Source organism: Oryx dammah, unplaced genomic scaffold (assembly GCF_014754425.2).
Source record: "Oryx dammah isolate SB20612 unplaced genomic scaffold, SCBI_Odam_1.1 HiC_scaffold_28, whole genome shotgun sequence".
NCBI classification, from domain to species: Eukaryota; Metazoa; Chordata; class Mammalia; order Artiodactyla; family Bovidae; genus Oryx; species Oryx dammah.
The window spans coordinates 53,481,730-53,553,818 of NW_024070212.1; the positions used below are offsets into that span (position 1 = coordinate 53,481,730).

At 38.2% G+C, this 72,089-nt stretch overlaps 1 long non-coding RNA gene across 1 annotated transcript; it reads right to left on the reverse strand.

Annotated features, from left to right (window-relative positions):
* Positions 1-24,100: 24,100 nt before the first annotated feature.
* LOC120856900 lies at positions 24,101-24,928 on the reverse strand. Its single transcript, XR_005719511.1, has 2 exons — positions 24,434-24,928; positions 24,101-24,319 (listed from the first exon to the last, which is right to left on the reverse strand). It is a non-coding gene; the product is annotated as an uncharacterized LOC120856900 (long non-coding RNA).
* Between the last annotated feature and the right edge of the window lie 47,161 nt (positions 24,929-72,089).

Here is a 72,089-nt window from a genome sequence, read left to right on the forward strand (position 1 = left end):
GTTGCTCACTTCTTCTGAGCTATTAGTCTTAGTTGTTGGCAGTAAGTTACTCATGATTGAAAGCTGTAAGAGCAAAAGTAAAAAGGCAGTTTGGGCGTGTTTCTGGTTAGGTTTGAGTCCTGCTTCAGTACATCCTATTGAAAAAAAAGGGATATTTCCACCTGCTCAACAATTTGTTTTTCAAGTTCTTAAAATTCCCTGAAAAAGTAATGCTCAATAAAAGTCATAAATTATAGTGGTGCTTTTTTCCTTCTGTCCTTCCCTCCTTTCTTTTCTCAGCTTGTTCTTTTGTCTTCTTCTTTCACACCAATACACATTTACTGAATGTCCATTATATATGCCAGAGACAGATGATATTGTGTCTAGTATATAAAAAGTACATAATAAGTTATTACTGTCCCTCACGAGATCAGTGCAAGTTTATCACAGGCAATGAGCATCTTACTAAGGGGAGCCTTCATCCTGATGCTTTTTTCTGATTAGAAGGTGATCTTTGTGATAGCACAGTTCATTGGTTGGAAAAATGAGAAGCTTGACAATAATAACAACAAGGACTTGAATTGAAATTCAATTTCTTGTGACATTCTATAGGGTTGGTGAAATAAAATCTGTTCAAACGCCTTGATTCAAGCTTTGGGCTGATGAGGAAATGTGGCAATAAATGATGTGAAGACTGTGTAAAAGGTTAATGGGTTACTATTTAAATAACATATGTAAAGAGGTTTTTTTTTCTAGTTTTGAGAACTGCTTGTTCTAAGTTCCTTTTTATGATGGGTAGACTGCCTTTCTCAGCAGCACACTGTCATTCCTAAACAACCCTGGAGCTAAAAATTTTAAGTGCTGTCACCCAAAATTGCTAAACAGAAGTTACTCTTTAATTTGTCTGTCACTCTTTCTGTCACTCCCCTTGCACTTTATGGTGAGGCATTGGTTCAACTGTCATATCTTAAGTTCCTTTACAATAAAAAGAGAGGGCCCATTTTATCCTTGTGATGGCCAGAGAGGTCACCTACAGCTGCCCAGAGCTATTTTGGCCTAAAACTCTGGGAGTGAATCCTGCTGATAAAGTGCAAGTAACAAATCCTGACTTTTTTTTAAAGATGAATGAACCTGTACCTAAAAACTATCAATAAGTAGCAAAGATTGGAATATCGAGAAGCAAAGGATGGAGATAGATTTAAAAACTGGTCATCTTTTTATTATGTCTGTACTTTAAGCAAGTGGCTTGATATAGTGCCGTGCTCCGCCATGCTTCGCAGAGGCAGGTAACAATCTGCATTTGACTTTCATAACAGAAGATTTAAAGAATTTGCACAAATCACAGGGTAGGAGGGAACTATTAAATAGCCATTTACTTGACATGATTTTCACTTACTAGGTGCAGTTGTCTTCCTTATCCGTGGCTTCATTTTCCGCAGTTTCATTCTCCTGTGGCCAATCATGGTCCCAAAATATTAAATTGGAAATTCCAGAAATAAACAATTCATAAAATTTACATTGCACACTCTTCTGAGTAATGCATCCTCCTTTTCCCTTCTGGGACTGAGGACATCAATCATCTCTTTGTCTAGCACATCCACTAGGTGTCCTGAAACGTATCCCTTGAAGACACAGGGTACTATTGCATAGATAACTGGGGGAATATATTTGGAGGGGTGTACTTTACTCTATTCACCAGTGTTTTTCCATCATGGAACTTCTGGGAGCCATGTGTTGTTGTAACTGGGGATTCTGTTTGGACTCCACCTTTTAGGTGGAATGCTCAGTGAGGTGCACCTCAAGGATGCTATGTGTTCCAGAAGCAAAGGAGAAGCTGCAGTGTTAATGCTCTGTGTCACTCAGTCAAGAATGTGTAATAGGATTCCATGGAGAGTCAAAAAGTAAACTTCGGTTCAATACCTCCAGTCCTTCTCCACCTGGAAGAATCGGGAATCCATTCAGATGATTGTAGGAAATCCTTGGTGGGAAAGGGGTAAAGGAAATGGATCTTCTATACTCCAACACTGTGACATCATCTCTTTCTGCTCTCAGATGGTGCGCCTACGCCTGGGAGGAAGCTGTGACACCACCAGCACTTGAGATGTGGCCTTAGCCACGCATCCATGCCAGCTCCTTGACCCTTGTCAAAGTGGAGACAGACCTCCCTCTCACTGTGTCAACCTTGGTTTTAGGCAATGCAACAGCTTGCGTGCTGTTTCTTGCAGAGGCTTTAATAATGCAGGGTTTTGTCCTTTGTATATATTCTTTGTTACAGGTTCTTATAGCTGTAGTTTTGGCTTTGGACCCAGGGGAAAGAGTGGGGTGCAGGTTGAGGACCATCCTGCTGCTCTTCACATGCTGTTGTAAAAACCATCCTCTTCTCTAGCTCGTGCCCTAAGGCTGGAACCTAGCCTGACCCCTGTGCCTGACCCCTGCCTGATGCTTCATCTGCACTCCTGCTTTCCACTGAGCTCACAGCCTACATTTCAGGGGAGGAGGGAACTATGAGGCTTATCTCCAATTCCAATGCCCATCAGATAGAGCCCCAGACAGGTTTGATTTTAGCTTTTTAAATGAACAACTTGATTTATAAAGCAAGCTTATTCAAGAAAATAATATCAGGAAGAGTCCAGGGATATACAAACATTTTAAATGCTCCATGATTTTACTTTTTATTTTTTTAGCATGTGAGTTAATTTTTAGAAAAGTGAATAGAGTGAGATTTTCTGGGTGTTTATCAACAGTTAGAGAATACATACTGGCCTCTGTGAAAGTTATTTTCTGGGCAACTCTGTAGGCGTTGGCTCTGCTAATTTTCTGTTGATCTTCTTGTGTAGGAATGTTCTATAACAGCAGATGATTCCTGCAGCTCAGCTTATTTTTGCCTCCTGATGCAGGGCCCAAGCCATCCTTCACCCCTATTCCCACGTGAGGAGGTACTATTTTCACACTGGCTTTATTTCTCTCCTCCTCCTTTAATTTTAAAGTTCATTTTGGAAACTTGTGCTTATAGCTTGAAAACTTTACTGATGAGAGGCTGTGCTCTAATATATAATTAATGAGTCAGAACTCTGTGTCCAAGATGCTTTGAAAGCACCAACAAAATGTTTTAATTTATATAATAGAGTCTTCATTTTGTTCTTAAACCTTTTGGACTTGTATGGTTCATTTATCAAAATCATTTAGTATGATTTTTTTTTTCATTTAGTATGATTTTGAAAGTTCTTACATGGGCAATGTGCAGTGTGGGTTTAATAGATAACATTAATAAACTCACACTTAATAACAACACTAAAAGCCATTTCCATCTGGATTTACTGGCAATAGAAAGAGACATTACAGAACTTTGGGAATTTGATCAAGGCGCCAAATACTAATCTTAGATTACAAAATTGTGGAATCTAATTACTTGAGAAAACAAAGCAATCAAGGCTAGGCTTTTCATAAAAGCTTTGGACTGGGGTTAATAATTAATGTGTTAAATGTACTTTGTAATAAACTATATCATAATGGATTACTTTTGATAGCAAAATTGGCAATGATAACCCACATTGGCTTCACTGACTCAATCTTTCAATTTTGCTTGCTAGATTTATTGGGTTAAACTACAGTGAACCTATTACAAACTTATCTTAACTTGTTTAGAAATAACAATCTTGATGGAGACTGCAAAAATTACATGAAAATTAACAAACATACAAAAACAAATAAGACAAAGTCTTTAAGAGAGAAAGCAGAATTATCTACTTTTAAGGTAAATAAGCTGCATTCAGAAAGGAAAAGCATTTCAAAGGAACCAATTAATGTTTTTCATTCAAGAAAATATTGAAGTTAGTGCTATATGGTTATTATATGTGGGTAATAAAGATAAAATATTCAGCAAGTTAGGTGACCTAAAAATAGTCAAATGTTTTAGAAACATGTAGCAATGAATTATGACTTACATCAACTTTGAAGTCAGAAATTAGAAGTAGACATAAAAATTAAACTTTTAGGAGACTGAGACAACAGCCTCTTTTGTGATTTTTTGAATCTAGAACTCTCAGCGTTTCTTCAGAAATTGAATATAAATTCCACTTGAATCCCTCAGAACACATGGAGAATGACAAACCAGATAAAATATCTCCTAGAAAACTGAACTTTATCTCCTCAATCTTTGCCTCAACCTTAAGGAAATCGCATTTATTTCTATCTTTATAGGGTACTTTATTTTCAGAGAGGTATATTTAAGGGTCATTGGAGTTAAGGTACAGGGTTACTGCAAAAATCTGTAATTCATCCCTTGTTTAGAGAGTCCCTTAATCCAAAGTAACAGCAGTATCACACACATGTAGAACTTTACAGGTTGCAAAGGGTTTTTGTTTTTCAATATTGTAATGCTGTTCACTATTAGAAAAGCTTATGTTAAACAATACTATATTTTTATGAGTATATGTACACAGATTAAAAATGAAAAAAATGCACCACTGACTGATACATTGGTGACTTCTGTGAAAAGAATCAAGACTGGGGTATTTATCAAAGGAGACTTTAGCCTACAAAGCACTTTCACAGACACTATTTTATTTATCCTTAAAACAACCTTGTAAACACTTGCACACTGCAGCTTGTATAGGAGTTTCCCTACACTCATCTCACAATTAGTTGTGAATCCATTATATTTCAACTGCTTGGGATATATCAGTGAACAAAATCCCTAACCTAATGAATAGATCAGTAGGGAATATGGACAATAAATAAACAGATGTTCAGTTCAGCTCAGTTCAGTCGCTCAGTTGTGTCTGACTCTGCGACCCCATGAATCGCAGCACGCCAGGCCTCCCTGTCCATCACCAACTCCCGGAGTTCACTCAGACTCACGTCCATCGAGTCAGTGATGCCATCCAGCCATCTCATCCTCTGTCATCCCCTTCTCCTCCTGCCCCCAATCCCTCCCAGCATCAGGGTCTTTTCCAATGAGTCAACTCTTCGCATGAGGTGCCAAAGTACTGGAGTTTCAGCTTCAGCATCATTCCTTCCAAAGAAATCCCAGGGCTGATCTCCTTTAGGATGGACTGGCTGGATATCCTTGCAGTCCAAGGGACTCTCAAGAGTCTTCTCCAACACCACAGTTCAAAGCATCAATTCTTTGGCGCTCAGCTTTCTTCACAGTCCAACTCTTACATCCATACGTGACCACTGGAAAAACCATAGCCTTGACTAGACGGAAAAATAGCTAAATTATAAAAGATGTTAGAAGTTGATAATTGCTATGGAAAAAGAAACAAAAGAGAAGTTTTGAAGGCACCGAGGGATTATTCATGGGGATAGCTGGGTGAAGAGCCTACCATGATGAAAGGTCAGTCAGTGCAAAGACCCCAAGGCAGGAGCCGGGCTGGTCATTTGAGGAAATTGAAGGTGGTTAGCGCTAAGAGTCGGACACAACTGAGCAACTTCACTTTCACTTTTCACTTTCATGCATTGGAGAAGGAAATGGCAACCCACTCCCAGTGTTCTCACCTGGAGAATCCCAGGGATGGGGGAGCCTGGTGGGCTGCTGTCTCTGGGGTCGCACAGAGTCAGACACGACTGAAGCAACTTAGCAGCAGCAGCAGCAGTGCTCAATGGACATGAGTTTGGGTAAACTCCAGGAGTTGTGATGGACAGGGAGGCCTGGTGTGCTGCAATTCATGGGGTCGCAAAGAGTTGGACATGACTGAGCGACTGAACTGACTGAGCGTGGTTGGAGCAGAGTGAAGAGGTAAAATCAGACAGATAACACAGATTGTTGTAAGGTCTTTGGTTCCTTCTTGAAGGAAAATGGGAGAACCATTGCGACATTTCAAGTTGACGAGTGAGACCATTTCACTTGGATTTTGAAAGTTCCACCTGTTGTGTTGAGATAGACTGTAAAGAGTGAGTGTATTCAGGAGCCCAGTCATCAGGTGAAGGAAGTAACCAGGGGAGGCAGCCCAGGCCAGGGAATGCACAGTGCAATAGGGAGAAGTGGACAAAATTTGAACATAGCTTGAAGCAATTACTGACAGCATTTTCTGAGAGACTGGATGAAGATCAGAGAGGAAGATGTGTGGAGAAGGACTCCAAGGTTCCTTGGTTCGAGCACCTGGGAGAATGGAGTCGTCATTCACTGAAATGGAATAAAGGTTGCAGGTGGAACAGGTTTAGGGGGAAGGTAAGGAATTCAGAGGTGGACATGTGGCATTTGATATGCTTAAAAGTCTATTTAGGTCAACTGGAAGATCTCCTGGAAGAGGAAATGGCCACCCACTACAGTATTCTTGCCTGGGGAGCCCCATGGACAGAGGAGTCTGGGGAGCCACAGCCCACGGGTTGCAAAGAGTAGAACACAACTGAGCACACACACATATGTCAAAGTAGGAAATTTGAAGTATGTATCTTGAGTTCGGGAGAGAGGTCTGGATTGGGTATGTGCATTTGGGAATGGTCAGTATGTTGGCAATATTTAAAGCCCTGGGATAGATGAGACTAAGGCGATGAGAGTGGAGGGAGCTGGGAGGACTGCAATGCCACAAGCATTAAACATACACCTAGAGAACTACTTGTGTAATTGCAATTGTGAACAAGTGCCCTGAAAGAGAGCTTCATGGGGTTCCGAGTTATAAGCTGGTCTGGGCAAGCTTCCTGCAGAAAGTGGCACTTTCAAAAGGACCTGAAGGATGAGTCAGAAGGAATTGGCCTGAAAAAGGGAGGAGAGTTTAGGAGAAGAGAGCAGGGTAGAGTGATAGCCTAAGCAAGTGACCTACGGTAGGATGGGGCCTGGTGTGCTTGCAAAGCACAGCAGGAGAGAGTGTGGCAAGAGCTTTGCGTGCCAGGGGCAGGTATTGTGAAATGAGACTGAAGGGAAAGGTAGGGGCCAGACTGAGCAAGGGGCTACCAGCCTTCTGAGGATTTTGAATTTAAGAGCAATGAGAAGCCATTTAAAATGCTAAGAAAAAAAGCATTAAACAACATATTAGAAGCCTTTAGCTGGAAATAAGTTAATAATGAGTGTTTCAAGGGCAGTGTAATAGAAGTTTCTGCTTAAAATGTATATGAGAGGCATGGGAGAAAGCAGGATGAATGGAAAATTTGCAAACCAAAACAAGGTAGGATTATAATATTTAATATTGCCACTATTTTACTTAAAAAAGGATAAAAAGAAATATAAAAAACATAAAAAGAAACACAAAAGACCAAGGAGGAATAATAGAAACCAGGTATGGTGTGCCTGGTGGTGTGACCCTCAGACTGAGAGTTGCAAAAACCTTTTTAAATTGGAAAGAATAGAAGCAGGCGTGTAAAATAATGAATGATATGGAAAAGACTGGGTAGCTGGTCGTGTTTGTCCTGTGTTTTACTGTTAGAACAGGTCATGGTTAATGAGTGGTGACAAGCTGTTTTCTATCTACCCATAGAATCCTAAAAGAAAAAAAAAGCCTCCACTGAGAATGAGGAGAGGTAGGCGGAAAAAAATTTTGACATTAGAATACATTACAATGCCTTTTGGGGATGCCTTTTCTGAAAGTCTTTAGAAGCTGGACAGACTTAAAGTTGGCAACATTTAAACAGAAGTGAATAAGGACACTGAATCTTACTGTGTTTTGCCAACTGGACTTGTTAATTGTAATTGGCCCAAAGTAAGAAACCATTCCAGGGGGCTGGGAGCAATGAGTGTTAGCACAGTTAGCACTGAAGAGAGGTATATGTGAGCTGTGGAAGTTTACAGTATTTTGTAGAAAACATTACCTGGGTCCAAGGGGTAGCTGTAAAAACAACAAGGTATCACTGACGGAGTTCTGCGAGCTCGCCTCACACAGTATGATTTAAATCTGTGAGGAAGATTCTCATGTTTGGGTAGGTAAACAGAAGAGGAAGGACATGATTCTTCTAGGCCGCTTGTGTGTGTGTGTGTGTGTGAATACAATGGACAGCTAATCCTGAAGCAAAGGGAATATCTGAAAATCTTAGAAATGTCTTAGAAATCAAAGATTTCTTGACAACCAGATACTAAATCATCTTATAGAAATGTCTTAAAGAAAAATCACATTAACTTGTTCATCCATTCCTTCAAAAAACTGGTAGTTGAACCCCTTCTTGGTACAAGGAGCAGTGCTAAATTCTTGATTGGTCCCGTGAAAGTAACATGGCAGATAGGCAGGTGGAAGTAGTGGGTTGGGCAGGTGCAGCAGAACCATCTGAAGTCAGGGGTTAAGGGGAAGTTTCTCTGGGGAGGTTACATTTGCCTAAGATCTGAGAATGAAAGCTTACAGTCTGAGGTCATCACCAGTCACATGTCCTGTGTTACATCAAGTGGCTTCAATTTAATTCTTTTCTTTTCAAAAATCTTAAGTGGTGAAACCTTTATGTCAGGTTATGACAACTTTTAGAAGGCCTAACCATCCTGCCACTAAAGTTATAGATTCTACTTACTTATAGGTATAATATTTTATTGACATCAATTTGCAACAATTTTAATGCAACATAAGCTTTATACCTACACCACTAAAATTCCTAGTACAGGCTTATTAGGAAAAGAATCACTTGTGAAATAAAATGTTCATGAACAATTTGCACATTCAACTGTAGGGGGAGTGAATATTCATAATAGGAAAAACTCTACCGCATAAAGTGAATATAATAGTTACGAGGGACTTGGAAACTCAGAAATATCATCAAAATATAAATATTGGTGTATTATCAAGATTGCATATTATTCTGTATTATTAAATCATAAAAATCTCAACTTTTCCTGCAATCAGGTTTTGAGTGCTCAACATTTTCATGCCATTTAACTAGAACATATTTTTCTAGATACAAATGGATATATTCATTTCCATAAAAGTGATATCTTTTTACAGTATATTTAATTCAGATCCAGTTTCTATTTCCACTGAAATAATTGCTTATAATACATAGACTCGATTTTATATGACTAATTAGAACAGTGTATGGGAAAAAATAGGTTTGCAGGTAATATTGAAATTAAATATGTTAATCTGTACCTCTGTGTGCACATTTTATATGAGCTTTAATTTGCCAAATAAATTATAGTTCTATGTTTATAAGGTGCCCTTGAAAGAGTGTCCTATTTTTGAGCGCTAATACCATGGGGAAACAAATATACAAAGCTCTTAGCTATAGGCTACACTTGCATAAATTAAAGCAAGAGCAGTTGATTGGTAAGTAGAGCTATGATATCTTTAGCTTTCTAAACACTCTGAATTGTTAACACAATTTTTTTAGTGTGGTTATTACTAATATTAAGACAATAAATAATACTTAGTTTCAATATTGCACCCCTCAGCCAGGGCATAAATTCATTTTGAATGCTGTGTTGAATTAATGTATAATAAATGTACTGCAGTTTGCTATCAGGAATTCTCGACGAAATGCAGGAAGTCAGTTCTTTGCTTATGTATTAGCACTGCCAGTCTTGCTCTGTTTAATTTTAGCTATTTATAAAATTGCTCTACTGACAGTCCTCGTTATTTTAATGTGATTGTTTTAAGGTTAACCAGAAATGGTGTGGTGTGTTTCCTGAAACTGGTTAAAAGTGTTGATGTAGGGATATGGGTCCTTAACAAAAATCCCTTTCACCACTAGACACAGTCAGGGATATCCAAATGCTTAACTGGGTGAATTGTGGAGTTCCCTGTGGAACAGGGGCCTACAAAGTCACTGTATAAAGCAGGAACTGTTGAGCATCTCAGAAGGGAGTTGAATCACAAAGGACTTGTAAAAACAATGTTGCTGATGGAAGTAGACACTAATAGCTGTTTCAGCAATTGCCACCTACTTAGCTGACACTAATGATGACAGTATTTAAATTTTTATTTTCTATTATTTGTCTAATATTTTATTTTCTGGAGTGGATAGTCATTTCCTTCTCCAGTGGATCTTCCTGATCCCAGGGACTGAACCCAGGTCTCTCACACTGCAGGCAGCTTCTTTACCATCTGAGCCACCAGGGAAAAATGTGATTTATTATTGTCTAATAGATTGGTTCTTTTTTGTGATATTTATTTAAATAGCAACTCACGGAACTTTTTTCTTAAAAGAAACTCTGGGTCTTGAATCCTGGTGAAGGAGTACAGTGAATTCCCCAATAGCACCCAGATTTGCAACTAAAAGAAGTAGTAATAGCAAGGAAGTATTAAAAAGGAAAAAGCTGGTATCAGTCAGCTTGGGCTGCTAAAACAAAATATCATAAACTGGGTGGCTTAAACAACAGATACGTATTTTCTCACAGTTCTAAAAGCTGGAAGTCCAAGATTAGTCAGGTTCTGATGAGAACTTTCTTTCTGGTGTGTAGATGGCCATTATCTCATGCACTCACTAGGAGAGCTTGAATGCGCTCTGTGATCTCTTCTTACAAGGACACTAATACTATTGGATCACCTCTCCTCCCTAATGACCTCATTTAACCTTAATTATTTCTTATAAAACCTTGTCTCCCAATAAGTCATATTGAGGGTTAGTGTTCCACGTGAATTTGAATTTTGGGGAGATGTTAATAAACCCAATCTATAGCATACTCTGAATTATTTAATATGGTTTTAGAATACGGGTTCATAATGATTTTGGAGCCAAAGACCCCTTTGGCAATTTGGTAAAGCCTATGGACTCCCTTTCAGAAAAAAGTTTTTAAATGCATAATGTAAATTATACAATGTTACAATGGAAACCAATTGTATGCAGAGGTAGTTAGCAAAATACTGAAACATTGTCATCTAGAAATATGTGTTTCTTTATTAATACATTAAATAACATGCTCTACTAGTTTGTCTAATAAGTACCGTAATTCTGATGTAGTGGTGCATAAAAATAATATTTTAAAATACCTGCAGTAACTGTAATGTAATTTTAAATATTTGTGATTTTTATTGGTGACAAAATCACAAGTATTGCTAATACTATTGTGACTGGTTCTTGGCATTCATAATGAAAGAAAATGCAACATTTTAATTAGAGGTTATGAAAATAAAAATGCAAGTTTTGTTTTTATCCAAATTCAGAGACTTTCTTAATTCTATGCATGGACCACATTAAGAAGCCCTAAATAGGTCATTTTAAAAGATGTGTTTGCAATTTTAAAATCTATTTTTATACTAGCAATGCTTACGATTTTTAAAAATATGTCAACTACTATTATATCTAATAACAAAGAATTATTCATAGTTTTTTAATAGTAAAATTTGGTTTTAAAGAATATTTTAAAAGTTATAGGTTTCAGATGGGCCTGAATGGATTCCTAATTGGCGTAAGGACCCTGCTTATTTAACTTATATGCAGAGTACATCATGAGAAACACTGGGCTGGAAGAAGCACAAGCTGGAATCAAGATTTCCAGGGGAAATATCAATAACCTCAGATATGCAGATGACACCACCCTTATGGCAGAAAGTGAAGAGGAACTAAAAAGCGTCTTGATGAAAGTGAAAGTGGAGAGTGAAAATGTTGGCTTAAAGCTCAACATTCAGAAAACGAAGATCATGGCATCTAGTCCCATCACTTCATGGGAAATAGATGGGGAAACAGTGGAAACAGTGTCAGACTTTATTGTTGGGGGGGCTCCAAAATCACTGCAGATGGTGACTGCAGCCATGAAATTAAAAGACGCTTACTCCTTGGAAGAAAAGTTATGGCCAACCTAGATAGCATATTCAAAAGCAGAGACATTACTTTGCCGACTAAGGGCTGTCTAGTCAAGGCTATGGTTTTTCTAGTAGTCATGTATGGATGTGAGAGTTGGACTGTGAAGAAAGCTGAGCGCTGAAGAATTGATGCTTTTGAACTGTGGTGTTGGAGAAGACTCTTGAGAGTCCCTTGGGATTGCAAGGAGATTCAACCAGTCCATTCTGAAGGGGATCAGCCCTGGGATTTCTTTGGAAGGATTGATGCTGAAGCTGAAACTCCAGTACTTTGGCCACCTCATGTGAAGGGTTGACTCATTGGAGAAGGCTGATGCTGCGAGGGATTGAGGGCAGGAGGAGAAGGGGACGACAGAGGATGAGATGGCTGGATGGCATCACTGACTTAATGGATGTGAGTCTGAGTGAACTCTGGGAGTTGGTGATGGACAGGGAGGCCAGGCATGCTGCGATTCATGGGGTCGCAGAGTCAGACACGACTGAGCAACTGAACTGAACTGAACTGAACTGAAGCATAAAATTGTCAAATAGTTTTAATAAGTAATTTTACTTATAAATGGATTATTATAAAATGAGAATCCATTTTTAAATTCACTTGCCAAATGCAGACAGACTTCCTAAACTGACTGATTTAGGAAAACTATATATTTTGTGGGGATTACTAAGATTTCTATCAAAGAAAAAATAAATCTGGGCTCACTCCATATGAAAAAGTGTATCTATAATTTTATCTCACAATAGTCTCTGAGGTTGACCTTTCAGAAAAGGAAAATAAGTAACCAAAAAGCAGAACTATATTCTTTACCGGAGACAATAGACTGCTTCTTAAATAAGCTCACCTAAAGAGAAGGCAGATCTTCAGAAAGCATGGTTGCAATGTGGAGAAGGTCTCCTTGAGTCAGAGCTCTAAGATGCCTTTGGGAGGTTACCTCCGGACAAAGAATTTGGGGTGCATTTAAAAATGGTTAAAGATCCAGCCTGTCTTAAGGGGCAGAATGACCCAAAACAGGAAATGCTGTAATCCCAGAGGCATATGCAAGCTGCTGTTTACTTCAGAACAAGTACCAGAAGGTGTATGTAACAAAAAAAGCTGGTGTGCATGCTAAGTTGCTTTGCTTCAGTTGTGTAAGACTCTTTGCAACCCTGTGGACTGTAGTCCACCAGGCTCCTCTGTCCATGGGGTTTTCCAGGCAAGAATACTGGAGTGGGTTGCCATTTCCTCCTCCAGGGGATCTTCCCAACCCAGGGGTCAAATCCTTGTCTCCTGCATTGCAAGTGGATTCTTTACCGCTATGCCACTAGGGAAGCCATTAACAAGAAAAGCCCCCAGGTCTTATTCAGGCCAAGTTTGAGGACACTGGGTCTTTTCAGTGAAATGGGCATTTAGCATTTGTGGTTTCCTATTTTGTGTTCCTGTCCCCAGAATACACACACACACACACACAAGAATACACACACACACACACACACACACACACACACACACGCACACACAATGAGTTGGCTTTCTTATTTGTATCTATCTTGATAGATATTTCATCATCAGCCACAAGAACACATAGTTACAATAATGATAATTTGTATGGCACCAAAGACTTCTTAAGAAATGTATCTTTTTTGCATTTGCTGATCAGATGATAAAATTGAGACACTAGAGGTTTAGTGGCTTGTCCAAGACCACAGAACTGGGATGTTGCAGTGTTTGGCCAAGATCCTTAGTTATTTGTATCTGAATCCCGTGTTCTCTTTGGTAGACTCTGTGGTCTTATTTAAAAATACCCTGAGGAGTGGGCAGTGTCTCACAAGAAATCATGTTTTAATAAATACTCACTAAATCTATTTATTAAATATTTAGTCAGAAAATATTAATCAAAAGGCCACAGCAGGACTGGTAATGTGCTAGACACTGTCACTATAGAAGTGAATGAAACAACATGGTGGTCCCTGTCCATGTGAAGCTTATAGTCAAGTGGGGTAGGTGTGAGATAATGAAGAGGGACTTAAGTGGCTATGGGAGTATGTAAGAGGGGCTGGGGAGTTTTAAAAATGTAGGTCAGTATCAGAGCATATCTAGTGGTGGCCTTCATCATCTCCTTTACAGTCATATACACACAGCCTTGTCATTTAGAAAATGGGTTTTGGAGTTTTCCTGCCTGGGTTTGAATCTGTGCTCCCTCATGTACTTTTTGTGTGATCTTGGCTAAGATTCTTAAACCATCTTGTCCCTCAGATTCTTCATTGGTAAGATGTGATAACAAACAGTATCTACCTCAAAATTTATTGTAGAAATGTGGGGAGATAATCTATCTAAAATGCATAGAATAGTCCCTCATACATGTTAAGTATTTAAAGTGCATGCTGCATGCTAAGTCGCTTCAGCCGCGTCTGACTCTTAGCAACCCTATGGACTGTAGCCCACCAGGCTCCCCTGTCCATAGGATTCTCCAGACAGGAATATTGGACTGGGTTGCTGTGCCCTCCTTCAGGGGATCTTTCCGACACAGGGATCAAACCCTTGTCTCTTATGTCTCCTAAATTGGCAGGCAGATTCTTTACCAGGAGCACCACCTGGGAAGCCCAATAATAATGGTAGCTATTATGATTGTCGTTTATTCTTTCCTTAGGGTATGACAATTATTTCATTGAATTTGCTCCTACAGCTTGTCCTGGGTTACTGTCTACAGTTAATACCTGCTAACCCCGATGCCATGTACCACACTGTCCAAGCTCTGATGCTTTGACTTCAAAGTGAACTGTCTTTGCAAGTCTTATATCAATACGATCTGGTCCATTTCATAAAGTTCTGTCTAATATCCCAGTTAAGACTCAGTTTTTTACCTTTAGTTTTAAAGGAAGCAGAGATGGGGCTCATATCTTTGTTGAAATTCTGCAAAATGCAATTTGAAGTTAGATTGACCTTCAAGCTGACAAAGTAAAATAAACAGTTTTATAAATGAAAATTGCTAATCTGAAATAGATCACAGCTAAGAACTTCATTTTTTATTCATTCTCTTCATACAAAGTTGATATCTTACAATTGAACATCTAATATTGTGCTTCATTGTGGGGCTCAGCGAGGATGCAGTTAGAGGAAATTAAGGACACAGTGAGCTGGCAGAAACCAGAGAATATATCTGTAGTCCCTTATTCGAGAGTTATTGTATTTAAATGTAGGTATGCCTAATTAAAAAATAGTTACTTAAACCCATGGTGGATTCATGTCAATGTATGGCAAAACCAATACAGTACTGTAAAGTAAAATAAGGTAAAAATAAAATTAAAAAAAATAGTTACTTAAATTTTACAGTTGGATTCTTTTTCTTTTGAATAGTTACTACAATTCTACTGTTGGCTTCCTAGAAATCAACTTAAACTGACAGTTCTGTTTTTATATATGGCAGAGTGTCACATACTCAGGAAAATAGCAGAAAGGTGCATAAGATTAGTTGCTTCAAATGCGTATCTCTCAAAGAGTGCTCTGTAGCAACTTCAATTATTTTGGGAAAAGAACATCTATTAATTAAGAGCCCAAATATTTACCAGAGAAAATATAGTGAAAGAAAAAAAAAAAAATTTTGCAAGAGCATGGGAAATAAATCACAGGATCTAAACATCTCCTCACACTTGCCTGGCAGATAAGTCTAGTACCTTTGAACATAGGAGATACTTTAAGAGTCATCTAAGGGCTTGTTGTGAGTTGCTGGACAATCAGGGAAACTAGCCCTTGTTCTGGTTCTGAATCTCAACTTCAAGGAATGCTGTGGACCAGGCTATATTAATGGGGAAAAGTGACGGTGATTAACGTTGTGCTCATGACTGACTGTACCGAACTGCATAGTCACATTATATGTAGGCTAGAAGAGGTGATCCCTGTGCATTTCCAGAGCAACCTCTGTCTCTATGCCGATCCTTACATACACACACACATGCACACACACTCACCCCACATGCTTGTGCTCAAGGCTGAGCTTGTTGGAGGGCAGTTGAACTTTCTAAAGTTCTGATGAGACCCTCTCTCCCTCCTGTGTTATCATCTTACTTCTGGCTTTTGAGGTCCAGAAGCTTGCAACTTGAGCTGTCTTGGGAATCACTGTTCTCTCTTCGTTCTAATTTTCTTCTATATATTTTAGAAAAGTAACTCTTCTTGTTTTACCCAAATAATGCCCCAGTCTATTTGGGTAAATATTTCTATCTAGCTGAACGTATCAACATACATGTCAGTTCAGTTCAGTCACTCAGTTGTGTTCGACTCTTTGTGACCCCATGAACCACAGCATGCCCTTGATTAATAAAAATTTATAGATTTGAATTACACTCAATCTGAGGCAAAATATATTGTGCTCAATAATGTACCATCTAAATTTAGAACTGTTAAAAAGTATATCTAAATAAATTAAATCCAAAAATTCATGGTAGTTGAAAAAATGGGGGATATTATAGAAATGGTGTCTAACATAGAGATATTTGATACAGGGTAACTAAATAGTTACTGACCTAAATTCATATCTAAAAGTCCTACCTTCTTATATATTCCTAGTTTTCTTGGAACTCTGGGTTCCTATGATGTGGTGTTATTTCCTTTCACTTTTTGGGTTAACTTTCCAAAAGGGAGACAACCAAAATATCATCGTTGATTTAAATCTCTCTGGAGACACCAAATACCAGTGATCGTCTCTTCCCTCTGATTCTCCTCTTCAGAAATTCAGTGTCCAGATGTTTCAGAAGCCAGATGGCCTATGAATCCTCTATCACCCAAAAAGGAAGAAAATGTGCATGAAAGTGGAACACTGAAAAGAAAAAATAAATAATTTAGTGTTGGTATTGTAATGGCAACATACAGGACTGAAGGAAAAGCTTCTTTTTCGAAAGCAGCAACTTAATAAAATGCATGTTATAGGCTCTATCAGCTAGCCAGATTTTCAGCCTTGCCTCTTCTTTCCATCACCATTAAGAGGCTTGCAGAGATCCACACTGTTTAAAGGGCAGACAGCATGGAAGAACTATCATGTACAATTTAAAGTAGCAGCTAAAATTGGAATGGTCACAAGAAAGCCTGTTTCTTTGCAATTAAATTGACAAGCTGTCTATGATTACCCTAGGGAACTTGGCAGCTGAGTGATAAAAAGACTGCAGAGTGTTGAAAGGTCTAACTCAACTTACTAGGTGGACAAAGACCACATCTGCTTAATATACTGATTGGAAGAGTTGTGGAATGTACTTGGCTAAATTAGCCGAGAAGGGATACTAGTGATACTTTTTCCTAAGACCCTCTACTCAAAATCCATTTTAGAATTTATCCATAAATGTTTGGAAGCATGCATTGGAAAATAGTTTAACACAATGCCTGATGCTTATTTAGCATGAAACTATCATTACAAAATGCTAGAGGAACTGAGCGTTAATTGAGAAAGTAATAATTAAAAAAGAAAACCTTTCCATCAAATGTTTGTGAAATTTATATATACTTGAGATAAAAACTAAGTGACTCAAGAGATTTATAGTGATAGCAACAACCTAAGTGTTAAAAGAACATGGATGATTTAATGCAAAATATTAGACAAGGATTACACAGTATTTTCATGTTTGGGATTCCTTGAGTTGGGCAAGCTGAACCTTAGGTAATAAAGGAGAAAACAATAACCATATTTTGGGTGGTAGGAATCTGTGAAGTCTAACACACCCACTGAGCAATGTCTTCATTTTAGTTAATGCATTTCTTAAAAAGGGAAAATGTACATAAAATGTGAAGGTTTCTTCGGAAACATTTATTTTTATTTTTTTTAATTAATTAATTTATTTATTTTTTATTTTACTTTACAATTCTGTATTGGTTTTGCCATACATTGACATGAATCCACCACGGGTGTACATGCGTTCCCAAACATGAACCCCCCTCCCCGGCTATTAGTAAAATTCTATACTAAATAAGGGCTTCCCAGGTGGCTCAGAGGGTAAAGAATCCACCTGCAATGCAGAAAATGAGGGTTCAATCCCCAGGTCAGAAAGATCCCCTGGAGGAGGAAATGGCAACCCACGCTAGTATTCTTGCCTGGAGAATCCCATGAACAGAGTAACCTGGTGGACACAGAACAGAGGGTTGCAGAGCCAGACACAACTGAAGCAACTGAGCACATGTGCCCACTAAATAAATAAATGATGACTATATCTACTCATGTATCTATTCTTTCTGAAGGCTGAACAAAGTTTATTTCAGCAAACCTGCAAAAATGTTGTGTGACTATTTCCAAAGTAGGATTATGCTAAAGAGGATTTCTGAAGCAGAAGTGCACTGTATACTACCTTGGCATTCATTTCAAAACCAGAGATTTTCTAATGAGCTGGTTGACATTGGTTGGTCTTTGTCTGGTACTTCAACAAAATTATTTAAAGCTTTAAATCTTTCAAACGCTCAGTGGCTTCAACATTAGATAAAGATTCCCCAATAGTATGCTTGGATTAATGAAATCATAATATACCTTATATTAGTTTGGCCCATTATATTTTACAGTAATTTTTGCAATCAAAATCACTTTTTGTCTTCCCTATCACAACTCTGCAGAGTGGAGTTGGTTGCCCCCATTTTAAAGATGAAGGAAGGGAAGCTCAGAAAGGTTAAATGAGTAACTTGATGAAGGTCACATCGTAATTGGCAGTGCTGTGTCTCTTTGCACTGCAATCAAAGGAAGACTAAGAGCAGGGTCTGATGTGGAGCATTGCATGAGACGTTTAAAAAAGTTCATTTGTAAAACCTAAGTCAGCACATTTGTGTAAACTGAACACTCAAACTTCCGTTTTGGGATAATTGGATGAGATGATACATGTCAACTGATGCCTTCAACCAGACTCCTAAGAATCTGCATCTAATTATTGAGGAAAAAAATATGTGTACTTTTCCTTCCATAATGTTGAAGGTTATACACTTATATACTCATTACTTGCTTTTTCTAAGAAAATGTGCATGTAGTAAGAGGGCTGCTATAACATTGCCTTTTTTCAAAAGACCCCACCGTACAATGCCTGGCATAAAAGTAGGGTGGGATAAATGATTTTTACACAAACTATGATTTTTGAAAGATAGCAACCAAATCTTGCTTCAAAATAACAGTTTTAGATTCATCAGCTCTTGTTTATCCACAGAAATAGGGACTAGGAATAGCATGGATAATTGAAACCCACAAACACAAGCTTTATTTTACAAATAGCTTCAATCTCCTCTCTCAGCAAACCTCTAACTATAGCCAACAACATAGCTAATACCATAATTAGGCTGATTGATGTGAGGTTTGTCACTGTCCCCCAACTCTGAACTGCTACTCAGGTTGAGGTACTACTGAGTGGATAAAGAGTTTACAAAAAATAGATAACAGGATAAATAAAACTGAGTTGATTGGAGTAAGACATCTTTCTGTTTTATTTTGATAACTATGATATGTGCATGTTGATGCTTTTCATGACAAGGATATCCCATGATAAAGACATATGGTTCATCCTAGTCTTCCTTTTATATCACTGATTCAGATCCCAATTCCTGAGCCCAATCAGATACCCTCATACTTGTCTTGTGTATTAAAACATTACTTTATACTACTCATGCATTTATGATAAGCTCACAAATAAACTTCCAGCAGCAAGGATGAAAAACCCTTTACAAATATAGCATAGTGTGGGATTAAGATTCAGTATGGAGTATAGTATCTTTATAGTAATATTGGGTGTCTTGACAGCCTTTAAAAATGGTCAGGCCACTTGATAACTTTACAGATATGCTAACTCTTTACCCAGGAGAAGTATGGGGATGCCATATCTCATAGGGAGGTATGAACATTATTTGATATCTTTATTTTACAACAGTGCTATGTGGTATATCAACACAGAGTAGTTGTATGAATTAGTGTGGGGGGGGCAACCAACACCTTCTAGAATTGCAAGCCCTATTGAAGCAGCACTGGTTCTCTTTTCAGCATCAAGTTTTCCTTTTTAACTTACCAAGGTAATTTGGATTTTCTTGGGACAGCTATGTGTTCAGTTAAAATTTCTCACCCCCCAACCCCCAACCAGATTCTTTTCCAGCTAAAGCCATGTGACCTAGACCTAGTTCTATCCAATGATATGTAAAGAGAACTCTACTGGGTGAGGCCTTTGGCAAACTTTTTTCTATAAAAAAAGGCCAAACTCAGATGGCACATATCTTTTACTCTTCCCCCACCTTTTTTGTTTTTCTTGGAATTGACATCTTGGGCTAAAACATCTCTGTTTTATTTACCATAAGATGGTAAAGGGGCTATCTTGTGACCACAACAAAAAATAATAATAAAAAGCATGTTAAGGATGATAGACAGGAAAGAGAGGAAACAGTCTCTTGTGGAACTGTAGGGCTGCTGAACTAGTCCTGCCTGGTCTCCCAGTAAATGAAAAGCAAAGGACTATTTAGTTAAGCTAGCTGAGTAGGGTTCCTGTTCCAAACAGGTGAAAGCAATAGAGTCTGATACAATAGTTTTGTTATAGTTTCTGAGAATACAGATTCCCAGTACTCTGCTTTGGCAGTCACTCTTACATTCTTTTCATATCCCCTGAAGTCATGAGACACTGTAGTCAAAGTTTCTTCTGGTTGTTGGTCATACATTTGTTGGCTAATCCTCTCAGGCTACAATAATGTTTATAATGCCATATATAAAGTCCAAGAACTTCTACTAGTTCCTAATTGTCTAATAATTCTTACATTTGGTTTCTTAGACCAATTTCTTAATGGTGTCTCAAGTCACCGTAAAACGTGTAATTTAATATCCAGAGTGAAACATGTATATATTCAGGTATACACATGCTGCTGCTGCTGCTGCTGCTCAGTCACTGCAGTCATTTCCGACTCTGTGCGACCCCATAGATGGCAGCCCACCAGGCTCCCCTGTCCCTGGGATTCTCCAGGCAAGAACACTGGAGTGGGTTGTCATTTCCTTCTCCAATGCATGAAAGTGAAAAGTGAAAGTGAAGTCTCTCAGTTGTGTCCAACTCGTCGTGACCTTATGGACTGCAGCCCACCAGGTTTCTCCATCCATGGGATTTTCCAGGCAAGAGTACTGGCATGGGGTGCCATCGCCTTCTCTGCAGGTATACACATACATATATTTAAAACAGGTCTTATATATACAGCACTCTAACAAATCAATGTCATACAGTTCAGTGCTGAACAAAGTATGCCTGAGATTCTTTTTTCAAACTTAAGCCCTCTGAAAAAATGTGTTCATAGGATCATGTAGAGTTAAACTGCGATTGCCAATAGCCCATTGGAATTATGAATAAGTGAACTTTCTGATACCTATTGGAGATGGGGAATATTACAAGGTGATGTCTGTGGTTGGAAAGAAACCATCATGAAGTTAACAAGCAGATCATGAATTAAGCTATCAAACTATTTCTCCCATTTTTTTTTTAACTTCTTAAGAAAACATCCTAGAGTTCTGAAACTGGGCTAAGGGCTTATAGTACTTATTACACTATTGTTGTTGTTGTGCAGTCATGTCCGACTCCATGATCCTGAGTGTAGCCTGCCATGCTCCTCTATCCATTGGATTCTCCAGGCGAGAATACTGGAGTGGGTTGCCATGCCTTCCTCCAGGGGATTTTCTGACCCAGGGATCGGACCCACGTCTCTTGCGTCTCCTGCATTAGCGGGCAGATTCCTTATCACTAGCGCCACCTGGGAAGCCCTACAAGTACATTATCTGTGTAATGTAGTGTCCCCCTGGTGGCAGGTTGGTCGGCTGGGATCACAGATATTCACCTGCTTCCTCAGCACCTGTCATGTGGTGGGTGCTCAGCACATACTGATTGAATCAAATATAGCGAGGAAGAAAAAGAGTGTCAATAAGGAATTTTGCATTGCATGCTTTTTTCTTCTAATTCCTTTTCATTATGCCTTTGTGGCTTCCAGAGAGAAGTGTAGAGTGAGTAGAAATAGGGCAGATGTAGGGGTTTTGACACTTGTTTTTAGTGGATTGTAAATCCTAGAAAATCTTGGTCAAACCAGGAAAGATAAATAACTTATGCTTTTTACCTTTGGAGGAATGTAAATGGCAAAGCTATCCTTAAAAAAATTTAATAACCAGGGAGGGAAGATCCCTAATTGTTTAAAATATCTACATAATCATAAACAATGCTTTACATGCCTTATGGATCTCCTACTTAAATACTGCCTTTTTAGTCCATATGCTAACTTTATATAATTTCTATTTTAATAAAATGTTCTGTTTTTGTAAGGAAATTTTAATTGAATGTGGGAAACAAAGACATCATTATTCATTAGAGATGAATTATTTGTGAGGAAATGATAACTCACGATTGTGTGCAGGTTGTCTATGAACAGACAGTAAACATCACAGGGTATGAATATTTTCATTTGTCAGATTAGCAGAATTTCTGTCTATTGCTCTGTGAAAGGGGAGCTGGCATCTCCGACAATAACCTTTGAAGTTTCTAAGAATTAGACACTGGTTTATATTGTACGTGGTCATCATCAGTTAACCAGGGTAACCAGGCAAACAGTACTGTGTGGGTACATTTTCTGCCCGTACAGAACTCAGATTCCTGGCCTCTTAAGGATGAACGGCTCTCGAAGGAGATGAAGTGCCATAAAGTATCCCAGAACCCAGGGTTTCAGACACACAGCTGCACAGTTTACCTGCTTAGAGCATTAGCCTCTTGCTCAAACTGGTTAGTCTTATTTATTTATTTTTTTAGGACAGGGAAAAAACCAAAGAATTTTGGCTGTAAAATCTTACCTGCTTTTCCATCTCTTCCGTGTGAGCCAGGAGTAATTAGAATAAAGTATGACTGGTCAGTGTACTTTCCATACTGATGAACTGAAATAAATTTTGTTTTTTATTACTTTAGAGTGACCCAGACATTTCTAAAATGTGGATGTTTTCAAGTGACAAGAGATATTCATTTCTTGTACAAGAGCTAATAAATTGAAGAACCCTGTAGAATACATTTTTAATTTATACATCAGGGTAATGTGAAACAGGAAAAAGCAAAGAATTCTGAGGGCATCTTTTCAGAACCCCGCCTAACTGAGCAAATCCAAATCATAAGAAAGGGAAGTGGCATCACTGGAGGGTACACCCACAGGGATCAGAAAGCCTGAATCTTCTGTGCCGGGCGTGGAGCTGCTGGGTGACCCTGGACAGTGTGCTCCTTTATCTAAGGATTGGTGGGTTTTAGGACACTCTCCATGTCTGAGCAGACAAAGTACCCTTGGTGTGGGTCAAGCCCTGGGATTCCTATCATGTTCCTTGGATGAAACTCTTCTCCTTGACTGTGTCGCTGTCTGGCCATTTCTGTGTCTCTGGCCTCTTTACTAGTTTATTCTCATGAGCCGGGATGTCAGCCCTTCTTCCTCAAAAGCATCACAGAAGGAATCTTCTGGACACCAACTCACGTATCCTCTCCATCTGCCTGTCTACAAACATCCCATGGACTTTTCCTTTCTTCTCTTGTTCTAATTTTAGTCTCATGTTTTATACATCATATAAACCACTTACTTTCTCGCTGCAGTCCTTATTTTTTCCACAACCTCTGCCCTTCGCATAGCTTCCCTGTTACCATGTGGCTCCTGATTCTTTGAGAACTCATTTTATCATCTGGATTTATTGTTCGAACCCTTCCCACATCCCGTGAATTCTGTCACTGCATTCCCTTGGTTTCCCCAGGGTTCCTGAAACATTGCTTTGGAGTCCTTCCCCAGTTTTTTCCCCTTGATCTGTACAAGAGGTTAGGGGTGGAGAGAGATCACTGGCCTGGGAGTAGGGAAACCTGGAGTGTGGAGGGTGAGACCAGAGGAGAGTGGGCAGTACTGAATTCTGTCTCCATTTCTTACCAAGTAAAGTAAGGAGGTTGCCTCTGGCTCACAATTCCATGATATTAGGATTTCTTTGTACTTAGAGGAATTAGAGAAAATTACAATGTGATTATTGCACCAGAAAAATTAACTGCCACTGTATTCATTTAACAAAAACAAGGTAATCACAGGTTTACCTGACACTGTGAAAGATGGGATTTGGGCCTCAGGGTGGCATACTGGCTTTTTCTGAAGCAGAAGCAAGCTAGTGGTTTATTAGATTGGATTAAAATTGGTCCAGTTAAATAGTCAACTGCACTTTACAAATGAAGTAAACATGAGCTCCTCTCTACTTTTCCCAACTGGATTTTTAAGATATGTTAGATGTCTAAGATCGAAGTTTCCATTCTGTAATAATGGAAAATAATCATGGCTTTTATTTTAAACAAAGGCCATTGCAGAGGTGGATCCAGGATGCGAACAAAAATAACGCATTATTACACAGCTGACGTGGTACATTTGAGGAATAACACACTGCACACTCTATAAACAAATGAAAAGCCGGAGTCAGTTCTGTTAGGCCCGAGCTATGATCGATTGCAAACGGAGAGTCGTAAAATAAGTAACAGTCTGGAACGATGGTTTATCAACAGTTTTTATTTTCCTGAGACAACTTTATCCTAGAAAGCTGGAAAAGTGCGGCGCCGTGATTGGGAGAGGATCCTGTGATTTTCGAAGTATTTTCAGTTTCATCGTCTAGGGTTTGTACTCAGCAAAGTTGCTTTGACAAACTCCCACACAACATGTATTTGAATACTACAGCTCTCAGAGATTTTATTAGCCCCTTGTGTTGGCCCTGAGAAAAAAAGCACACGAAAATGTAAGTCGCAAACTGGAAACTGTTATTTTGATTCTTCAAAAATCAAACAAATAAAGCAAAACCCACAAAATCTGAAAATGCTCAGCTTACCTTTGTGGGTTGCTTTCTTTTTCTCTTTTCTTCAAGGGAAGGGAATTAGTGGGGTGGGAAGCTTTTTTTTTCTTTTTTCTCTCCTGATCTCTTCTGAATAGTCGTTTAAAAGGGGATAATAAACTCATCTCTTTCAAGGCCCGTTCTTTTTTGTGCGTGATGAGGAGCTGGGTGGAACAGGGCCCGCGCATCTCACAGCGCCATTCCTGGTTTCTTCGAAAGTGGCTGCCCTCATGGGCCCAACGGGCACCTCTCATCTTTCTCTCCTAATTAGAAATTCCCAACTGCCGGGACCCCCAGCCCCATTCGAGGGCGGGGTACACAGCCCGCCGGCCTTGGAGTAGCCCACCACCTTCCCACCCGGCTAATTGTTTCCCAGTTTATTCTGCATCGGGAGAGTGAACGCGGGCAGCGGAGACTTCAGCGCCTCCGGGGCCTCCCCCTACCAAGGCGCAGGCGGGAAGCTCCCGGAGCGGAGGTGCGAGGACCGCGGGGCAAGGCGGCCATCACCCCGCACGCAGCCGCTACAAAGGGCAGCGGCGCAGCGGCGCAGCGGCCGAGGCGTGAACCCCGGGCGGCGGGCGGGCGGCGGAGGCGCGCCCCGGTGAGCCGCTCCCGGGGCGGCCCCAGCGGCAGCTGCGGCGAGAGGCGCACGGGCGGCGCGGGGAGCGGGCAGGACGCGCCCAGAGACACGCGGAGAAAGGGCAGCGCCGCCGCCTGCTGCCGGCCTCGGTGCGGTTAATCACGCGCTCCCCTCTCGCTGCTGATTTGCAAGAGCAGATTAATCAGAGCGCGCGGCTTGATGAAATTTGCTGTTATTGTGCCCATTTTTAGCAACATCTTTTATTATCTTCATTATTCATTTACAGGGGACCGGCATCAATTATGCAAATGAGTTCACAGACTTTGCAGATTACTTCATTTGCCGCTATTGTTTGTGGAAATTTAATTATTAAATATTATTAAGCTTGCGTTTTCTTCAATTTTCCAAGGCTTAGTTTCATTTGATTTTTCCTCCAGCTGCTCTTCTTTCCTTTCAGTGCCAAAACAGCTCCTCATCAAAGCGGCTCTGGCATGTGAAGACCAAATAAAATCTCCTCAATTTAATAATTTTGATGTTAGTCCCTTGTTCTCAGCTGCTTGCTCAAAGCAATGCAGAGAGGAACGCAGAGCACATTCAATTTAATGAGCAGAAATTGAATTCAAGTTTGTTCGGAATTGACTTCAATTAAGCAGAGTCTTAATGATAAATTAATCTCTTTTCTTTATTCCCTAGAATTTGTTTTTCAAAGTAGGAAATTGGACTACATTGAAAGACCAAATAAAGAATACCAATTTTAACTAGATCGTGGAACTGATAGCAAAATTTAATTCTTTATAGCAACGTACTTGGACAAATAGCATTCTTTCTATGGCATGTATTATAATTTATATTCATTGTTACCACTTACACTTCCATGGCATGGATAAAATGGCAGTTGAATTAAATATGTGCTTGTAATAGACTTCAGAGTTTTAATCTTTATTAAGAAACTCTAATTGAATGCATAATTAGCTTTTCAGGCTTTAGGAAATTCAGTTTAATATCTATGTGAACTGAAAACATTGATCAGAATTTTAAAGCAATTTTTATGAATGTGTTTTTGAGGAGAAATTATCAGGCTGTCTATAAAATGGCATTTTAAATTGAATAACAAGAATCTGAGGCAAGGAATTAGGTTCATCCTGTGTTGTATAGAGGGAGCCAGGGCTTCCACGGAACCAGGGCCAGCACTCTAATTCTACGTTCCTTTTATTAAAACTTCTAATGTTCCTCCAGGCCACAAAATCCATTATTCCTGTCCAGACTTGCTGAAAATCAAACTGGAAGCTACTTGGGGATTTTAATGAGGGCGTCCATATTGATTGTATGGTTATAGTGCTTGGGTTTGCTGCCACTGTCAAAAATGTACCTGACATTTTTTTTCACCTGAATCATGGATCATCTTTTCTGGAACATGCAGAGTATAATTCTCCATGCTCCACTTTGCAGAGAACTCTATCTACATATGCCAAATGTTATTATTGCAGTTCCTTCAGGAGTGACCTTAGACGAGACGATGTTTGTTCCAAAGAACTTCAAGCTGTTCACTGTGGTATATTCATAGTCACAAATTTAAAATACATCAGTGTGAGAAAATACATTTAGGCTGTGTACGGTCTCACAGAGTGCATGGGTCTGCTTCCCCTCGCTTCCTGCTCTTTCCATAGATGCATTTATTACTCTTACCCTCTCAGATGTAGTGCGTGCCAACTTGACTTGTTCGTGAATTTTAAAATGAATTGCCTGTGATGGAGATTATCTTCTTTGTGTGATAGTACAGCATTGTCATTTCTAGCACTTTTCAGAGTCTACCTGCTGTATGTTAGAATTAAAATTTTATACAATAATAGAGTGTTAAAACTGACAGGGAGCTTAAAAATCAACTGGTCCAGCTCCTATGTTTTATAGGTGAGGAATCAGGTCCATAAATGTTATGTAATTTTCCCAACTCTACAGAGGCAGAGTCAGGACTAAAACTTGCAAGGGTACTAACTTCTTCAAGGAATCTGTTTTTTTCACTCTTCAAGGCTGCTTCCAAGTTGGGTAGTGACATCTTTGAGTAAGTGGAAACTAGTTTAAAAAAGACAGGAATTAATTTAATGTCTTGTTCAGACTGGGAAATATATTGATTAAAGTGCATAAAAGCACACACAAACTCGGTGAGCCTATTTATCTGGAACTTAGACAGTTGGGAAGCCTAAATAATGGGATTGCTTTGTGCTCTTCTTTAGTGAGAAAGGAACAAATGAAAAGTTAATAAGCTGGTATCAGGAATTTTTTAAACAAAAAACCCAGGAAACTTTATAGTGCTATTGGCTCTGTGCATATCAAGTCCTATATTCTACAGTGGAGGTTGACAACATTTTAAATGAGCATTTCCAGCATTAAAAAATTCCACCCTCCTTAAAACACTGTATCCCAAACCTCCTTCATTTCCTTGCAATCTTTCATTTGTTCAGCCTTAATGAGCTGTGAGTCCTGAGCAATTTGCTAGACGTTGAAAATATGAAGACTGATAAGGCTGTAAGGAGGTTACAGTCTAGCTGCGGAAAAAACATAGAAAGGAACCAATAATTATCGTATGAAATAGTAAGTGTCCTAAAGCACCTAGAGTGCCAGGGATGTGTGGAGGAGGGGCATCTAAAGTGGACTGGGAGGCCTGGGAGAGCTTCTCCCTGCTGTATTTATTTGAGCCCTCCTCCCAGGGCAGTCATTGAGGTGAAGCTGATTGTGGTATGGGGTGGGGTAGGGTGGGGTGGGTGCAAGTTAGATTTTACTGGGTAGAAGAAAAAGCATGTGGGATGCCAAGACAGCATGAGATGAAAGCTGTGCTCAGGAGTGCTGTAGATTGAACTACAAAGCCAGGGGTAAGTGCTTTTTGTATTAAATTAAGCATGTCTTCCCTGGTGGCTCAGTGGTAAAGAATCCACCTGCCAAATGCAGGAGACGCAAGAGACTCTGGCTTGATCTCTGGGTTGGGAAGATACCCTGGAGAAAGAAATGACAACCCACTCCAGTATTCTTGCCTGGGAAATCCCATGGACAGAGGAGCATAGTGAGCTACAGCAAATGGGCTCGCGAGACTCTGACACATCTTTGCGACTAAACCACCATGAAGCAAGGTCATTTCTTCATTTGTCTCAGGCATGGGTGGGAGAGGAGGGGATGTTGGAGACACTTATTTAAGCAACTTCCTTGAGAGGACAAATACATATTCCTGGATCGTAGCAATCTTCTCCTCATCCCTAACTAATACCTATGTTAGCAGTGATCAGCTGTAACATAAACAAGTTAGGTGTGTCCCAGGTGGCTCAGTGGTAAAGAATCTGCCTACCAAGCAGGAGACTCTGATTTGATCCTGGGTTGGGGAGATCCCCTAGAGAAGGAAATGGCAACCCACTCCTGTATTCTTGCCTGGGAAATCCCATGGACAGAGGAGTCTGGTGGGCTGCAGTCCATGAGGTTGCAAAAGAGTCAGACATGACTTAGTAACTAAACCACCACCACAACAAAAGCAAGTTAGAGGAATTTAGGGGATGGAATAGAGACAGGAAATGGGAGGAGGACAGCATAAAAATAGAATGGAGACGTTGATGAGGGCGGAAAGGAGGTACCTGAAATGAACTATTCACAGCTTGTCTAGGATCCAGCTAGGTCTCTTCCAAAAATGCCATTAAAATAATCCACATACCTTCTGTTCATGGATAATGGCTAGAATCTTATAACTTCTACCCTGGACACACTGTATAATGAGAATTTGTAATAACCATAATGTTTGTAATGACTTTCTAAGAACTCAAGACCCAATGAAATCAAGACAAATTTATAAACTTTTATTAAGTCTTGTTAGAATATTGCCCAAATTTTGAGAATCAGTCTCTTTCTTATGGTGAATAGGAATAGTTCATTTAACTTAGAGTTAACCAAAATACAACATTTCCCCACCATTCTAAACAATTTACCTTACTAAATCACGTTTTATTTTGCAGACCTAAAAAATTGAATTTTCAATCTTCAGTTCAGTTCAGTTCAGTTGCTCAGTCATGTCTGACTGTTTGAGACCCCATGAATTGCAGCATGCCAGGCCTCCCTGTCCATCACCAACTCCCAGAGTTCACTCAAACTCGCGTCCACTCCCTGTCCATCACCAACTCCCGGAGTTCACTCAAACTCACGTCCATCGAGTCAGTGATGCCATCCAGCCATCTCATCCTCTGTTGTCCCCTTCTCCTCCTGCTCCCAACCCCTAAGTCTTTTCCAGTGAGTCAACTCTTCGCATGAGGTGGCCAAAGTACTGGAGTTTCAGCTTTAGCATCATTCCTTCCAAAGAACACCCAGGACTGATCTCCTTCAGAATGGACTGGTTGGATCTCCTTGCAGTCCAAGGGACTCTCAACAGTCTTCTCCAACACCACAGTAAAAGCATCAATTCTTCGGCGCTCAGCTTCCTTCACAGTCCAACTCTCGCATCCATACATGACCACAGGAAAAACCATAGCCTTGACTAGAAGGACCTTAGTCGGCAAAGGAATGTCTCTGCTTTTCAATATACTATTTAGGTTGGTCATATCTTTCCTTCCAAGGAGTAAGCGTCTTTTAATTTCATGGCTGCAGTCACCATCTGCAGTGATTTTGGAGCCCCCCAAAATAAAGTCTGACACTGTCAATCTTCAGTGCCAGAAAACTAAGCATACACAAAAGCGTAGCACACACAAAACATAGCAGACACAAAGGCACTTTATTTACAAATAAGTGACATTTTCTTCCAAATTGAAATAAAAACATCTAGGCAGAATTTCATAATTTCAATGGTAAAAGTTCATCATGTGTTGAAAAAGAATTGAGAAATGTTTTAAAGTAGTAGGAATCCATGCAAAAGCCGCAAGAGAAGTGATGTCACTTCATAGTGAAGGTTGTATTTGTTATCTATGGTTGATACAATTCAAAGAGAGGTTTGTTTAAAGATCTGCTCAAACTTCAGTTAAAGGTGGGAGGGTGGTAACTTACCTCTATATCTGTTAGTTTAAGCTGAATTAAAACTTCAGCTAAGATCATTCACCACAGCCAAGATATGGAAACAACCTGTGTCCAGCAACAGATGAATGGATAAAGATGTGACTTTGTGTGCGTATGTGTGTGTGTGTGTATATATATATATATATATATACACACATATTTTAGCTTTAAAAAATAAAGGAATCTTGCTTTTGCAATAACATGGATGTACCTTGAAGACATTATGCTAAGTGAAATAAGCCAAAGACAAACACTGCATAGTCACTTACACATAGGATCTAAAAAATGTCAAACTCACAGAAACATAGAGTAGAAAAGTAGTTGCTAGGGGCTGAGAGGGTGGGGGAAATAGGGAGAGGTTGGTAAAAGGGTTCAAACTTTCAGCTATAAGATGAATAACGTCTGAGGATATAAAGTAAAACATGATGACTATAGCAGTTAACACTGTATTATATAATTGAAATCTGCTAAGAGACAGAATTAAATGTTCTCAGTTCTCCCAAACATAAGTGTGACGTGACAGATCCTTTTGCAGTGTAAATGCATATGAAGTCACCGTGATGTATGCTTTAAGTATCTCACAATATTATTCGTCAATTATATCTCAATAAAGCTGAACAAAAATACTGGCTAAGAAAAATTCTGTCTAAGGGTGGGTATAAGATTATATGTCCTCTACCTAACCAGTTAATTGGGTATAACATTAGAACTGTAACCTAACTAGGTTTTTTTTTTGCCCAAGCCAAGCAAGCCGAAAACACTGACATGCTGAAATTTGCAGCTGAGAGGGGATATTCACAAGGCAGTCAAGCAAGGCGAAGAGAGAATCACTCTCAAATCTGCCTCCTCAAGAAAGGGGCCGAGGTATTCTTGTGACAGTGAATAAGGAAGCTGAGCGGTCCAGGGTGTGGGGAGCATCGGGAGGGGGGGAAAAGTGTTTGGAAAAAGGTGTGGTAATTGTCATCCTACAGGTGTGACTAGACTATGGGCATCTTCTGAGGATGGAGTTTTGGCCCTCTTATGTCAAAAGGTCACCCCGTGGACACACAGGCATGCCCAGTTGAAGGGTTGGGGGCAGGGAGGTCTCAATGCGACTCTGCTGACTCTCTGCTCAGCTCAAATCTGGTGGTACTGACTGTTAGGTCCCAGAAAGTAACTGGAGTTTGCATCCTGTTGTTCAGGCCACATGCCAGATTGTACGACAAGTAAGTCCTAAAACAACCTTAATTGGTGAAGGCAGGTGACACTGATTTAACCTATGGTTTCAGAGCCCCAACTACTAGAGGTTGTTTTGGAATCATTGATGAGAGAACATGTCTTTTCTACTTCTCTCCTCAGTAACTTAGCCCTTATCTTGTTCAGTTCAGTCGCTCAGTCGTGTCCGACTCTTTGCGACCCCATGAATCGCAGCACGCCAGGCCTCCCTGTCCATCACCAACTCCCGGAGTTCCCTCAGACTCACGTCGATCGAGTCCGTGATGCCATCCAGCCATCTCATCCTCTGTCGTCCCCTTCTCCTCCTGCCCCCAACCCCTAAGTCTTTTCCAGTGAGTCAACTCTTCGCATGAGGTGGCCAAAGTACTGGAGTTTCAGCTTTAGCATCATTCCTTCCAAAGAAATCCCAGGGCTGATCTTCAGAATGGACTGGTTGGATCTCTTAGGCTTGCCCAAACACATTTTCTGTCTTATTTATCAGCTTTATAACCCTGAATCCACCCATTAGTTTCTCTGGTTCTTGTCTTTCAGTCTCTCATGGGTTCCCCATGAAAAATTGTGTTTCCTGAGCTGCTTGTCCATCTGAAGCAGCAAAGTGCTATTTCAGACTTAGTGCCTCTTTTCTTTCCGTGGTTGTCATACTGCTTTACCATTTATTCATTTACTGAGAATAACATAGGTTTTGTAAACCCAACATGCTTTACCGTAGTGTGGTGTTCCACTTAATTTGATGCGACCGACATTTATTGAACCCCTGAGTATAAGGTGCTGCATGGAGGGTCTGGGAGCCTTAAAGGTGAACAGGATGGTTACTCTGCCCTGTAGCAGTGCAAAAGTGAGTGGTCAAAGTAAGGAAGGAGTAAAGAATTGTCAACAATGTACTGTGTAACAGAGATGGCGTCAGGGGCCTGAGGCAAGAGAGGGAAGGATCAGCTGAGTAGGAAGGAAACTTAACTGAGTGTTCAAGTCAGAGCTGGAGTTTGTTAAGGTAGAGAAGGTGGCAGTGAACTAGAGTGAGTCTCGCCAGATAACTGAGTTAGAACCTGCCACATACTTGCTGAACCAAGTGTTTCAATCACCTCCCAGAAACTCAACTTTCAAGAATGATAATATCCACTTTGCAGGGTGGGTGGCCATATATACCTTACAGAGTACTACCAACAAACTGCACATCTGAACTTTTTGCCCAGAGTTCTTTAGACTGGTGAAGGAAAGAATTTGGCCTCTGGTTACTGCTTTCTCTGCCATTTTTTTCTTCAGTGTGCCTGGAAGAAAGGTCAGGTCTTAGGGTGAGGTCTACAGGGAGGGTGGGGCTGGGGAAAGGAGGCAAGCAGATGTTCCTGCACCAGATCTAGGGGTGTGTGTGTGTGTGTGTGTGTGTATGGGTTTGTTTCTGACTGTTTATTTCTTTCTGCTCTGGTTTTCTCACAAAGAGAAGGAATACATTTGGGAGAAAAAAGTAGAAAAACCTTTCTCCTTTCCTTATAATCCTTCTACCAACCTATTGCTTGTATGCCTAAACTTCCTGGCAAGTGTTAAGTACTCAATATATTTATGATGAGTAAATGATAAAAAAAAAAAAAAGCTGGGAAACAAGACAAATGGGATAAAAGGGATCTAGTTTGAAGAGTTCCTTAGAGCTTTGGCTTTTTTTTTTTTAGGATAAGGATTGTATGTTCCGTTCCTCACCTCCTTCCTCTCCCCATTTTGGGTGAGTGATTTTCAAGTAAAGAGACATATCATATAAAAATCAAAAGCATCTTAACTTGGCTTCCTTTTGGGCAGAGAAAGAGTGATATAAAAATGTTAATTTTGATGGATTAAAAATGTAACAACAGGGAAACAAAATGTGCCTACAATGAACTTCCATGCAATATTGTGACATGTCACTGGGGTGAGTAATGACATGTGGAAAGAAAAAAACACGGAAAATTCAAGCAAGAAAGATGGGGATACAGAGGCAGAGGGAGTAGAGAGAGAGAAAAATAAACTGGGAAAATGAACATAGAATGGAAGAAAGAAGGAAAAAGAATGGAAGAGGTGGATAGAAGAGAGAAGATCATGAAAGAAAAAGGAGAGAAAACTTAGAATCTGCCATATAGGACACATTTTTTTTTTTTTTCCATGCTGAGGGATTTATTTCTGCAGTAAGTTTCACAGCATTGTCACCTCGTCCTATTTCCTCAGAATTCTCATAAGCCACTGTTTATAGCTGTTTAACTGCTACTTACCTTTGGATTTTCGAGGGCTTGACTCATAATAGGATAGATAATCATAGTAGCCCATCCCAGGGAAATAATGTTTCTCTTGGCATATTATTTCTGACACATATTTGGGCCCTGAGAAAGGATTTCCATGTTCCTACATTGAGAAGTTGGCAAGTTTTTTGAGATTGCCTCCTCTCAAGAGTAGACTTTGATTTACCCCGCTCTGCATGTTACCATTCTATCTTATAACTAGGTAAGCATCATTTTCTCTAAGTCAGATGCACTTTTGAAAAGATAAATCTTGTTTAGCATTGTATTTCCTTCTGGAAAAAGCTGTTCTTAAGTCACAGGAAGTAGCATAGTCACCAGCTGAGAACACTCTATAAATGAGAGCCAAGGGCAGGGGACTTGGCAGGAAAAGTATTCATGGGAAGTTACCAAGTTTTTCTATTCAGAAAGTATTATTCTGTTACGTTAGTGGATAAACTAAAGCTGAATTGAGAAAGGAAGATACTACTGAAAAAGTAATAGTCTGAACTCCCTGTTTTATGGCAGTTTCATGAAGTTTTAGGAACCATGTTGCAATGAGAAGAAATGTGACTTTCATGCAGCTTTGAAATGTAGGATAAAACCCAAAAGAATTTTTGTTTGTTCTTCTGCTTGTTTCCATTTCCATGAGTAGCTGTCTGCTTTGGGGACATTCTCCCATTAAAGCTTGCTGTGCTGTTTTAGTTTGGTTTTTGAATATCGATAACCAAAGAAGTTTACTGTCCTTTAGTGGAAAAAAAAATCTTTTGTTTATTTCTTATGTGGAGAGAGGAGGGCAGCCAATATACAGTTTTGAAGTCTGTATTTTAAAAAAAAAAGTCACCCTTCTTGTTTAGCATTGTCCTTCATAATACAAATTGTAAATAAGGCAGCATGCCAGTGCATAAAAGTAATTTCAATTAAAATTCCTAGGGCTTTTCAGGGGCGACACAGGAGTCAGTCTTAACACATTGTCCTTGAGTCTGGGCACAGCTTACCTGGAAAGCTTTAAAGAGGGCAAGTAACCTTAGTGTCACCTCTCTTGTCCCTCCTGTCTCCCCCAACACCCCGAAGCCATAAACAGAGCAACGACTGTCCTTTCACAAAAATGGAGGTTCGGTGATTGCTTGTCTGGAAAAGCTGGTAACGGACTATTAAATAGTGGTTTGTGAAATCACTGCATAATACAGTGTTTACTTGTTTCTGAGGAAGTACTTCTGTTTACCCAGTTCTGGATAAAAAGCAGATCATTTAACAAGGTCCCAGAGTAAACTGTGTCCTGACAGATACTCCCTGTGTCTTCTGGTCCAGGTCTCTGCATATTCCGTAGTTCTGCAAAGGAGGCAGGGGATGTAGGGACACACAGTGGGAATCACAGCCAGTGGGCTGGTCTGGATGCTAAAGGATGGAATAGCCTGTCCTAAGGGACCCTTTGCTCTCTCCCCTAAGTATCTCCCCTTTTTCACAGTGTTTAAAAATTACACAACTATGCTTTCCTTTACATTAAGGCTGCTGGTAAAATTGGGAGTTGCTTTGGAGGAATGACATTAAGCTGATGTCTCTTATTAACATTTTAGATCAAATAATACTACTTACATTTATTAAGTGTTTATTTATGAGTCAGGCACTGTGCCAGAGATTTTATCCTTATTATTTACCTTCACAAGAGTGCTATGAAACTAATACTGTTATGAGCTTCGGGTATGATAAGGAGGAGGCTAAGGCACATGGGGTTAAATTATTTGCCAAAGTCTCAGCTCACAAGCATAAGAGCTAGGTTTGAATTTAGATTCTTTGATTCCTGAATTTGTGTGTTCTTCCTATGTGGTGTTGACAGCAAATGGGGTTCACAATAAAGGGGGTACAGGACAATTAAACTTTGATGTGGTGAGTTGGGGAGGGTGTTGTCCAGCAGATTAGGGAGTATGCATGAAGGGAAGACTAAGCAGAGAGAAGGTGAGTATTTTGTGCTCATGATCACAACTTGGGGCTTGGAAGGCAAGGGCTTTGGAAATGATCATGAAAAAGGGGAGGAGTGAAGGGGTCAGAACATTGATTTCATCGATTTGCTTGTGGTTGACCTGATGGAATCATTTTCTCAGATATCTCCTTGATCCTGAAATTAAAGGATTAACGGTTTACAAGTAATTCTGTCGCCCTCACAGGCATTTAAATTCCCTTTTGCCTGAGGAAAATGAGAGGCTAGGAACTGGTGATGAACCCAAGATTAGAACTCACAGTTGTTTGTTCTGAGCCCGGGGCTCTCCAACACACCCTGGGCCGCCTCCTCTGTGTTGGGCTGTATCGCCCTGCAGGCTGCTCTTCTGTCCTCTCACAACAAGCCCTTTCATTTTGATCTGTTCTTGTTTCCACCTCTTTAATTTCTATTAGATGATACAAATTATACTCACCACTCCAACTTCATCTGATATTTGGGTTCTGTTAATTCATTGTTATGTGGAGAATGCTTTCAGTAAAACACAACAAGCTGCAGAAAATATAATTCTCCCTTAATGTATATTTACTAAGTGTATTTATTATTCATCAGGATGTGCATTTTAAAATGTGAGTCTAGATTCCCTCACTTTTAATCCCAAACAAATGCTAAAAGATTTATTTTTATAATAATCCCAGAATGAGAGCTAAGTAAGCCTCCCTAAACACAGCTTGCCAAGTGGTGGATGTTAGCTCTGTATCCACAGTAGATACTTGCTTGTTGTCTCTTAGTATTTCTAGCGGGGATGTACAGAAATGTTTGAGCACGCCAGGGCTGGTGAATGGTTGCAATTTGTTGGCACTGACTCTAGGGAAGGAGTACTGCAAGTGAAAATGTTTAAGTCCCATTTCTTTGCAAGAAATAGATATAGTAGGAGAAATAAAGGCAGATGGATGAAGAAAAGGGAATATGTGGTCCAAGAGAGGGAAAAAATGCACAATAATAATTTTAAAAGACTTCAAGGTGCTATTAACTTGCAAATGTTTGATTAGTTATATGATGAATTAAACATGAATGCATTCAGCATCCCAGAAAGAAAATTTTCTACTTTCTTATGTTGCAAGAAAAAGAGACTCTAGGGTGCAAGTGCCAGTGTGAGGGTCATACAGTGGAGGATTCTTAGTCAAAGACCAGTTTCCGTGATAATACTACTGTGTGTGATAGCCAGCCCTCTCTATCCAGTCAGGGATCTATTTGAAGGGCCTTCCCTCATTAGTGATCTTTGTTGCAATTCAAAGTGGCATCTCTTTTACACATTCTCCAAGTTCCCAGAGGCTTCCCAGGTGGTGCAGCAGTAAAAAAAAAAAAATCCACCTCCCAATGCAGGAGATGCAAGAGATGGGAATTCAGTTCCTGGGTGGGGGAAGATTTCCCTGGAGTAGGAAATGGCAACCCACTCCATTATTCTTGCCTCGAAAATTCCATGGACAGAGAAGCCTGAAGGACGATAGTTCATAAGGTTGCAAATGCAAAGAGTTGGACACCACTGAGCAGGTGTGTATGCACATGCAAGTTCCCAGAATGTAGATATTTTCTGGTTATCAGTTTGAGAATCTTTTACTTGTAAAGACTAGTGAAGAGCCTCATTTCTGCCCAAATAATATTATTTTTTGAGTAGATTTGTAATACTCATAATACATTAAAGCAGTTGATATTGAAATATGAGTGAAAAATAGTTTAGTTTAAAAAATAGTTCAATTTAAGATGTCATTGAACACAAATTTAGAATACTTTCTTCTTTGAGTTTGAGCATTCTTACATGCAAAATGCCAGTATGGCCAGTTTTTTTCAGCTACAGTTATAAACACAGTATGAATGAAAGGTAATAAGAGAGTGATACTACAGTTTTATCCAGCAATTGTTTTTGGCCTGTATTGGATGGAGTGAATGAAACTAAAGCAGGTGCTGAGCCCTGTGGTTTTGAATATTCTCTCCTATGAGTGGAGGCAAAGATGGTGGATAAGGAAATTTATTGTCTAACAGATAGATGCAGAGTCCTATAAACTCCATTTTGTGTTGATAAATTCTTCAGGTAAAATTTCAATAGAGAGAAATAATTTGGGGGCAGTATTTGTGTTGCATTAAAGCTTTATGGTGTGCAGTAATCGGAGAAAAATTGAACATGGTTTCCATTGCATTTCAAATTTAATCCCACTGTGTGTATAATAGTACACTCATTAGATAATAATTGAGGTTGAAGAGTCAGATTTATCTGAAGAATCACTTTTACCTGTGTAATTTAACAATTTGAAAAAAAAATAAACTAACACAGTTTTAAAGAAATAATGGAAAACAGCCACCTTCTGAAATTAAAAGAAAAAATGACAGCAAATCAAATCAACTGTTTGTACTATGGTTACTCTTTGACCCTTGTCCAAAGCATCTCTGTTCAAAGCCACCATTTCTTCTTCTCTGGAAGATTTCTTGTTGACCATGGTCTTCCAAGTTAGCTCATCTGACTGAGAACAAAACTGTCCTTCCTCTTTACTGTGAGATCCTAAGTGACATGACCTCTAAATTCTTGCCATAGACCTTAGCATTTAATAAATGAATTAAACGGAAATAATTGGGTATCTTTTGCTGAAGTTGACACCTGTAATAAATGTCACTGGTGTCATACAAAACAAATTATAAATTATTTTGAAAAGAATTGTTTCAACTATAGAGCAGGCAGTGAAAGAGACAAATGGGAAGGATTTGCAAGACGGCATTTCTATAATGACATCATAGGAGCCAAAAGGACTTCAGTTGCAAATCTATACGTGCCAAGAAGAGCAAAAAACAGAACAGCAGGCCTAGTATTTCTATGATTTTTTTAAACTCTATTTTCTTTGCTTAAAAATATCCTTTCTTAGGTGATTGCAAAAAATAAAAGAAGTGGTGTCGCACAGTGTACAAATCAGCTTTAGAATTAATTTACTTGTGTGAATTTATGTTATCTGTCTATTAAATTTCATGAAACCCCAGTGCAAACCAAAACAACAGTCAGGGACAAGAGTATTTAGATGTTAAGATCCTTTGTTTCAAAATAGTGCAGATGTGAGAAAAACAGTGGTGAGCATGGCATGCTATGCCAAACAGGTTTTACATTTTTAGTAAAATATCCAAATGAGCATTGTATCACTGAAATGTTGTCAAAGGTTATGTTTAGCTCATGAGACAGGCTCAAAACAATGAAGTTTTGCTCTCATATAAATTCTCAAGATGAGAAAATTTTAAAAAGCAAATTAAGTAGAAAGAGGTAAATGAGACATTATTTCTCCAAAGTTGTTTTATTGCCTGCCAGGAAAATATCTTCAGGAGATGGACTGAAAAGGAAAAGACTTTTGTAGTGAGCATCTGAGCCACAGCAGATTTGTGGGTATTATTGGCTTTTTTCAGACATCAAAAGCAAACTGTGTGAAAGATGATGGAGGTGCTCAAACAAGAATGGGGAATGAAAATGAGCAAATAGAAGATCATGCTCAATAAAAACACAAAATGATAATCAGAATAAATGAGACTATCAGTGCACAAGTAGAAGAAAATCAACTAGGAACATCTGTTCAGGTGAGGCTGAAATTAAGAGAATAATCAGGCTTTGGTCGTGTGCATTTGGAAAAAGTCTATGAAAGATATGATGAGTAGAATCTCATCCTTTGCCCATGTGGAATGATCATATACTATCTCTGTACTTTCACTAAAATTGAGTTTGTGGTTATGCATGTTATACCTTCCAAGAAACATAGGTTTGCATCAAAAATGCAATTCGATGTGCATTGCAGATTAAGAAAATTGTAACGGTACAATGAAAATTTCTCAGAGAAATATGTAAAGATACAGTAGTTATGAAAAACATTTGTAAGTGAGCCTCCAAATGAATGAAATCTCAATCGTATCAGATCACAAAGACTTTTTGAGAAATGAAATGCATAAAATATGTAGAATGTTAGAATTAAATACATTGCTTTCTGTTTCTGGAAAAAATAGGATGCATGCCTGTCTCCCTATTCCTCCTGTTAAATACTATTAAGCACTCTTGGAAATTACATATGAAACAAGTGTAAGAAAATTCTGAAAGAAGAACAGAAGGCAGCCCAGTTAACCCTGAGGTCTGAGGAAAAGCATGGTGAGGAGATCCCTGGGTTTTATCTTTTCTACATATATCCCAAACTGGAGCTGGAGAAGCCAGGAACCAAGAAATGCCACATTACAGACCAGAAGAAGTTTAGTAAAAGTCTGATCTCTTTAGTAAAAGCCCCAGGAAGCATCTACCTAGTAAGAAGGAAAACTTCTAGAAAATAAGGTCCCTGCTCTATCCAAACACCACGGGAAAAAACTGTGGTCTTCCTTCCACCCCTGCCAGCAGAAGCCGAGTGGGGAGCCCAGACTTCCACTCTCACATGAAGGGAATGGGGCATTTTGCCCACTCCTCACCAGGACTGTGCCTGAGAGGCCGAGGGGATCTAAGGCTTGCTCCTTCCTCCAGAGGTCATGAGCCACTGTGCATGAGCTGAGGTGTTAGTGGATGCCATTGTGGAGCAGTGACAAAGCACCTTGTCTTTTCCCAGCTGGGGTGATGTTAGGAAGGTGTAGTAGGGAGACTGAACTTCATTCCTACCTGGAAGAAATGAGACAGCTCTCCCTCTCCCAGCTGGGGCTGTGTCAGCAGAAGCCTGCTAAGACAGACAACTTCTTCCATCCAAAATTCTCAGGACTGAATACCCACAATGTTCAGAATTCAATAAAAAATCACGTGTCTATCAAAGGCCATGAAAATCTCAGCTGGAATGAGAAAATACAATGAACCGAAGCCAGGCAGCCTCAAGGCAGCATGTGTGTGTGCTAGGTCTCTCAGTCGTGTCCGACTCTTTGCGACCCCATGGACTTTAGTCCACCAGGCTCCTCTGTCCGTGGAATTCTCTAGGCAAGAATATGGGAGTGGGTTGGCATGCCTTCCTCCAGGGGATCTTCCCAACCTAGGGACTGAACCTGCATCCCTTATGTCTCCTGAATTGGCAGGCAGGTTCTTTACCACTAGTGCTACCTGAGAAGACCACCAAAGTGGCATAGATATTGGAATTATCTGACAAGAGTTTTAAAGTAACCCATCATAAAAATGCCTCAATCAGCAACTGTTAACACACTTGAAACAAATGATAAAATGAAAGTATCAACAAAGAAATAGAAGCTATTCAAGAGGGAGGGGACACGTGTATTCTTATGGCTGATTTGCCTTATTGTAGGGCAGAAACCAATACAACATTGTGAAGCAATTATCCCTCAATGAAAAATTAAAAAATAAAGGAGGAAATTCCATAATTCCACCTGACAGAAATCACCACCATGACTATTGCAGCCTATGTCTTTGGTTACATAATGCTGCTGCTGCTGCTAAGTCGTGTCAGTCGTGTCCGACTCTGCGACCCCATAGATGGCAGCCCACCAGGCTCTTCTGTCCCTGGGATTCTCCAGGCAAGAATACTGGAGTAGGTTGCCATTTTCTTCTCCAGTGCATGAAAGTGAAAAATGAAAGTGAAGTCACTCAGTCGAGTCTGACTCTTCATGACCCCATGGCCTGTAGCCTACCAGTCTCTGCCATCTGTGGGATTGTCCAGGCAAGAGTACTGGAGTGGGTTGCCATTGCCTTCTTCCTTTGGTTACATATGTCTGGATAATTTGTTGTAATTAACAAAGCACAATAAATTGAATGAGAGCTAATTACAAAAAAGAAAAAGAAATAGAAGATATGAACAAGAACCAAATGGAAGTGTTAGAATTGAAAAATACAGTAACCAAAACTAAAAACTTACTGGATAGGCTCAGTGATGTGATACACAGAACAGAGGAAAGAATATGAACTTGAAATTAGAGTAATAGCAATTTCCCAACTTGAAATACCGAGAAAATAGATTAAAGAATAATGAACAGAGCTTCAGGGACCTATGGAACTATCACAAAAGATCTGACAGTCATTTAAACCAAATCTCAGAAAGCATGGAGGAGAAGAGAGGGGCTGAAAAAAGTATTCAAAGAAATAATGGCTGAAAGTGAAAGCCGCTCAGTTGTATCTGACTCTTTGTGACACCCATGGACTAGTCCATTGAATTCTTCAGGCCAGAATCCTGGAGTGGGTAGCCTTTACCTTCTCCTGGGGGTCTTCCCAACCCAGGGAAGATGGAGCCCTGGTCTCCCGCACTGCAGGTGAATTCTTTACCAGCTGAACCACAAGAGAAGCCCAAGAATACTGGAGTGGGTAGCCTATCCCTTCTCTGGTGGATCTCCCGACCCAGAAATCGAACCACGATCTCCAGCAATGCAGGTGGATTCTTTACTAGCTGAGCCACAGCAGAAGCCCAGTGGTTGGAAAAAACCCTCAAATCAAAATTTTTTATAGTGCTATTATATAGGACAAGGCATTGTGATTGCTCCTACCTGAAGGTTCAATCTGTCATTTTGGGGGAATATGTAATCTCTCCAAGTCAAATGTGAATAACAGTGCGGTTTTGTACTAGAAGCCTTATGTTGTGAAGAACAAGGAAGGACTAAACAGAACAATGTTAAGAGAGAGATCACAGTTTCAAACTTTGCCTAAGTGTTGTGACTGAAAAGTTTGGCTTAATATGATCGCTGCAGGAAATTCTATGTGAAAAAATAATAGCTAGTACACAAGTCTCTGAAAAAAATCATTTCTAAACTTTCATAGTAGGTATACAATAAATATTTGGTGAATGAATACATAACGAAAAGGATATATAGCACACTTAGACCTAAGGATTTAATTTTCTTTTTGACAATACAGTTGTAAAAAACAGACTTGCCTAATGCTGAGTACTTATTAATCTTGCGTCTTATGTTTAAGGCTATGTATGAATTTTAAGAAAGTTTTTCCTATCCCAAAGTCATAGACATCTTTTATATTTTCCTTTAGTTGAGTATTTTCATTGCATACTTGCCCAGTTTCAGAATAAATCTTAACTGGCAACCTTTGAAAACTTCACATAGACCTTTCAGAGCCCCATGCATGGATTACATCTTTTAGTGACCTCTTCAATCAGGTGGTTTTCTCAAGCCAGTGTGGTGAATAATAATTGCAATGACGTTAACTTACATTGCAGGGTGCAGTGTTTTCTAAGCCCTGTTCTGAAAAACACTTAGTTATGTGGGGTATTAATAGATATTACTTGTTGTTATTTTAGTCTCTTAAGTCATGTCTGACTCTTGCAACCCCATGGACAGTGGCCTGCCAGTCTCCTCTATCCTTGGGATTTCCCAGGCAAGAATACTGGAGTGGATTGCCATCTCCTTCTCCAGGGAATCTTTCTGACCCAGGAACTGAACCCACGTCTCCTGGATTAGCATGCAGATTCATTACTGTTGTGCCATGAGGGAAGCCCAGATATTACTTATAATAGTGTGTTAAATACAAGATTAAAAAGTCCAGCCTGTATATTAGTGGAGAAATTCTTACCTTTAATAGAAAAATTTTAAACTTTCTGACATGCCCCTATTTCAGAATCTCTGAGATACTTTTAAAAAACAGATTTAAAAAAATGTATTTAACAAAACAGAAACAGATTCAAAGATGTAGAGAACAAACTAGTGGTTACCTGTGAGGTGAGGGCAGTGAGGAGGGACAAGGTTGGGGTATGGGATTAAGAGATGCAAACAATTCTGTATAAAATAGGTAAGCAACAAGAAAATATTATACAGCACAGGGAAAAATATAGCCATTATTTTGCAATCATTTTAAATGGAGTATAACCTATAAAATATTCAATTGCTATGTTGTATACCTGAAGCTAATATAATATTGTAAATAAATTATACTTCAATCAAAAAAAAAGATTCATTTTCTTCACCCCAAAGTGCATCCTTACCTCGAGATTGCTGGGTTGTTGGGTATGTGGGAGTGGGAGAATGAGATTTTATGTTGATTTTGATGATGTCCTCCAGATGTCCTCTCCACTGGCCTCCTCAACAGTCTTGAGAATCACAGGTTTAGTGTGTTAATGTGCCAGTGACTCACCAATGGGAAAATAGTTTCCCAAGCTCCTATGAAAATTAAAAATTAAAAAAGTACATTTCTTAATCTTCATCTGTAGATGTTGATGTGTAGTATTAACTGGATGTATTTCATATTAGCTGTATTTATTGAGTGTTTGCTATGTGCACAGAATCCTACTTTTATATGTTTTATGTGGAGCTAGAGCTTGTTGATGATAAACATTTGGGAGATTCTAATCTGGATCTCCTTCAACAGTCAAAAGCTCAGTTTGAGCTAGGCTATTAGCACAAAATTTGTTATGGAAGAATCAATAGCACTAAAGAGATTGGAAACTGACCTCCAGTATTTTCATAGAGTTACAACTCCATGTGTTCTATGGAGAAAAATGATATAAAAGATATAAAGTTTAGTCTAAGTAATATGAAGCTCTAGGTCAACATGAGCTCTATAAAAATTCATAGTTCTCTTCTCAATAATTTAAATCTGTTTTTGAAAGTTCATATTTATATAAAAATGGAGAGGAACACTAAAGCTGGCATAATACTGTCAGCTGTTAGCCATATGGAAAAATTTAAATTGTCATAAAAGCTGGCCAGTTATAAAATGTTTTAGATAGATTTTTTTTTTTAAATGACATTTTAAGCATTTGAGCAATATGGTCAAAAATACATTCACGAACTGCATTAGCAATTGCTTTGGCTGTAATTTCACATGGTTCTTCCATATGTAATTAAGTGTTCTTTGAACTGACCCTGTGTAACAAATGAAATACATTTTTGATGAGTATAAAGATGTTAAAAGGGAAAATTAAAGAAGTACATTTCTTAATCTTCATCTGTAGATGTTGATGTGTAGTATTAACTGGATGTATTTCATATTAGCTGTATTTATTGAGTGTTTGCTATGTGCAGGACCCTAAATCAAGCCTTGCAATGTAGATGGCATTATATACATAAAGGGACAGGATAAGAACATTTTGCCTAAGTCTAATTTTAAACCTAGTTTCAAGCTTTTTTTTGTATTGATATTTTACTTTTAAATCAATATCATCAAAATAATTTAACCTCAAAATTAATGTTTTCTCATTGTATAAAATTTGGAAAATATTAAAAAAATGATAACAAAATATTAAAAATGCTTATCACCTCTAGTCTACCACCAAGAAATAACCACCATGAATATTTTGAAGTTTTCCATTCTTTGTGTGCTTAGTTGCTCAGTCATGTCTGACTCTTTACGACCCCATGGACTGTAGCCTGCTAGGCTCCTCTGTCCATGGGAATACTTCAAGTAAGAATATTGGAGTAGGTTGCCATGCCCTCCTCCACGGGAATCTTCCCAACCCAGGGATCGAACCCAGTTCTCCTGCATTGCTGGCAGATTCTTTACCGTCTGAACCACAAGGGAAGCCCTTTCCATTCTTTAAGAATATGCCTATTAAATTTATTTTAAACGGGATCATACTATTTTCTGACTTTTTAAGTTAACAACATTTCTAGAACTGTTTTTGGTGTTATTGAATACTTTGACAGTTTTTAATTGCTGCATATTATTCCATTGTATAGCTATTCCATAACTTTATTGACAGCTCCATTACTTTTGTTTTTTTATTTTATGTGATTTTTATTGACATATTAGTTGATTTACAGTATTAATATCAGGTGTACAACATAGTAATTCAGTATCTTTATAGGTTGTAGTTCATTAAAAGTTATTACAAAATAATGGCTATAATTCCCTGTACTGTGTAATATGTCCTTGTTGCATATCAAATTTATATATAGTAATTTTTTTCTCTTAATCCTATACCCCTATCCTGCCTCTTCTCCCTCTCTACACTGATAGCTGCTAGTTTGTTCTCAAGATCTGTGAGTCTGTTTTTCAATATACATTTTGTTTTAATCTTTTAGATTCCTCATATAAATGATATCATATAGTATTTGTCTTTATCTGACTTATTTCACTAAGCATAATATTCTCTAGGTCCATCTACATCCTGAAATGGCAGAATTTTATTATTTTTATAGTGAGCAATATTCCATTGCATATACATATATATATACATATATATGTTTGTGTGTGTGCTAAGTTGCTTCAGTCATGTCTGACTCTTTGTGACCCTATGGACTGTAGCCTACCAGGCTCCACTGTCCATGGGATTCTCCAGGCAGGAATACTGGAGTGGGTTGCCATGCCCTCCTCCAGGAGATCTTCCCGACCCAGGGATCAATGGAACCTGTGTCTCATGTCTCTTGCATTGGCCAGCATGTTCTTTACCAATAGTACCGCCTGGGAAGCCTATGTATGTATATATACCACGTCTTCTTTATCCATTTATCTCTTGATGAACACTTGAGTTGCTTCCATATCTTTCATATCTTGGGTTGCTTATTATAAATAGTGCTGCTCTGAATATTGGAGTACATGTATCTTTTCAAATTAGTGTTTTCATTTTTTTCTGAATATATACCCAGGAGAATTGCTGGATTATATGTCAATTCTTATTTTAGGTTTTTGAGAAATGTTCATACTGTTTTCCCTAGAGACTGCACCAATTTACATTCTTACTAACAGTGTATGAGTGTTCCCTTTTCTCCACATCTCACCATCATTTGTTATTTGTAGACTCTTTGATGACAGTCATTCTGCCAGGCATGAGGTGATATCCCATTGCTGTCTTGATTTGCATTTCTCTGCTAATTTAGTGATGCTGAACATCTTTTCATGTGCTTGTTAGCCATATGTATGTCTTTTTTGGGAAAATGTCTGTTTAGGTCTTCTACTCATTTTTTAATTTTTATTTTTGATATTGAGTTATATGAGCTGTCTCTGTATTTTGGATATTAACCCGTATTGATGGTTATATCATTTGCAAGTATTTTCTCCCATCCAATAATTTGCCTTTTCATTTTGTCAGTGGTCATCTTTGCTATACAAAAGTTTTTATATTTAACTTATTTATTTTGCTTTCGGAGACAGATCCAAAAAAATATTGCTAAGACTTATGTCAGAGTGTTCTGCCTATGTTCTCTTCTAGGAGTTTTATGCCTTCAGGTCTTATATTTAGGTCTTTAATAAATTTTGGCTATATTTTTGTATATGGTGTGAGAAAATGCTCTAATCTTATTATTTTACATATAGCTGTACAGTTTTCCATGTATCACTTGTTTTAGAGACTATCTTTTCCCCATGGTATATTCTTGCCTTCTTTGTCATAAATTAATTGACTAAGTGTGTGGGTTTATTTCTAGCTTCTCTATTCTGTTCCATTGATATGCTTTTGTGCCTGTACCATACTGTTTTGATTACCGTGACTTTGTAGTATAGTCCAAAGTCAGGAAGGGTGATAACTCTAGCTTGTTCTTAAGATTGCTTTGGCAATTTGGTTTTTTTGTAGTTCCATATGAATTTTAGGAATATTTTACTCATTCTATGAAGAATGTCATGGGTGTTTTGATAGGAATTGCATTACATCTGTAGATTAGAACTCTGTTACTTTTAAATGAATAAATTATTTCAACTTTTCATTCTTATAAATAACCCTTTTATCTTTGTCAGTAAACATTTGTGCCTATCTCTGATCATTGTCTTCAGATAAATTTGTAAAAATGTTCTGGATGTAAAGCTTATAATGTATATTATATATTGTCATCCAAAAAAGTATTAGTTTACAACTGCATAAACTGTAGATGACAGTAAAAATGTAGAAAAATGAAAGAAGAGCTAACAAGGGGTATTAAATTTTTTTTAAACTCACAGTCATTCTGTGCTGCCTCTCTACGCATTCAAATTTCAGGTGTTTACATGAAGCATTTTAGATGCAGTTATAAAGTGTCATCAGTTTCATTAATTTGTTAATTCACTAGCAAGTTATTTATTTAGTGCATATGTAATGACTCCATGATATATGCCAGACTCCATTTTAGGTGCTGGGGATAAAGTGGTGAATGAGACAAATGTTCTGCCTCATGAGTAGTATGTTCTAACAGGCTTTGCTAATTTTGAGGAAGAATCATCACTGGTAATATAAAACAATGGATATTTTATATTTCGGTAAATCCTTGCCACATAAATTACTGGTTTTGCTTTAGTTAGTGTCTTGCTGGGCTTCCCTCATAGCTCAGTCGGTAAATAGTCTGCCTGCAATGTAGGAGACCCAGGCTCGATTCCTGGGACAGGAAGATCCCCTGGAGAAGGAAATGGCAACCCACTCCAGTGTTCTTGCCTGGAGAATCCCATGGACAGAGGAGCCTGGCGGGCTACAGCCAATGGAGTTGCAATAGCCAGATACAACTTAGTGACTAAAGATAAAGAGTGTCTTGCTAAGCAGAGAGAGTCATAGACAACATCAAAGATATATGAATGCATAAAACTAGTGTGATAATTAGATTTACTTTGAGCTTATTATTATGAAATGACAACTCATATCAGAAACAAATTTCATATATGTTTGGTGGCTTCATAACATGACACTCAGTGTTTCTGCTTGTCTAGTTCATTAAGAATGCAAGTTTAGTTAAAAATATACAAAATTAAAAGGAAACTTTAGGCTCTGGCAAAAAGACAACTTTGGGGAATGAAAAGGAAATACACTTAGTGTCTTAGGAAAAAAGAAAGGATTCATGAACTTTATGATCCCCTCTGCTACCCTCAGAAAGTCTATTAGTGGGTCAAAACATTTATTATGAATAGCACCCTGGGCATGAGAAGAAATCAGGGTATAAGAATGCCATGGTGTTAGGCTAATGCTGTTTGTCTTACAGCAATATTTCAAATTCTGCTTTTGAAATATCTTTGTGACTGAAATCATAAAGCCAAATGGGACAGCGATGGGGTAAACATGTTCCATTTTGTCCTAGTAAGGAAAAAAGAAATGGTGAAAGCCAGATCTCTCTTATAATTTTCTTGTCACTTTCAAGAAATTACTCACCTTTTTTAAAGAATGAGAATTAGCTTATTTTAAACAAAGGTATCTAACTTTAAGAAAATGCCCTGATGTATCTACTACCATAAAATGTAAAACATATTTTGTACTGTTTTCCTACTTTCCTGTACATGTTTGATAAATGCTAGTTGGTAAAATGATGTATTAACTTGGGACTGTGTTTTCTATCCTGATGATTTGGCTTCACTCACCAAACATACTGTACACCAGATTTTAAAAACCACAGGAAAACTGGCACAAATTTTGAGTATTTTGCTTCATAAAATGAGACACTGTATTTACTAAAGTTTAAAAAATGTTTTTTTTGATATTGTTTCAATAAATCTCTGGCCTTGAAACAAATGCAAATATAATATTTAAGCTTGAAGCATTTGCTATAAGGAAAATTTGATATGCTTTTCAAATAATCAGGGAGAATATGGAGTTAGAATTCAATTAAAGCCCAGTATGACTTTAAAATTTCCAATGCAAAAACTGTAGTGGTCGTGTTTGGATAGAAAACATTCTTGAAGTGTTTGGTTTATAGATAGCAGTCATGAAAAGATAAGATAAAATTCTGGTGTTACATTTATGTTTTGAAGACATATCTAATCTATAGTGGCATGAGAAATGTAGTAGAGGTACATGTTGCTGAAAATCACTGTAGCATTACACTTAAACACTTAGAAACCAAGGCAGTTAGTATAATTTATATATACATAAATGAAATTATATCCATACTAGAGACTTCTTGGATAGAAACACTTTTACCCAGTATTTTAATCAAGTATGTTATCATCTCTGCTCCATTCGATGCATGCAGCACACAAATTTGCTGATATGTGTTTCACTTAATGGATGTAATATGTGTAATGTGCTATTAATGCCTATTAAAAATACATATAATAGTAGGAAGGCATTTTAATCAGAAACAGTTGCTATTTCTTGAAATCAGAAAGATCAGGATAACAGTGAGTAGGTTTGTTCTATTTTTTAAAGTGACAGTGTTCTTTTCTCTGAATTGGAAGTTACTAACACACTCCTATTCTCATTTTGCATAAATTTGCATGTCAAATTTCCAAAGCTCTAATTTGCAGTAAAAGGATGCAATCTTTTACGACTATATGCATGCCCTGATATTTAGAGAAAGCACACTGAAAAGATTTTAAAGAATTAATTTGATTACCTTTCAGGTGAAGGAGCAAGGGAATAAAGATAGGAAAAGAACAGGTGAGAGCAGGAGTAAGAACAGCAAAAACATTTATCTGTGTGTGTGTGTTTCTGTGTAACAGCTTTATTGAGGTATAATTCACATATCATAAAAGTCACCCCTTTCAAAGGGTACAATTTAATGGCTTTTAGTTTGTTCACAGAGTTATGTGACCATCACAACTACCCAATTTTAGAGCATTTTTATCACATACCCATTAGCAGTCACTCCATTCCTTCTTCCTCCCAGATTCTAGCAACTATTAATCTATTTTCTGTCTCTATTAATTTTAACATATTTTCAGGACAATATCCAATTTTTTTCCACTTCATCGCAATTGGATCTAAATTGTTTATGGGTTGTATTTAGTGACTGCATCGATCCTGTATGTATTTTAGAAATTCAGTTTTGAGAAGAATCCCAATTTTCTAATGTTTTGGAACTAAAATAATTTCAAATAAGCATATCAAATCATTAATAATTATATTGAAAAGGGTTAACTGTATTATTTCTTTATTTAATTAAATAGGATAGTGTTCAGTTCAAGTAGTTGGTTTTGCTATTTCCACCCCTGGTTTCAGCTGAATCTAGGAAATAACATTACAGAGAAAAAAAAAAAAGCCCAAATTTTCAAATTTTCCATGGTGTAGATTAAAATGTTAATGGAAATTTGTAGCTGTGATTTTGTCAAGCAATCACAAATTATCATCCCTGGCCTCCCTCCAAGGGCCCAACCCCCCAATCCCTGTAACCATGCTAAAGTTCTGGGGGAAAGGATGATTAGGTTCTCAGAATTTTACTGTCTAAGTGAATCTGACTTTGCTTTCATTCTTTAAGCATATTTTCATAAAAATTACACAATCTTTTATAAATTCTATTGCTCTGAATCTCCTCAGCATTGATTTCTATTTATACCTGTGACCATCTCAGCGAGAAAGATGTTGATTCTCTATTCTTAGTTGTCTGTACTCTTAAAAACTGCATTTATATTTTAAAAACTTTTTATTGTAAAGTAAAATGGAAGTATAGGAAATCACACCAAAATATAAAGCTAGTAAATTGTTTTAAGGTAAAAACCATTACAATCACCATCTGGGACAAAAGAAAAAAAAATTGAACTTTTCAGCCATCCTAGTACCTCGCTGCGAGTCGGACACTACTGAGCGACTTCACTTTCACTTTTCACTTTCATGCATTGGAGAAGGAAATGGCAACCCACTCCAGTGTTCTTGCCTGGAGAATCCCAGGGACGGGGGAGCCGGGTGGGCTGCTGTCTCTGGGGTCGCACAGAGTCGGACACGACTGAAGCGACTTAGCAGCAGCAGCAGCAGTACCTCGTCAGTCTTTTCCTCCTTTCAAGAGTAACTAAATTCTGACTGCTGTAGTTGTCACTTCTCTGAACTTCTTTATGGCTTCATCACTTCCCTAGACACTCTAGTAGTTCAGTCCTACATGTTAGAAATGTGAAATTCTTTGAAGTATCTTTTAATCTACAATTAACGTTTTTATAATTTGTCATTCTTTTATTTACAACATACGGATCAGCAAACCTGGCATCTGACTTGTAAAGTTGTCCACATTCTGGATTTTCCTGACTATATACTCAAAAAGCAGTTCTGCATGTTCCCCCTGAAAAAAAGTTATTTATTTTTAATTGGAGAATAATTGCTCCACAATGTTGTACTGGGCTCTGCTATACCAATCAGTCATAACTTATAATCTACCCACTCCTTGAGCCTCCCTCACCACTCCCATCCTTTCGTCTGTATTTCCTGTAAGTTGGCTGCTGGATCCAGAGGCAGATTGTGATTTAGGTTTGATCCTTTGGCAATATTATAGGTAGTAGTACATTTTTTCAAATCAGGAAGCACATGATATCCAGTTTTTGCTCTTTTTATAGTTGTTTTTTACTGCTACTGATGCTTAATACCTAGAAGCATTAATTCCTTGGGTGTGTAAAAGGTGATGTTCTAATTCTACCAAATTGTTTTTATTTACTAGTGGTAATAATTTTATAAGGAGATACTTCCTCTTACCTATTATTTTCAATAGTCTATTATTAGTACAAATCACAAAGGTAGACAGGATTCAATCTTGGTATTTTCATTTGTTCAGTTTTCAAGATAATGAATTTATGCCTTGTCTTTCGCAGAAGATAATCAAAATTTTTGTTCATAGATACTATAAACTCATGAATTTAAGCATAATTAATGGATTTCAATCCACTGCAATCTTATCCTTGTGTGCATGCTAGTTTGCTTCAGTAGTGTCTGGCTCGTTGAGACCCTATGGACTATATAACCTGCCAGGCTCCTCTGTCCTTGGGATTCTCCAGGCAAGAATACTGGAGTAGGTTGCCATGCCCTTCTGCAAATCTTTTCCTTATCAAAGCTCAGATTTTCCTGTCTTTGGGCCATTGGATTCTCCTTTCAGGTTGTCTTCTAAGTTTATATACATGTATATATATACACACACTTACACATATATATGTTTGTATGTATATGTTTATATCTATCTATTGATAAATATCTTTATATCTTTCTCTCTCCATATCTCACCCTTGCAGTCTTTGATAATTTTATTATCTGTTATATGAAGATGTTCTCGGCAAACCTTATACATTTACTCTTCCTGACCTGAAATTAGCCATTAGTCTAAACAATCATGGCTCCTCTTATAGGGAAATGGTACATTGTGGATAGTATGGGCTTTAATGGTGTTCACTGATTCTGGGCTAATCATTGTTTCTAGATCTTTTCAGTAGACAGATCTAGGAAATGTGTGTGCATGTGCCCTTAAATTTTAAATATCTCTTGAACTAAAGATTTTTACTTACACTCTTTGCTTATTTTTATTTCTTCTGCACTGAGAATCTGATTCTTTAGGACATAGGAAATTGTCAAGTTAGAATATTCCATAATTACTAAAATATGCCTAATGCTGATTTTTCTAAGTTGATATTCTCAAATATGAGTGCTTGTTCAATATATAGTTTCAAATATATATTTTTTAATTTTAGAAAATTTTTGAGTTACAGTTTTAAAAATTTGTTCCATTTCTTTGTTTTGGTTTTATTCTTTAGGGACTTAAATATATACTTGATCTTCTCTGACTATTCTTCATATTTCTCACTCACTCTTGCATCCTTTTAATGTTTATAAGGTAAAAGTGTTTCTCTTTTTAAAGTGATCCTTTTTAAAAAATCTAAGGCCTTGCATATATCATTTAGTCACAAAAAACTCAGCTTTGGGGGTGGACTGGTAATTACTTGGATAGGAATATTTTACTATATATACAGTTCAATAATTTGACATCCTGGAGTGTGAAGGCAAATGGGCCTTAGTAAACATTGCTATGAACAAAGTTAGTGAAGGTGATGGAATTCCAGCTGAGCTACTTCAAATTCTAAAAGATGATGCTGTCAAAGTGCTGTGTTCATTATGCCAGCAGATGTGGAAAACTCAGCAGTGGCCATAGGACTGGAAAAGGTCAGTTTTCATTCCAATCCCGAAGAAAGGCAATGTGAAAGAATGTTCATGAAAGTGAAAGTGAAGTTGCTCAGTCGTGTCTGACTCTTTGTGACCCCATGGACTGTAGCCTACCAGGCTCCTCTGCCCGTGGGATTCTCCAGGCAAGAGTACTAGAGAGGGTTGCTGTTTCCTTCTTCAGGAGATCTTCCCAACCCAGGGCTCGAACCTGGGTCTCCCACATTGCAGGCAGACGCTTTACCATCTGAGCCACGAGGGAAGACTCAAAGAATGTTCATACTTCCATACAATTGCACTCATTTCATATGCTAGCCAAGTAATGCTCAAAATTCTCCAAGCTAGGCTTCAGCAGTATGTGGACTGAGAACTTCCAGATTTACAAGCTGGTTTTAGAAAAGGCAGAGGAACCAGAGATCAAATTGCCAACATAGCTAGATCATAGCAGAAGCAAGGGAATACCAAAAAAAAAAAAAAAATCTGTTTCATTGACTACTCTAAAGACTTTGCCTGTATAGATCATAACAAACTGTGGAATATTCTTAAAGATATGGGAATACCAGACCACATTACCTGCCTCCTGAGAAATCTGTATGCAGGACAAGAAGTAACAGTTAGAACTGGACATGGAACAACGAACTGGTTCAGAATTGGGAAAGGAGTATGTCAACGCTGTATATTGTCACCCTGCTTATTTAACTTATATGCAGAGTATATCATGTGAAATGCTGGGCTGGATGAAGCACAAGCTGGAATCAAAATTACTGGGAGAAATATCAGCAACCTCAGATGTGCAGATGACACCACCCTTATGGCAGAAAGCAAAGAGGAACTAAAGAACCTCTTGATGAAGGTGAAAGAGAAGAGTGAAAAAGCTGGCTTAAAACTCAGCATTCAAAAGACAAAGATCATGACGTGCAGTCCCATCATTTCAGGACAAATAGATGGGGAAAAGGTGGAAACAGTGTCAGATTTCATTTTCATGGGCTACAAAATCACTGCAGATGTTGACTACAGCCATGAAATAAAAGACGTTTGCTCCTTGGAAGAATAGCTATGACTAACATTAAAAGGCAGAGACATCACTTTGCCAACAAAAGTCTGTCTAGTCAAAGCTATGGCTTTTCCAATAGTCACGTGCGGATGTGAGAGTTGGAGCAGAAAGAGGGCTGAGCACTGAAGAGTTGATGCTTTTGAACTGTGTTACTAGAGAAGACTTTTGAGAGTCCCTTGGACTGAAAGGACATCAAACCAGTCAATCCTAAAAGAAATCAATCCTGAATATTCATTGGAAGGACTGATGCTGAAGCTGAAGCTCCAATACTTTGTCCACCTGATGTGAAGAGCTGACTCATTGGAAAAGAATCTGATGCGGGAAAGATTGAGGGCAAGAGGAGGAGGGGGCAACAGAGAATAGACGGTTGGATGGTACCACTGACTCAATGTACATGAATTTGAGCAAACTCAGGGAGATAGTGAAGGATAGGGAAGCCTGGTGTGCTGCAGTTCATGGGGTTGCAAAGTGTTGGACACAACTTAGTGACTGAACAGCAACAAATTTGACAAATATTTACAGTGAACCCAAAATTCCAGGCAATGTGCTAAGTCAGTTATAAACATGACAGACTGAAAATACACTCTTTCTAAGAAAGGAGACAGACATTGACCAAATAATTAGTGTAATGACTTTTTTTTAGCTAAACATGTCCCATGAGAATTTATAATAAAAGGATGGATTCATTTTATGTTGCTGCTATAAAAAATTAATACAAACATCATGGCTTAAAACAACACAGCTTTATTGCCTACAATTCTGGAAATCAAAAGTCTAACACAGGTCTCACTGGGCTATCATCAGTATGTTTAGATGCTCTAGGCAAGGATCTGTTTCCTTGCTTATTCTAGTTTCTAAAGGCTCAGTTCAGTTCAGTTTAGTCGCTCAGTCGTGTCTGACTCTTTGCGACCCCATGAATCGCACCATGCCAGGCCTCCCTGTCCATCACCAACTCCCGGAGTTCACTCAGACTTATGTCCATCGAGTCAGTGATGCCATCCAGCCATCTCATCCTCTGTCGTCCCCTTCTCCTCCTGCACCCAATCCCTCCCAGCATCAGGGTCTTTTCCAATGAGTCAATTCTTCGCATGAGGTGGCCAAAGTACTGGAGTTTCAGCTTCAGCATCAGTCGTTCCAATGAACACCCAGGACCTATCTCCTTTAGGATGGACTGGTTGGACTTCCTTGCAGTCCAAGGGACTCTCAAGAGTCTTCTCCAACACCACAGTTCAAAACCATCAATTCTTTGGTGCTCAGCTTTCTTCACAGTCCAACTCTCACATCCATACATGACCACTGAAAAAACCATAGCCTTGACTAGATGGACCTTTGTTGACAAATATCTCTGCTTTTGAATATGCTGTCTAGGTTGGTCATAACTTTCCTTCCAAGGAGTAAGCGTCCAAGGAGTAAGCGTTCTAGAGGCTACCTGCATCCTTTTGGTTGTGGATTCCTTTCTACATCTTCCATGCTTGCAGTGGTGGATTGAGTCCTTTTTCACATTTACTCCGATCACCTCTTTTGATCCTTTTCCCATGTTAAGAATGGTGTTTGACAGTAGACCCATCTGAATAATCTAGGTTACTTTTCCTATCTTCAGGTCAGCTGATTAGCAACATTAGTTCCATCTGCAATCTTAATTCCCCTTTTACCATGTAATATAACAAATTCACCAATTTCTAGGCATTAGGACATCATTGAAGGGCCATTATTCTGCCTATAACATGATCTTAATCTACCTAGAGAAAGAGTGTCAGAATAAGCTTTCATTTTTATATTGATTGACATTTACATTGAAGCCTGAAGAATAGATGTAAATATTCCAGGTAAAAAGAAGAAAAAACAGGAATATAGGTGAGGATGCAGAACAGCAAGTTCAGACTATTGCAATAGTTCAGATGGTCAATAAGCCTGACTTACGCAAAAAGGGTGGCAGTAAAATTAGAGGGAAATAGATATATTCGAGATAGTAATAGTCCATTTTCAAGCCCTGAAATATGACCTTATTACCTTCCGTTAGTTGTGTTTTTGTTTTGTTGTTGTCACAACATTCAATTTTCTGTCTTTATTTCCTAAGAATGCCTATAAAATGTTTTTGTTTTATAGATTCTGAGAACTGACCCTGGAAGAATCAAATAGGATCTTCTCCAATGGAGTTACTGCAGACACTTCTAGATGTAGGTAAGGTACAAATTTTAAAAAATCAAATTTTGCTTAATGTGTTTGTCTGTGCGAGCACAGTTTAACTTCTGACGCTAAAGGATTTAGGAAGGTCTGGCTCTGAGAGTTGAATTCTCCACTTAGTAGTTTGGTTTTCTTTGGTCAATCTGTAACGATGTCTATCTGAAGCATTTATATGGCCCCATCTTTATGAAGGCCCAATTATTAGCTTATTTGCCAGTTGGTACATCTTGAGTCTAAAATTGTTTAAAAAATGAACACCTGGGACTTATAGAGTGAAATAGTTTTCTAATCCATTGGTGTTTTTTAAAGCATTTATTTATTTGACTGCACCAGGTCTCAGTTGCTGCGCATGGGATCTTTGACATTTTTTGTGGCATGTGGGATCTTTGTGGCATGTGGTTTCCAGTTCCCTGGCTAGAAATTGAACCCGGGCCCCCTGTGTGGGAACATGGAGTCTTAGTCAGTGGACCACCAGAGAGTCCCTCCATTGGTATTTTGATTGGATATTTCTTAGAATGTTAATTTCTATATATTTCATTATATTCTAGGCACTGGTGGTATCATCATTGACTTTCTTCCATATCTTGGCCTGTGTGAAACATTGGTAGGGCCTTTTGCCCTTAGTGTTTATTTATATGAGTTGATTTATTTAAAGAACAGAGATACACAAGATAATTACTGTTGAAAGTAGAGTAGAACAAAGGGAATGGGGAGCCTGAGGAAGATGCACCCTGTTCTCTCTTAGGAGAAAGGAGTAGCTCAGTTTTCTAGAGAGGATCTGTTATTAGCTCTGAAGGCAGAGGTAGTGCTCTTTGGGGGCCCATATGATAGAATAATGGAGGGATACATTCTGTTCATTTCTGTGAAAGCCTAGAGAGGCTTCAGTGTAGTTAGAAACACAGCCTAACTTCAACACTTTGGCACTGGTAGTTTTGGGTACACTAAGGACAGCATCCTAGGCAGGGAACCTTTGTTTTAAAAAGAATGGCACTAGTAATAATGCAGGTGAAAAACTACCTTCAAGTGAATTTCTGAGCAATAGAAATCTAGAAGCAGGGGGTGGGGTGGGGGGAAGAAGAGACACACGGTAAATACAGGACATTGTATTTCTGAGAACTTGTGAGAAAACCCCCAGCCCTCCATACATAGCTTGAGGGAACTGACTGGAGGCTGAGTTCCAGCATTATACAAAGGTAACTGAAATTTGGGTTGTTGCTCTTTGGGTAACCTCATTGCTGCCAGAATTTTGGAGAGGATTGGGAAGATTTTGGATTATAATTCCTATTACAATTCAGAACAAAGTTATAAACTATTCTACTGAACGAGTCATGGCTGGAGATAGCTTTGGAGAATAATTTGCACTGTTAGTTTGATGGCTAACACAGCTAAGATAACTTTCATATTTGAGGAGCTGTGTTCTTAAATTCAGAAGTTGTTGGCACAGTCACAGCTTGAGACCTCAGTTGTTTTGGAAAGCAGAAAGGTAGCAATTCTGATCCTCGAAGGAATCTAGATTAAACATGTTATCAAAATGATAGTGCCATGCTCAGGTTACATTTTGAAGCTGAACTAGCCATGCCACACTAAGCTAAGATCTATAGTATAGAAGGTAATAGGAGCTTTTTATATATTATCCTTTTAATTTACACAACTTCAGAATAGGTGTTCTCATTTTTAAAAATGACTATACTGTTTAAGAATAATAACTTTATTTATAATTACAAATAACTTTTTCCTGTTATGAGAGCTTTTAAAATCTGTCCTCTTAGCAACTTTCAAATATATAATTCAGTATTATTAATTACTGCTGTCATGCAGTACTTACAGCCCCATGATTTATTTATTTTATAGCTGGAAGTTCATACTTTGTTTATTTCTTCATCTATTTTTGCTCATCTTCAACCCCTGCCTCTGGTAACCATCAGTGTATTCTTTGGATATATAAGCTTTTTAAAAAATCCCAAATGTAACTGAGATTATACAGTATTTGTCTGTCTTTATCTGACTGATTCCACTTAGCATAATGCCCTTGCGTTCCATCTGTGTTGTCACAAGTGACAAGCTGCCATTATTTTTTATGGCTGGATAGTATTTCATTGTATGTATGTACATACCACATCTTCTTTATCCATTCATTCATCCATCAATGAACATTTACGTTGTTTCCATATCTTGGCTTTTAAATAATGCTGCAGTAAACATCAGGGGGTACATCAGTTCAGTTCAATTCAGTCGCTCAGTCGTGTCTGACTCTTTGCGACCCCATGAATCGCAGCACGCCAGGCCTCCCTGTCCATCACCAACTCCTGGAGTTCACTCAGACTCACGTCCATCGAGACAGTGATGCCATCCAGCCAGCTCATCCTCTGTTGTCCCCTTCTCCTCCTGTCCCCAATCCCTCCCAGCATCAGAGTCTTTTCCAATGAGTCAACTCTTCGCATGAAGTGGCCAAAGTACTGAACTTTCACCCTTAGCATCATTCCTTCCAAAGAAATCCCAGGGCTATCTCCTTCAGAATGGACTGGTTGGATCTCCCTGCAGTCCAAGGGACTCTCAAGGGTCTTCTCCAGCACCACGGTTCAAAAGCATCAATTCTTCAGCTCTCAGCCTTCTTCACAGTCCAACTCTCACATCCATACATGACCACAGGAAAAACCACAGCCTTGACTAGACGGTCCTTAGTCGGCAAAGTAATGTCTCTGCTTTTGAATAAGTTATATAGGTTGGTCATAACTTTCCTTGCAAGGAGTAAGCGTCTTTTAATTTCATGGCTGCAATCACCATCTGCAGTGATTTGGGAGCCCCCCAAAATAAAATCTGACACTGTTTCCACCCTTTCCCCATCTATTTGCCATGAAGTGATGGGACCAGATGCCATGATCTTTGTTTTCTGAATGTTGAGCTTTAAGCCAACTTTTTCACTCTCCTCTTTCACTTTCATCAAGAGGCTTTTTAGTTCCTCTTCACTTTCTGCCATAAGGGTGGTTACATCTGCATATCTGAGGTTATTGATATTTCTCCTGGCAATTTTGATTCCAGCCTGTATTTCTTCCAGTCCAGCGTTTCTCATGATGTACTCTGCATAGAAGTTCAATAAGCAGGGTGACAATATACAGCCTTGACGTACTCCTTTTCCTATTTGGAACCAGTCTGTTGTTCCATGTCCAGTTCTAATTGTTGCGTCCTGACCTACATACAAGTTTCTCAAGAGGCAGGTCAGGTGGTCTGGTATGCCCATCTCTCTCAGAATTTTCCACAGTTTCTTGTGATCCACACAGTCAAAGGCTTTGGCATAGTCAATAAAGCAGAAATAGATGTTTTTCTGGAACTCTCTTGCTTTTTCCATGATCCAGTGGATGTTGGCAATTTGATCTCTGGTTCCTCTCCCTTTTCTAAAACCAGCTTGAACATCAGGAAGTTCTTGGTTCACGTATTGCTGAAGCCTGTCTTGGAGAATTTTGAGCATGCAGGGGGTGCATATATCTTATCAAATCAGTGTTTCTGTTTTCTTTGGATAAATACCCAGAATTGGAGTTGCTGAATCATATAGTAGTTTTATTTTTAATTTTTTGAGGAACTTTCACACTGATTTCCATGGTGGATGCACCAATTTACATTCACACTACAGTATACAAGGGTTCCCTTTTCTCCACATCCTTGATAACACTTGTTTTTGGTAATAGCCATTCTAACAGGTGTGAGGTGTTACCGCATTGTGGTTTTGATTATGGATGTTGAGCATCTTTTCATGTATTTGTCTGTCATCTATATTTCTTAGAAAAATGTCTAGTTAGGTCCTCTGGTCATTTTTTAAGTTGGATATTTTATGTTATTGAATTGTATTAATATGAATTCTTTACATATTTAGGATATAGCTCCTTATCAGATATATGATTTATAAATATTTTCTCCCATTCAGTAGGTTGACTTCATTTTGTTGATAATTTTCATTTGCTGTGCAGAAAGTTTTCTGTTTAATGTTGTCCCACTTGTATATTTTTGCTTTTGTTGCCTTTGCTTTTGGAATCAGATTAAAAAAATCATCACCAAGACTGATGTCAAGGAATTTACTGCCATGGTTTCTTCTTGGAGTTTTCTGGTTTTAGTTCGGGTCTTAGATTCAAATCTTTAATCCATTTTGAATTAATTTTTGTGTATGGTGTAAGATAATAGTCTATTTTCCTTCTTTTGCATGTGGCTGTTCAGTTTTCCCAACAGCATTTATTAAAGAGACTGTCCTTTCCTCATTGTATATTCTTGGCTCCTTTGTCATAAATTAATTGACTGTATACATGTGGTTTATTTCTGGGCTTTCTATTTAGTTACATTGATCTCTGTGTTTGTTTTTATGTCCATTCTATGCTATTTGATTGCTGTTGTTACTTTATTTCTAGATGTGGAAACTTAAGCTCAGAAATATTCCAAAAGCTTTCTAAATGCTCCATAACGCTTAAGAAAGAATTCAAACAGGTCTCTGATTTCTTCCATGACTCCCTGTTGCTTACTTTCAAGGTAGTCCAAATAGTGACAGAGCAGTGAAGAAAAGAAGCTGCTAACATGAGTATCTAAAATTAAATAGCATTCCTTACATGTTTGGTAACATGAAGTCTATTTTCTCTTAGTTTCAGTTATGTTCAGTCAAGTTTTCACATTTACTAAGTTTCATAATCTACTTTCCCTTGTCTGGATCCAGTACTATGTGGTGTTATGCATGTACTGTGGACACTCAGTGATAAAGAATGACCCTGCCAGTGCCGAAGAAGCAGGAGGTGCGGGTTCAGTCCCTGGGTCGGGAAGATCCCCTGGAGGAGGAAATGGCAACCCACTCCAGTGTTCTTGGCTGGAGAATCCCATGGACAGAGGAATCTGGCAAGCTGCAATCTATGGGGTTGCAAAGAGTCGGACATGACTGAGCATGCACACATTGTATGAATTGTATTAAAAATATATATAACTTAAAAATCTCTCTCCCTCTTCTCTTTGTCAGAGTTATTTCTTCTCCGTGGTGGAGTTGCTATCTTCATTTCACATTGAAACAAACACTTTTAGTTCAATTGTTGGTAATGGTTTGGAAGTAGTGGTTTCTTTGACCTTTGAATGCATCCATGAGATTACACACTTTTTAATAGAACAGCTACTGAAGTTTTGGACCTTGTTTGTTATAGCAACTAGCTTTATACTAATTTGTATACCTCTCATCTAATAATGCATTTGATTTTGGTTAAGTATAAAAAACAGATGCATACTAAGGTTGCCTGATGAAAAAGAAGATTTTTCTTGTGTGGATTGAAATTGTAAAGGGAAGTCCAGAGGTCTCTTTTCTCACATCTCTACTTCAGTTGAGTGACTGTACTGTTCTTGTTTGACCAACAGTTCACCTCACCTTGTCTGTCAGTCAGTCAGTCATTCAGTCCATCAGTTCAGTTGCTCAGTTGTGTCCGACTTTTTGCGACCCCATGAATCGCAGCACGCCAGGCCTTCCTGTCCATCACCAGCTCCCGGAGTTTACCCAAACTCATGGCATTGAGTCGGTGATGCCATCTAACCATCTCATCCTCTGTCGTCCCCTTCTCCTCCTGCCTTCAATCTTTCCCAACATCAGGGTCTTTTCAAATGAGTCAGCTCTTCAGAGCAGCTGGCCAAAATATTGGAGTTTCAGCTTTAACATCAGTCCTTCCAATGAACACCCAGGACCGATTTTCCTTAGGATGGACTGGTTTGATCTCCTTGCAGTCCAAGGGACTCTTAAGAGTCTTCTCCAACACCACAGTTCAAAAGCATCAATTCTTCTGCGCTCAGCTTTCTTCACAGTCCAACTCTCACATCCATACATGACCACTGGAAAACCATAGCCTTGACTAGACAGATCTTTGCTGGCAAAGTAATATCTCTGCTTTTGAATATGCTATTGAGGTTGGTCATAATTTTCCTTCCAAGGAGTAAGCATCTTTTAATTTCATGGCTGCAATCACCATCTGCAGTGATTTGGGAGCCCACCCAAAATAAAGTCAGCCACTGTGTCCATTGTTTTCCCATCAATTTGCCACCAAGTGATGGGACCAAATGCCATGATCTTAGTTTTCTGAATGTTGAACTTTAAGCCCACTTTTTCACTCTCCTCTTTCACTTTCATCAAGAGGCTCTTTAGTTCTTCGCTTTCTGCCATAAGGGTGGTGACATCTGCATATCTGAGGTTATTGATATTTCTCCTGGCAATCTTGATTCCAGCTTGTGCTTCATCCAGCCCAGCGTTTCTCATGAGTAGTCTGCATAGAAGTTAAATAATCAGGGTGACAATATATAGCCTTGATGTACTCTTTTTCCTATTTGGAACCAGTCTGTTGTTCCATGTCCAGTTCTAACTGTTGCTTCCTGACCTGCATACAGGTTTATCAAGAGGCAGGTCAGGTGGTCTGGTATGCCCATCTCTTTCAGAATTTTCCACAGTTTATTGTGATCCACACAGTCAAAGGCTTTGGCATAGTCAATAAAGCAGAAATAGATGTTTTTCTGGAACTCTCTCGCTTTTTCGATGATGCAGTGGATGTTGGCAATTTGATCTCTGGTTCCTCGGCCTTTTCTAAAACCAGCTTGAACATCTGGGAGTTTATGGTTCACATATTGCTGAAGACTGGGTTGGAAAATTTTGTGCATTACTTTGCTAGCATGTGAGATGAGTGCAATTGTGCAGTAGTTTGAGCATTCTTTGACATTGCTTTTCTTTGGGGTTGGAATGAAAACTGACCTTTTCCAGTTCTTGTACTCTATGCCTTTTCTGTTCTCTCACATCTTTAGCTTCTAAATAGCTTTGGCCTGCTACGGCTATTACCCAATTCTGTGAATATTTTCACATGCAACTTCATTTCTAACTAACCAATCATGTTTGTCTTTCCAGTTTTGTTGAAAATAAAGTGTCACTTGCCAGGTTTATTTTTTAACTTAACATAGACTATAATTTTATTGTCCAGTGTAAATTACAGTGCCAGATTATTAACTGTAAAATCAGGAATTTTCCATTATTATTTATTCCTTTGTGTTCTTATCATGTGTAGTTCTTCTTGCATGTTTATATATAACTAAAAGCCTTGCCTAAAGTATCTGAGGAATCAAAAAGTGACTTCCATAATCAGTATTGGGAGGTCCATATTTCTTTCATAAGTCATATATGATAATGATCGAAAATGATTTCTATGCAATGTCTGGAAACATCCACGTATATACATCTTATTTTTACATTCCTTCTGCACTTTTTTTTTTTTTGGTCTTTTTGGACTTTTATTTTTAGCTTAAAATTCTTCTTTGACAGTAAAGCCAGATCTTGTAAAAAAACACACTGACATATACACACTGCTATACATAAAACAGACAACCAATAAGAACCCACTTCATAACACAGGGAACTCCCTCAGTACTCTGTAATGGCCTGCATGGGAAAAGAATTAAAAAAAAAAAAATAGAGTGGATATATTCATTTGTGGGCTTCCCTGGTGGCTCAGATGATAAAAAATCTGTCTACAATGTGGGAGACCCTAGGTTCAGTCCCTAAATCAGGAAGATTCCCTGGAGAAAGGGATAGCTACCCACTCCAATATTCTTGCGTGGAGAATCCCATGGACAGAGGAGCCTGGCGGTCTATAGTCCATGAGATTGTAAAGAGTCGGACACGATTGAGCGACTAAGACTTTCATATTCATATGCATAAGTGACCCAATCCGCTGCAGGCCTGAAAACAACACAATGCTGCAAATCACATACACTCCAATAAAAAAAAAAGAAAAAAGACTCGCAGGTGTTTTCCAGTTAGAGTGAAAACACTGAAGGATTGATATAGAGTCTTTTTTTTAAAACTAATTTTTATTGGACTACAGCTGTTTCACAATGCCATGCTAGATTCTGCTGCACAGCAAAGTGAACCAGCCACATGCACCCACAAATCCCCTCTCTTTTGAATTTCCTTCCCGTCCAGGTCACCACAGAGCACCGAGCAGAGCTCACCATACTATACAGCAGACTGTCACCAGCCATCCACTGTACACATAGCAGTGTATGTATGTCAGTTCCAATCTCCCAGTTTATCCCACCCTCTCTTCCCCTCCTAGAATCTATACATCTGCTCTCTATGTTTGTGCCTCTGTTTCTGCTTTGAGAATAAGTTCATTTGTATCATTTTTCTAGATTCCACATATAAGTGATATTATATAGTTATTTTTCTCTTTCTGACTTACTTCACCCTGTATAACAGTTTCTAGGTCCACCCATTTCTCTGCAAATTGCAGTTTCATTCATTTAATATATCTCTCTCACATCTTCTTTATCCATCTTCTGTTGATGGACATTTAGGTTGCTTCTATGTCCTGGCTGTTGTAAATAGTGCTGCAGTGAACATTGGGGTGCATATATCTTTATGAATTATGTTTTTTTTCTAAGTATATGTCCAGGAGTGGGATTGCTAAGTCTTATGGTAGTTCTATTTTTAGTTTTTCAAATTTCCTACTGTTCTCCATAGTGGCTGTATCATTTTACACTCCCACCAACAGTGTGAGGGTTCCTTTCTCTCCACATCCTCTCCAGCATTTATTGTTTGTAGATTTTTTTTTGGATGATGTCCATTATGACCGTTGTAAGGTGATACCTCATTGTAGTCTTTTTTATTTGCATTTTTCTAGTAATTAGTGATATTGAACATCTTTTCATGTGCTTCTTGGCCATTTATTAAGATGATCATATGGTTTTTATTCTTCAATTTGTTAATATGGTGTATTGCATTGGTTGATTTGCATATATTGAAGAATCCTTGCATTCCTGGGCTAAATTCCACTTGATCATGGCATATGATCCTTTAATGTGTCATTGGATTCTGTTTGCTAGTATTTTGTTGAGAATTTTTTGCTTCTATGTTCATCAGTGATATTGGCCTATAATTTTTTTTTATGATATCTTTATCTGATTTTGGTATTAGGGTGATGATAGCCTCATAGAATAAGCAGGAGAGTGTTCCTCTCTCTACAAGTTTTTGGAAGAGTTAGAGAAATATAGATGTTAGCTTTTCTCTAAATATTTGATAGAATTTGCCTGTGAAGCCATCTGGTCTTGGCCTTTTGTTTGCTGGAAAATTTTAAATCAGTTTCAATTTCATTACTTCTGATTGGTCTGTTCATATTTTCTGTTTCTTCCTGGTTCAGCCTTGGAAAGTTTTCTATGAATTTTTCTATCTAAGAATTTGTACACTTCTTCCAGGTTCTTTGAGTAGGCTCAGGGAGTTGGAGATGGACAGGGAAGCCTGGCGTGCTGCAATTCATGGTGTCCCAAAGAGTAGGACATGACTGAGCGACTGGACTGAACTGAACTGAAGGATTTGTTCACTTCTTCCAGGCTGTCCATTTTTTTGGTGTGTGGTTGCTTGTAGTAGTCACTCATGACTCTATATTTCTGCAGTATCAGGTGTAACTTTTTACATTTTTAATTTTAGCGATTTGGTTTCTCTCTCTTTTTGTCTTGGTGAATCTGGCTAAGGGTTTATCAATTTTATTTATCTTCTCAAGGAATCAACTTTTAGTTTTATTGATCTTTGCTACCGTCTTCTTCAATTCCACTTCCTTCATCTTTGCTCTGATCTTTATAATTTATTTCCTTCTACTAACTTTGGGTTTTGATGTTCTTCCTTTAGTTGCTTTAGGTGTAAAGTTAGGTTGTTTATTTGAGATTTTTCTTGTTTCTTAAGGTAGGATTTTATTGCTGTCAATAAATTGCTCTCAGATCCCTCTTAGAACCGCTTCTGCTGCATCCTGGAGTCTTTTGGGTTGTGTTTTTGTTGTCATTTGTTTCTAGGTATTTTTTTTTCTTTTTTTATTTCTGCAGTTAGCCATTAGTCATTTAGTAGCATATTATTTAGCCCCATGTATTTGTGTTTTTTAGAGTATTCTTTCTATAATTAATTTCTAATCTCATAATGTTGTGATCAGAAAAGATGCTGATGGAATTTCAGTTTTCTTAAATTTACTTGGCTTGATTTGCGATCCAAGATGTGATCTATCCTGGAGAATGTTTTGTATACACATGAGAAGAAAGTGTATTCTGCCGTTTTGGATGGAATGTCCTATGAATATCAACTAAGTGTATCTGGTCTAATGTATCATTTAAGGTTTGTTTTTCCTTGTTAATTATCTGTCCGGATGATCTATTGGTGTAAGTAGAGTGTTGAAATCCCCTACTATTGCCTAGTTTGTTTTTGTTTTTTTTTCAGTCAGTCTGTATTGGCTGCTAGTCCTTGGCTAACCTGTGAATATTTTTTAACCCTTGATTAATGCCTTTTGCTAACTTAAAATGAGGATAGCAGGACTTTTAGGACATTTGAGGAGGAGTGAACAACAACAGGGATTGTGATGGCTCCACTATATACTACAAACAAATACCAATTTGTCAAAACTTATTATGTCTAAATGTTCTAAAATGGCCATATGGATTCTTTGAAATATTTTTGTTTTTGTTCAGTTGGTAAGTCGTGTCTGACTCTTTTGAGACCCCATGGACTATAGTTCACCAGATTCCTCTGTCCTTGGGATTTTCCAGGCAAGAATACTGGAGTGGGTTGCCATTTCCTTCTCCAGGGGATCTTCCCGACCCAGGGATTAAGGCTGCATCTCCTGCACTGCAGGCAGATTCTTTACCCCTGAGCTACCAGGGAAGTCCAATTTCTAGTGTATGATATTTGGAACTGCTGAAAGAAGACTCTTTTATGATTTAAATAGTATCTATTTTAAATGGAGGTGGCTGTTGGAAATGAGATGTACCAGGTTTGGTCAAGTGTGGAATCTCTGATGTTTAAATATGGTTCACAATTAAATGAACTATGGTTTTAACAGGGTCTGTTAATGGGTTAAATTGAAAAATACTTACCAAGTTATCTCCTATATCCTTATAAAGTTGTTAAGAGTTAGGTGAAGAATGGATTAACAGCAAAGTTACATATTTAAATCGTCCAATCAACTAATATTTATTAAGCAACATTATGTTCTGAATAGGAGTTGAGTTGAAGTGAGAAATTATAGATAGACCTTGTGTTATGAGTGGTCAAGAGTGAAAAGATAGAAACACATTCTGGACATTTATAATGGTGCAGTATTTTACCTGAAATAGAAATAGTGATATTTAGGAGCTATAACAAGAAATAGCTAAGACAGATTGGGTGGTCTAGAATAACTTTTCAGAGCATTTTAGTACCAAGTTGAGTGGTGAAGTGTGAATAGTTTAACCAGATGAATGCGGAGTTGTAGAAGAACATGAATTAGCATGAGTATTTCTGTGTATGTACTTTGTATTACTGAGCTCAGGTCTTATGACTATATTTTCACCTTACCAGTCAACAATTAAAAAAAAAAGAAGAGCATTATGATGTCTATAAAGATGTCTAATAAAATCCTAGTTTAAAAAAAGTGTTTTTCTTATCTCTAGTGGTAAATGCCATATTTCATATCCAGATATGACTATAAGTGACAAATGTAACTGTGTCTTGTTGACTCTGAGAAAATTTTGCATACACTTGAAAAAATACCCAGAGGACCTCTATATCTTTCACATTTATTTATTTATATTTTCCACTTTTAGTGTTCCCTTTCTTTCATGACTATTTTACTGATTTTTTTAAAATGGTTATGTAGTTTTAATACAGTTTCCCAAGTACTCTTGAGTTTCAAATGAACTTGAATTCATTTTACTTTTATGGGCTGCTGGTCTTTAATCTCTTATCACAGAATCAGAAATGTACCTGTTACATACTGGTAAATTAGTTATCAATCCCTTGGGCAGTATATTTTAATATCAGTATTATAGGGAAGATGATATAAATCTTGTGTATGGTATTATTAGCTTAGGCAGCTGCTGACTTAAAAAGGCCAGTTTAACAAGTCACCACTGTATTATGTTTAATTAGGTACAGTTTATATAATGAGGTGTTCAGTTCTAATGGAAAGACATGCTGTGAGTTGCACATCTGCAGGAATAACTATTACAATCAGCATTGCAGAGACCCATGGAACTGCAAATTAGACTTACTTATCTAGAAATAAATTACATCCCAATGCCTTCATAAAGCTCATTAATTAATTCCACTGGCATAAAGGTCTTTTTCTTAATTTCATGTTCCATTAGCATAATAAACACAATTTGAGTTACAACAGTATGATCAGTTTAATGGATGCTATTTATTTTAGTTTTTTATTTAAAGTCCCGGTAACGTAGAATTAACATCAATATGCTGCTTGGTCCTTTATTAAAAATTCCCATAGGATAACCAACACAGATGTTCAATACAGCATCATATATTTGTTGCATTTTACGACTCTACTAATTGGCCATATGGAAAGGTGTTGCTTGGGTGTATTTTTTTTTTAAATCTGCTAAATTACATGGATTGTAATAATTACAGTTAGTTTATATGTAAAGTTGGATAGGTTAATACATATTGCTTATTGCAGACAAAATAAAAGTAAACAAACTTTTGGTGCCATGTTTCTAGTAAATACAAGTTCATTTAAAAGAAAGCCTAACAATATTTTAAATTCTTGTTAAAATGACAAAAAAGGAGTAACTTTGTTTACATTCTGAAATTATATGACATGGTCTCAGTTTGTGAAATGTGCATTTTTAGATACCTGTAGCCTTTTAAAAACTGATTCTGTATACTTTGTTAGTATGTATAGCATTGACATGTTTATAATGTTTGTACCATGAAATTCTGGATTAATTGTACCAGTTAATGTCTATTATATAATTATTGTAGTTGCTTTTTTGAGTGATATGAAATAGCAACCCACTCCCATATTCTTGTCTGGAGAATCCCATTGACAAAGCAGCCTGGCAGGCTACAGTCCATAGTGTCGCAAAGAGTCAGACATGACTGAAGCGACTCAGCAGCAGATATGTAGTGTCTTATTAATGTCTCGTGTTATATCCTGTTACTGAAATAAAATGCTTTGCAAAATACAAGTAAGTTTTCCTGTTGAGTCACAGTATCTTTCCACCATATTTTCTTTTTTTTCTTAATGAAGCTTCTCTGCTACAAAATAGAATCTATGTTTTTTTAATTACAAGTTTACTTTTCACTTATTGTCTATTTTCAATACTTAATTAATCTTGTATTTATGTATAGGCTACTTTGACTGTGTAAAAAATTATTCCAAAACTTAGATGCTCAAAACAACAACAATTACTTATTATATCTCTTGTTTCCTGTGGGTTTGAAATTTAAGAAGGGCTTAGCTGAGTAGTTCTCACTTGGGATTTTGTGTGCAGCTGTAGTTGGATGTTAGGCTATAGTCATCTGAAGGTTTGACTGGAGCCAGAAGATCCACTTTCAAGGTGGTTCACTCATCGGTGCTGACAGTTGGCTACAAGCTGTGGTTGTCGCCACAGGGCTGCTTGTGTATCCTCATAAGATGGCAACTGGCTTCATCCAGAGGGAGAGAATCAAGAGGCTAAGGCAGAAACCAAAATACTTTTCATGGCCTAGCACTGGAAGTCAAATTCCATTTCTGTCATATTCTATTGATCATCTAGGCCAGCCTTCATTCAGTGCAAGAGAATAATACCCAGGACATAAACCCTAGGAGGCAAGGATCTTGGAGGCTGATTATATCAGTACTCTGTCCAATATCTGATACTTCATATTCCTCCCAAATGCAAAATATGCCTCTCCCTCTTAAGGCTCTAAAAGCACATCTATTACAGCTCTGGCTCAGGCTCTAGGTTTGGGATCTTGTCATCTAACTCAAGTCTAGCTGTGAATAAGCTTCCCCAACTAACACATCTTCAGTATAGTTCTTGATTTAAAGACTTTGAACTGAAGCAATATATTGTCTGATTCCCCACCCAACCAATGTACAGTGGCATTATAGGCAAGAATAACCATTGTAGACTTTCCTATTCCAAAGTGGAAAAAGTAAGATGCACACAGGAATCACTAATCCAAAGTATTCTGGAAGCCAAACAGGAACATATTGCCAGTCTTTTGATTAAGGCTCAGTTCTAGTGCCTGGAAATAACTCCCTTTGACCTCTTGGCTCTGGGTTCTACCTCTTGAATTGCCCTTCTTTTTAAATTAAAAAAAAGGTCTCTAGATGACTAAATCTCCTCCAAACAATCACATGAGAAACCCCAAACAATAGCTTTCTAGCTGACACCTTTCTGAAATTCATGATCCACAGAAATCACAGGAGATAATAAATGATTATTGTGGTGCTAAACCATGTTTTAGGAAAATTTATCATACAACCATAATAGCTGATGCAGATTTTGGGACCAGAAGTGGGGTGTTGTTAAAAAGAAACAATATATGTGGCAGTTGATTTGGGACTGGGTGGGAAATGGAAGTTAGAAAGACCCTGAAGAAATTATTGGTGGAAGCCCTTGAGGAGGTTATTCCTGAGAGCTTTAAGAGATTGAGAAACATGCTATATAGTAAGCTGGAGAAAAGAGTATTATTGTTATATATTTATGGAAAGTGCAGCACTATCATTTGTGGTTACATTTAAAATGGAAAATATGTTTAATAAATTGGATGATCCAGCTAAGGATATTTTCAGGCAGAGTGTTGAAATTGCCACCCTGCCATTTCTTTAGTTTAGAGTGAAATGCAAGTGGAGCAAGATAAATTCAAAAAAGCTCCATTAAATACATAGGAGATGAGTTAAAAAAAATTGTTTCTCCAGTCCAGACTCTCTAGATAGCAAACAATGCTGAAAATAAGAAAAGGCATCTGGGCAAATATTAAATCCAGGCACTGTTAGGAAGACATAGTCTTGAGGATGAAGGTGAAACTCTTTGTGGAAAATTTCAGAAAAATTTAATGTACTGCCTTTAATAGAAATATAGCCCTGTACAGATTTTAAGAGCATTTTTCACAAAGCATTTTTAGTTTTACAAAAGTTTCTAAGAATCTTTAGGATGTTTTTCTATAGCAGCATTATGGGAAACAACATAAATAAGGATTTATTGAAACAAGATTTGTGGGTGTGGCTTTTCTCTAATGAGTATATTTTAATAAGATTTGTAAAAGAGCCACAAAATTTTTAAAAGAATTATACCAATGGAACCACTGCCAACTTGGTCTATAAAGGACAGAGACAATTCAAAACAAAAAGGTCTTTGGACTCCCTATACATATAAGAAAGAGAGTGAGAAAACTTGGTTGCAGAGATTATTGAGCGTCATCCTGAGAGTGATTTTTGTGAGTATATATATTATCTTTGCAATATTTGTGCTGTGATATTCCATATTAGTTGTACCTGCTAATATATAGTTATCAGCTGAACTTATTTTTGATCCCAAATGCTATGTCATTAAAGCTTCATATTACTACTTGCTGCAGAAATAAAATGACAGTGCAGAATATATTCATACATTTTTACTGCCTTGAAATCACTAGTTATAACATCTTTCCTTCTGTTTTCTTTCTTTTCCTCACTTCACCCTCCCCTTATATGAAATGCAGACTTTCAGTGTTATGTTTGAACTTCTCCTTAATACAATTTAAATTACCTATATTCAATATTTAGTTGATTTTGTATTTTTCAATCCAGCCCCCAATCACAAGAGTCACTTTTACTTCTTATCCCAAAATATGTACTACTATGTTACATTATTTTATGGCTTCAGTTAAGTTCGGTTTAGTTCAGTCACTCAGTCGTGCCCGACTCTGCAACCTCATGAATTGCAGCACGCCAGGCCTCCCTGTCCATCACCAACTCTCGGAATTCACTCAAACTCATATCC